The sequence below is a fragment of the Perissodus microlepis genome, chromosome 15 (genome assembly GCF_051167445.1).
Source record: "Perissodus microlepis isolate ML-2025 ecotype Zambia chromosome 15, ASM5116744v1, whole genome shotgun sequence".
NCBI lineage: Eukaryota > Metazoa > Chordata > Actinopteri > Cichliformes > Cichlidae > Perissodus > Perissodus microlepis.
Window position 1 is genome coordinate 35858077 of NC_140475.1, and position 72089 is coordinate 35930165.

The 72089-nt window shown below is 43.1% G+C and overlaps 3 protein-coding genes across 3 annotated transcripts; all 3 read left to right on the forward strand.

The window, feature by feature from the left end:
- Positions 1-17099: 17099 nt before the first annotated feature.
- Positions 17100-18723, forward strand: LOC146372586 (uncharacterized). Its single transcript, XM_084953358.1, has 2 exons — positions 17100-17341; positions 18053-18723. The coding sequence occupies exons 1-2, from the start codon at positions 17269-17271 to the stop codon at positions 18658-18660; spliced, it is 681 nt and encodes a 226-aa protein (XP_084809484.1). The 5' UTR covers positions 17100-17268; the 3' UTR covers positions 18661-18723.
- A 16168-nt stretch (positions 18724-34891) lies between these two features.
- Positions 34892-36517, forward strand: LOC146372587 (uncharacterized). Its single transcript, XM_084953979.1, has 2 exons — positions 34892-35140; positions 35853-36517. Exons 1-2 carry the CDS (start codon positions 35068-35070, stop codon positions 36458-36460), a joined length of 681 nt encoding a protein of 226 aa, XP_084810105.1. The 5' UTR covers positions 34892-35067; the 3' UTR covers positions 36461-36517.
- Positions 36518-56998: 20481 nt separating this feature from the next.
- On the forward strand, positions 56999-58636 carry LOC146372588 (uncharacterized). The gene is made up of 2 exons (XM_084954365.1): positions 56999-57252; positions 57965-58636. The coding sequence occupies exons 1-2, from the start codon at positions 57180-57182 to the stop codon at positions 58570-58572; spliced, it is 681 nt and encodes a 226-aa protein (XP_084810491.1). The 5' UTR covers positions 56999-57179; the 3' UTR covers positions 58573-58636.
- The last annotated feature ends 13453 nt before the right edge of the window (positions 58637-72089 follow it).

A 72089-nucleotide genomic window follows, 5' to 3' on the forward strand; every position in this document is an offset into this window, starting at 1 on the left:
GACTGGTCTTCTGTTTGTCTCATCTCAGATCCAACCTTCAGTCACATTCATTCTCTCTGTTGTGTAGCGAACCAAGCAATTTATTATTATATATTTTATATTTTATTTTGTATCCATCAAGGGCTTCGGGTGATCTGCAGTTTCACCCTTTCCCAAGCTGGAGACATTTACCTTTTCACACACTTTCCTTGGCTGAACAATGACACAGCCCTAATGTACCTTATGCACCTCTCTATTTTATTTAAAAGGTTTTCGTGTGAATTATTTCCTTTTATTGATTTTATACATTCTGGGCATGATTGTCATGCCAACTATGTTTCATTGTTAATATCAGCTTACAGGTTGTTATCCTTCCTATTATTAGTTTCAATACGGTAAAAATAAGTTCTAATATAATTTTGTCTTTATTTATTTTATTTTTGTACTTCTTATATTTATATCTATTCGGTGGGGTCTGTTTCCAACCTTTTTAAACTACTTTAAACTATTTTGATCTCTAGTTTTCACTTAATAAGGGTTTTATTAGTCACTGCACTGTAGTGTGACCTGATGCTGATTTTACTATTAGAGTATCTTCTGAGAATTGTACTTCCTGTGGTCTTCTGTTCAAAACGGTTTTACATACTCCTGTATCACATAACATCTGCACTGGTTTGCTATTAACATATACTGTCAGTGTAGGTTTGCCTTTTACTTCAGACACTAATTGATAGACAGTAAATACTTCTGCGTCACTTTTATCATTTTCATTTGGCTTTTTCTCATTTAGTCATTCATTTGAATATTGCCGTTTGTCTGTTTTATGTCTGCAATCTCTGGCGAAATGCCCTTCCTTGCCACAATTCCAGCACGTATTATCTCTTTCTTCACTTCTTTCGCGTAAGTCTGTCTGTCCTACATATCTCTGGCCCTTTCCTCTAAATCCTCCTCTGTCCCTGTCTGTTACCTCTCCACCTTCTCCACCTTCCCCTGCGGTTTGGCCGTATCTGGGGTTTAGTACTGCTATCATGGGAAAAATGCCGGGAGGACCAGGTGGATCAACATCACCTCCCATATCTCGTCCGTAGCGATCTTTTCCTATTTTTTCTTTTTTCTTTTTTTTTTGTGGATTTTCACCTAGTGCTATTTTATCTAACATGTTTTGTGCCTCTGCATAAGGACCAGGTTGAGGTCTGAACGGATCACAGGATTGTTTAAGGGGGGTCGCAGCAGCGGAAGTGGGGGCTGGTTTCACAGCAGCAAAAGTGGGGGTCGGCCTCGCAGCAGCGAGTGGAGCATATGGTGGGGGGTCTAATACCTCTGCCTTTTCTTTCTTCTTTTCGTGTTTCTTTTGTTTATTCTCACATCGTCTATCTGCCTCTCTCTTCCATGCTTGGAAATATTCTAATTCTTACATGCGTTTTCCTTCTTTCTTTCTTTATTTTGTCTCTCCTATTTCTTTCAGTAATGCTTCTTTAAGTTGTATTAATGCAGATGGGCTACATTCTCATTTAGTCTTTTTAGAATTTCTCCATCTTTGCACACTGATTTGTCCGGCGCCTGGACACTTTTTTCCTAACCACTGTTCGTCAACAGTAAACTTAGTGGGCTGATTACCCATTAAAACAGAACTACAGAGCCTTCTCTGGTATTAGACTTAAAGAGTGGTTACTGACTACGCCCTTCTACTCCACTCTAATTAGTGGAGCGGTGTCAGTTTTGTGAGGCGGAACTCAACCGTTCTCTTTTGTCACCAGTACTTTAGCTACTGACAGGAAATAAAATGACAATAACAATGAGAGTGATTCAGCAGCGTATTTGTGCTGTTTAAATCAATTCACTCTCAACACACAGAAAACACAAACATTTAAACAGACATTTCACACAATCGCGCAGACCTTTTCGGAAGGCCAGTCCTAAAGCTTTTATTTTGAAAATCCTTTCGGCGGATCAGTCCAGCGCTTTTATTTTGAAAATCCGTTCGGTGGATTACCCCAACGCTTTTACAAATCCGTTCGGTGGATCACCCCAGCGCTTTTACAAATCCGTGCAGTGGATTAGACTAATTACACCCTTTCGGCGGGTGAGACCAAAGTTCGTTTTACGCGAGTGTAAATAAGTGACTTCCTTTACCTTCCCAAGATTCTCTGGCTATGTTGAAAGTCAGCCACTGGATCCCAGCGTCGTGGACCACTTGATAAAACACTGGCCAGGAATCGAATTTTAGCGTCCCTGGACTTTTTCACTCCTACCTAGAGGACAGATTTCAGTGCAGCTTTCCACGACGGCAGGACACAGCGGCTGATGCTTCCTCTCCGGCTGTAGTATGTATGTCACCGCATTCCTCTACACATCTGGTTCCACTTTCCTTTCCTGTGGTGGTTCCAACTCACAAGCTCTCCTATCTTAAATGAAGCTACAACTAAACAATAATCACAAAACTAAAAAATCTCTTATCACTGTGGCACTTGGCCAGAGGTGGAGCTGGTTGACTCAAGTCCATGTTAGTGCACAAAGTAAACTGCTCGCTTTAGTTGTGCAGCAAAAACGCTGAAACCGGAGAAATAAAACGTGCGAGGGGAACGATAACGACGACAAGAGTCTCCCGATCGTTTACTCTTGCTGTCCTGTGAACAACATCGGCGTGGTGTTAATTGTTTGCTGTTTTCGCGATCGCATCGCGCATGAGGATATCACCAGGTAAACTCGCCACATTTTTAAACATTTTGTTGTTCAACAGCATCAAGACTGACGGAGTGTGTTTGAGATAACCTCACAAGTGTCACAGATGACACATTTGGCGTTTTTTTTTGCTGGCTTGTCGGTAGCAGCTCCTGAAACGCAAGACTGCCACACATCTGTTCGACCAACGCCAGTTGATCTAAACGCCAGTAGATCTGCGTCTGAGGAGACGCGGACTGCGAACTGCTCTTCCTGGGATCTTCCTTTCCAATGTACGCTCACTCAGGAATAAGATAGACGCGCTGGCCCTGATGAGAAGCATGAACAGAGACTTTGCCTCCTCCTGTGTCTTATGTTTTACGGAGTCGTGGCTCTGTGAGGACATCCCGGACAGCGCGCTCAAGCTGGAGGGCTTTCATCTGCTGTGCGCGGACCGGCAGGCCTCTCTCTCTGGTAAGACCAAAGGTGGAGGTGTCTGCTTCTACATTAATAGTGGCTGGTGCACAGATGTAACAGTGATTGCTCAGCACTGCTCTTCCTCTCTGGAATACCTTTTTATTCACTGCAAACCGTTTTATTCTCCGCGGGAGTTTGCTTCATTCATCCTGGCCGCTGTTTACATCCCGCCAGATGCGGATGCGCAGGCAGCTCAGTGCGCACTCGCGGAGCAGATACTGCACATGGAGCGGACATTCCCGGACTCTCTCATCATTGCTCTTGGGGACTTTAACAAAGCCAATCTGAGCCATGAGCTTCCCAAATACAAGCAGTATATTAAATGCCCGAGCAGAGAGGAGAGGACATTAGACCACTGTTACAGCACGATCAGCGGGGCCTATCGTGCGGTGCCCCGCGCTTCACTCAGACTTTCTGACCACGTCATGATCCACCTAATCCCCGCGTACAGACAGAGGCTGAAGCTCTCCAAACCTGTCGTGAGGACCAAAAAACTGTGGAGCAACGAGGCTGTGGAGGAGCTTCGCACGTGTTTGGAGTCTACAGACTGGGACACAATGAAGGCTGCTTCTAACAGCTTGGACGAGTTTACGGACACTGTCACCTCCTATATCCACTTCTGTGAGGACAGCATTGTGCCATCACGCACCAGGGTGAGTTATAACAATGACAAACCCTGGTTTACTCCTAAACTCAAAAAGCTGTGGCTGGAAAAGAGAAAGGCGTTCAGAAGCGGAGACAGGGACTGCTACAGAGAGGCCAAGTACAGGTTCACTAAAGAAGTGGACATTGCTAAACACCAGCACTCTGAGAAGATGCAGCAGCAGATCTCAGAGAATGACTCGGCCTCTGTGTGGAAAGGTTTTAGGAATATCACCAACTACAAGCCTAAAACCCCCCACTCCACTGATGACTTGCTCTTGGCCAACACCCTTAACGACTTTTACTGCCGTTTTGACGAGCCATCAGGCAGCCTTCACACCTCCAACGGCCCCAACAATAGAGACACTTTGGACACTCATTCCCCCACCTCTCCCCCCTCCATAGAGCCATCACCACCTTCAAACACTTCACCTACAACACCCCCCTCCTCACCCCACACAAAAGAGGATTTCACACCACCTCCTCCCACCACAACTCTTCATATTCATGAAGCAGGTGTGAGGAAGCAGTTTAAGAGTCTGAATGCTCGAAAAGCTCCCGGCCCAGACGGTGTGTCTCCTGCCACCCTCAGACACTGTGCAAACGAGCTGGCCCCAGTGTTTTCTGGCATTTTCAACTCCTCACTGCAGGCATGTCATGTGCCTGCCTGCTTCAAGTCCTCTACCATAATCCCTGTCCCCAAGAAACCTAAGATCACTGGGCTAAATGACTACAGACCTGTGGCTCTGACACCTGTGGTCATGAAGTCATTTGAGCGCCTGGTTCTCTCCTATCTCAAGACCCTCACGGCCCCCCTCCTGGACCCCCTGCAGTTTGCATACAGAGCCAACAGGTCTGTAGATGACGCCATCAACATGGCTCTACACTTCATCCTGCAGCATCTGGACTCCCCAGGAACCTACGCCAGGATCCTGTTTGTGGACTTCAGCTCTGCGTTCAACACCATCCTTCCAGACCATCTCCAAGGCAAGCTTTCCCAGATGAATGTGCCTGATCCCATCTGCCGGTGGATCACTGACTTCCTGACGGACAGGAAGCAGCATGTGAGGCTGGGAAAGAATGTCTCGGACTCCCGGACCATCAGCACCGGCTCCCCTCAGGGCTGTGTTCTTTCTCCTCTGCTCTTCTCCCTGTATACCAACTGCTGCACCTCCACCCACCAGTCTGTCAAGCTAATCAAGTTTGCAGATGACACCACCGTTATTGGACTCATCTCGGACGGGGATGAGTCTGCCTACAGGAGGGAGGTTGAACGTCTGGTGTCCTGGTGCAGCCACAACAACCTGGTGCTGAATGCCCAGAAGACAGTGGAGATTATTGTGGACTTCAGGAAGCACACAGCTCCACTCCCCCCCATCATCCTGACTGACACCCCCATCACCTCTGTGGACTCATTCCGCTTCCCGGGTACCACCATCACCCAGGACCTGAAGTGGGAGCCCACCATCACCTCCGTCATTAAGAAAGCCCAGCAGAGGATGTACTTCCTGAGGCAGCTGAAGAAATTCAACCTGCCAACACGGACGATGATGCAATTCTACACTGCAATCATCGAGTCCATCCTCACCTCCTCCATCACCGTGTGGTACGCTGGAGCCACTATCAGGGACAAACAGAGACTGCAGCGTGTTGTGCGCTCTGCTGAGAAGGTGATTGGCTGCAGACTCCCATCTCTGCAGGACCTGTACACCTCCAGGACACTGGGGCGTGCAGCTCGGATCTCAGCTGACCCTTCTCACCCTGGACACAGTCTGTTTGACCTGCTCCCCTCAGGCAGGAGGCTCCGGTCCATTCGCACCAGAACCTCTCGCCATAAGAACAGTTTTTTCCCCTCTGCTGTTGGACACATGAACAATAACCATATGACTGTTCCCACCACTAACACATGACCCTACGCTGTGTTCACTGCATCATTCCATGTTTGGCACTGATCACCACCTGCACTCATGTATATATCATGTATATATCTATCTACTTAGCACTTTTAATTCTTATTCTTATTTTTATTTTCATGTCTATTTAAGCGTAATTTATGACAGTATGTTTGCACTGAAGCACCGCAGCAATTTCCTAATGTTGTAAACCTGCTCAACATTTGGCAATAAAACCCTTTCTGATTCTGATTCTGATTCTGAAAAGAAAAGAGACAGAGATGTGTGTTTTCTGTTAATACCATAATTGCAGTCATCTTAAACAAACATGACATTTCTTTGGCACGATTGCTTTTTCACTGATTTGAAACTTTAATGTGTGGTACAACAATTCTTCTAGTTAAATAATTCTACAAGAATTATGTGTTTTCCCCTTGTGACTCTTACCCCCTGTGTGCCCCTCTGTGTATTTGAGCCCTTGTCTCTCCTTGTGTTTTATTCCATGTTTTCCCCAGCCCGTTATTCTACAAGAATTATTTAACAGAGGATAGAAAAAAAATACATTGTGTCAAGTTCCCTGATTAAATGGGCTGTCTGTGTAAAAAGCATAAATGGCTGTTTGTCTTGGTGTATTGGTCTTTTGCCAGCATGGCAAACTAGATCAATCTGCTGGGACATCTGATTTTAGGACAATCACTTGCTTTTCCAAAGGACACTGACAACCAGACATTAGATGCCACAGCCCTGGCCCACGGTATCCCCCCCCCCTCCCCCCCATGCATGCGGTGGGCCTTCTGTAGAAAGAGAGCAGCTTAATGAAGGTGACAAGGTGAAAATAGGATGATTGATGTGCCGGTGCTGTGAGGGCATGTATAACACCACCTACCCAAGTGTTGAATATAAGGAGGCTTTGAAGAATCTACAATAATTGTGTGTTGTTTGTACATGAATCACAATGTGTTACTCGGTTACTTGGTGTTCGCTCGCTCTGCGGTAGAGTATCACTTCCTGTTCCTGCTCAAACACAGTGGTGTTTCTGAGTAGCTTATTTGCTTAGCAATTTAATTAACAACTTTTAAATACATTCTTCTTTCATAGTATAATCTTCACGTGCTTCATCCGAAGCACACTTTCTGTGTACTCACTACCTAATTTATAGCCAAAGTATTCACTCACTGTCTCTGTACTGTTTCGCTAGCTTAGCTTAGCTCGTAGCCGACTCGTTAGCACCATGGCTACTTCACCTGTCCCTCCTGCACTTTCTTGCTCATTGTGTCAGATGTTTAGTTACTCCTCGGCCTCCTTTAGCAGTAATGATATCTGTAACAAATGTAGCATATTTGCAGCTCTGGAGGCCAGGATTACTGAATTGGAGACTCGGCTTCGCACCCTTCATTCACCCGTAGCTAGCCAGGCCCCTGTAGCTGGTGCAGCCGAAGATAGCGTAGGCCCCGCTAGCTGTTCCCCGGCAGACCCCAAGCAGCTGGGGAAAGAGGGCGGCTGGGTCACGGTGAGGAGGAAGCATAGTCCTAAACAGAAGCCCCAGGTACACCACCAACCCGTTCATGTGTCTAACCGTTTTTCCCCACTCGGTGACACACCCGCCGGGGGTCAAACTCTGGTAATTGGTGATTCTGTTCTCAGACATGTGAAGCTGGAGACACCGGCAACCATAGTCAATTGTCTTCCAGGGGCCAGAGCAGGCGACATTGAAGGAAATTTAAAACTGCTGGCTAAGGGTAAACGTAAATTCAGTAAAATCATAATTCACGTCGGCAGTAATGACACCCGGTTACGCCAATCGGAGGTCACTAAAATCAATATTGAATCGATGTGCAACTTTGCTAAAACAATGTCGGACTCTGTAGTTTTCTCTGGTCCCCTCCCCAATCAGACCAGGAGTGACATGTTTAGCCGCATGTTCTCCTTAAATTGCTGGCTGTCTGAGTGGTGTCCCAGAAACGATGTGGGCTTCATAGATAATTGGCAAACCTTCTGGAGGAAACCTGGTCTTGTTAGGAGAGACGGCATCCATCCCACTTTGGATGGAGCAGCTCTCATTTCTAGAAATATGGACAAATTTATTAAACCCCCCAAAATATGACTATCCAGAGTTGGGACCAGGAAGCAGAGTTGCAGTCTTACACGCCTCTCTGCAGCTTCTCTCCTCCTGCTACCCCCCCAAAAACCCATCTCCATAGAGACTGTGTCAGCTTCCAAAAAGACAAAAAACAAACTAAAAACCAGCAACAAACAACTTAAACATAAACAATTACAAAGAAAGAACAGTACAGTATCCACATCTGAACCAAAGAGTAAAACAGTGAAATGTGGATTATTAAATATTAGGTCTCTCTCCTCCAAGTCTCTGTTAGTACATGACTTAATAATTGATCAACAAATTGATTTACTCTGCCTTACAGAAACCTGGTTGCAGCAGGATGATTATGTTAGTTTAAATGAATCAACACCCCCGAGTCATTCTAACTACCAGAAACCTCGAAGCACAGGCCGAGGGGGCAGTGTGGCAGCAATTTTTCACACCAGCCTATTAATTAATGAAAGACCAAGACAGACTTTTAATTCATTTGAAAGCCTGATGCTTAACATTGTCCACCCCAGCTGTGAAACTCAGAAACCAGTCTTACTTGTTATCATCTATCGTCCACCTGGGCCTTACACAGAGTTTCTGTCTGATTTCTCAGACTTTATATCTAATTTAGTTCTGAGCTCAAATAAAATAATTATTGTGGGTGATTTTAACATCCATGTAGATGCTAAAAATGACAGCCTCAACATGGCATTTAGTCTGTTATTAGACTCAATTGGCTTCTCTCAAAATGTAAAAGAACCCACCCACCACTTTAATCACACTCTAGATCTTGTTTTAACATATGGCATAGAAACGGAACATTTAACAGTGTTTCCTGAAAACCCTCTCCTGTCTGATCATTTCCTGATAACATTTACATTTACAATAATTGATTACACAGCGGTGGAGAGTAGATTTTATCAAAGTAGATGTCTTTCTGAAAGCGCTGTAACTAAGTTTAAGAATATAATCCACCCACTGTTATCATCTTCAATGCCCTGTACCAACACAGAGCAGAGCAGCTATCTGAACGCTACCCCAACAGAGGTCGATTATCTTGTTAATAATTTCACCTCCTCACTACGTACGACTCTGGATACTGTAGCTCCAGTGAAAACTAAGGTCTCTAATCAGAAGTACCTGACTCCGTGGTATAATTCTCAAACACGTACCCTAAAGCAGATGACTCGTAATCTGGAGAGGAAATGGCGTGTCACAAATTTAGAGGATCATCATTTAGCCTGGAGAAATAGTTTGCTGCTTTATAAGAAAGCCCTCCGCAAAGCCAGAACATCTTACTATTCATCACTGATTGAAGAAAATAAGAACAACCCCAGGTTTCTCTTCAGCACTGTAGCCAGGCTGACAAACAGTCAGAGCTCTGTTGAGCCAACCATCCCTTTAACGTTAACTAGTAATGACTTCATGAACTTCTTCACAAATAAAATTTTTATCATTAGAGAAAAAATTACCAGTAATCATCCCACAGATGTAATATTATCTACAGCTACTCTTAGTACCATTGATGTTAAGTTAGACTCTTTTTCTCCAATTGATCTTTCTGAGTTAACTTCAATAATTACTTCCTCCAAACCATCAACGTGTCTTTTAGACCCCATTCCTACAAAACTGCTCAAAGAAGTCCTGCCATTAATTAATTCTTCGATCTTAAATATGATCAACCTATCTCTAATGGTCGGCTATGTACCACAGGCCTTCAAGCTGGCTGTAGTTAAACCTTTACTCAAAAAGCCATCTCTAGACCCAGCAGTCTTAGCTAATTATAGGCCAATCTCCAACCTTCCTTTCATATCAAAAATCCTTGAAAGAGTAGTTGTCAAACAGCTAACAGATCATCTGCAGAGGAATGGTTTATTTGAAGAGTTTCAGTCAGGTTTCAGAGCTCATCACAGCACAGAAACAGCTTTAGTGAAGGTTACAAATGATCTTCTTATGGCCTCTGACAGTGGACTCATCTCTGTGCTTGTCCTGCTAGACCTCAGTGCAGCGTTCGATACTGTTGACCATAATATCCTATTAGAGCGATTAGAACATGCTGTAGGTATTACAGGTACTGCACTGCAGTGGTTTGTATCATATCTATCTAATAGACTCCAATTTGTGCATGTAAATGGAGAGTCCTCTTCACACACTGAGGTTAATTATGGATTTCCACAGGGTTCAGTGCTAGGACCAATTCTGTTTACATTATACATGCTTCCCTTAGGCAGCATCATTAGAAGACATAGCATACATTTTCACTGCTATGCAGATGACACCCAGCTCTATCTGTCCATGAAGCCAGATAACACACACCAATTAGTTAAGGAATGTCTTAAAGACATAAAGACCTGGATGGCCGCTAACTTTCTGCTTCTTAATTCAGATAAAACTGTTATTGTACTCGGCCCTGAAAATCTTAGAAATATGGTATCTAACCAGATTCATACTCTGGATGGCATTACCTTGGCCTCCAGTAACGCTGTGAGGAACCTTGGAGTCATTTTTGACCAGGACATGTCCTTCAACGCACATATTAAACAAATATGTAAGACTGCTTTCTTCCATTTGCGCAACATCTCTAAAATTAGAAATATCCTGTCTCAGAGTGACGCTGAAAAACTAGTTCATGCATTTATTACTTCCAGGCTGGACTACTGTAATTCATTATTATTAGGATGTCCAAAAAACTCACTGAAAAGCCTTCAGCTAATCCAAAATGCTGCAGCAAGAGTACTGACAGGGACTAGAAGGAGAGAGCATATTTCTCCTGTTTTGGCTTCCCTTCATTGGCTTCCTGTTAAGTCCAGAATTGAATTCAAAATCCTGCTCCTCACATACAAGGTCTTAAATAATCAGGCCCCATCTTATCTTAATGACCTTGTAGTACCATATCACCCTATTAGAGCACTTCGCTCTCGCTCTGCAGGCCTACTTGTTGTTCCTAGAGTATTTAAAAGTAGAATGGGAGGCAGAGCCTTCAGTTTTCAGGCCCCTCTTCTGTGGAACCAGCTTCCAGTTTGGATTCGGGAGACAGAAACTATCTCTACTTTTAAGATTAGGCTTAAAACTTTCCTTTTTGCTAAAGCATATAGTTAGGGCTGGACCAGGTGACCCTGAATCCTCCCTTAGTTATGCTGCAATAGACGTAGGCTGCCGGGGGATTCCCATGATGCATTGAGTTTTTCCTTTCCAGTCACCTTTCTCACTCACTATGTATTAATAGACCTCTCTGCATTGAATCATATCTGTTATTAACCTCTGTCTCTCTTCCACAGCATGTCTTTTATCCTGTCTTCCTTCTCTCACCCCAACCGGTCGCAGCAGATGGCCGCCCCTCCCTGAGCCTGGTTCTGCCGGAGGTTTCTTCCTGTTAAAAGGGAGTTTTTCCTTCCCACTGTCGCCAAAGTGCTTGCTCATAGGGGGTCATATGATTGTTGGGTTTCTCTCTGTATCTATGAAGCGCCTTGAGGCGACTTTTGTTGTGATTTGGCGCTATATAAATAAAATTGAATTGAATTGAATTGAATTGAATTACTTCAGAGGTGTGATGTTTTCAGGGGTTTTTTTTCTGCGCTGCAGAAAATTGTAAAACTATTGTGAACTTGGTGGATCTGTCCAGATCTTTGACTGGAAACTATTTCTATGACTGAGTGGTTCAAAAATGTGTAAGTGAAAAGCTGCCATATTTCAGGTCCCAAAGTCAAACGAACACTGAGGGATCACTGAGAGCTAAAAACGGTCTAACTTCTTTCATCTTTAATAAAATGATCAGCGTTGCTGCTTTACCAGGTTTAACAATTAAGTTTAACATCCAGGCATCCATGAAAACAGAGTTTATTCAATTTAACTGAGTTAGAGGTTAGCAGGAAGTTAGCTCGCTAGTTTCCACCTAAACATGATCATCATAATCAGTGTTACTAATTCATACACTGCTTTATCATCTAGACTTTTTGTCTCATCCAGCACCATGATCAGGTCCAGTTTTTATTTCATCTTTGATTTTTCAGCTGCTGTGCCTGAGCAGCCTCCCAGAGCCCTTTTGAGCCCTCGTCTCTCCTTGTGTTTTATTCCATGTTTTCCCCAGCCCGTTATGTCTGTGTTCTCCCCGTGCTCTCTCTCCTCCTGTCTGAACCTCTGTGTACTTCCTGTTTTACTTTGACAGTCTCTCGTCAGTATGCGTCATGTTGTGTTCACTCCTGCCGCGTCTCGTTACGATTATCTGTGTCAGCTGTGTTCCCCGTGTGCTCCCACTTCCCTCGTTAACCCTCTGTGTATTTATGTGCATGTCTCCCTCAGTTCAGTGTCGCGTTGTCCATGTCTCCTCCCCAAACCTGTGTGTCTTTCTGTGTTCCCTCGGTCTTCTGTTAGCATTCCCAGTTTAGTTCTGTTTCTTTGTGAAGCCTGCAATAAAGCAGTGATTTTGAGTTCAGCTTTTCGTCTCCGTGAGTTTTGCGTTTGGGTCCTCTTCTGCCTCCACGCAGCCAGTTCATGACACCAGAAGCCATCTGGCTGCTTGATCCAGCTCTGGCTGCTGCACCGGGAAAGAGCAGTGAGGAGGTGGATTGATAAATGAAATTCATAACAAAAATTCATAATGGACTTTTTCCATTTAGGAATAATAAGAATCAGCTTTGTCATGTGCGGTAATCCGATTACTTTTTTCAAGTAACGAGTAAAGTAAGGGATTACTATTGCAAAAATGGTAATTAGATTACCATTACTTTCCCGTAGGAACACTGCGTTACTAAAACCGTGATTTTTTTTTTGCGAGAATGTCTCATGACAGTGACATAAGCGAGTGCGACGTTTGTGACAACAGCTGTGTGCAGATCAACAATGGATAATATATCGAGTGCGGGAGAGATTATGAGCGTGCAGCGTTTAAAGCGTGGAAGTACTGACCTTACTTTGAGTTTGATTCCATAAAAAGTGACAAAAACATTAGTGTCCGTTGTGCGTGGGAAGAAAACTTCTTTTTACAGCGAAAAAAAACCCCTAAACTTCCAAGCAAGCACCGAGTGCGCTACCACGTAATGGGAAATTCACAGAGAAACTCGCGGATTCTTCAACTGACCGCTGCGGCAAACCTGCAGCAGGGTAAACCTCCGCCTATCCTACTCCTGCTTTACAGGTGAAAATAGAGCAAAAGGACCGCTAGTCTTTGACTTTATTTATTTTCTGCTTGATGCATATAGTTAAAAGGTTAAAACTAATAAAACAAGTTTTAAAAAGAGACTTTTCCATTTGATTACATTTTGTATGATGGATTATGTAGAAAAAGTAGGATTGGGCTGAAAGATCTATCGTCTTATCACCTATTCAGGTTGTAAATCGTGTTTTTAAAAAGTAACTAAGTAACTAAGTAATTAAATACTTTTGAAAATAAGTAATCAGTAAAGTAACGGGATTACTTTTTTGGGAAGTAATTAGTAATTAGTTACTGATTACTTTTTTCAAGTCACTTGACCAACACTGGTTGTTTGTACATGAATCACAATGTGTTACTTCAGAGGTGTGATGTTTTCAGGGTTTTTTTTTCTGCGCTGCAGAAAATTGTAAAACTACTGTGAACTTGGTGGATCTGTCCAGATCTTTGACTGGAAACTATTTCTATGAATGAGTGGTTCAAAAATGTGTAAGTGAAAAGCTGCCATATTTCAGGTCCCAAAGTCAAATGAACACTGAGGGATCACTGAGAGCTAAAAACGGTCTAACTTCTTTCATCTTTAATAAAATGATCAGTGTTGCTGCTTTACCAGGTTTAACAACTAAGTTTAACATCCAGGCATCCATGAAAACAGAGTTTATTCAATTTAACTGAGTTAGAGGTTAGCAGGAAGTTAGCTCGCTAGTTTCCACCTAAACATGATCATCATAATCAGTGTTACTAATTCATACACTGGTTTATCATCTAGACTTTTTGTCTCATCCAGCACCATGATCAGGTCCAGTTTTTATTTCATCTTTGATTTTTCAGCTGCTGTGCCTGAGCAGCCTCCCAGAGACCCTTTGTTGCAGTTAGTCTTCCTCCAGATGTCATGGTCCTGGGCCATGTTGGCCCAGTATTCTTAGTTTTCATGTATTTTTGTATTTTGTTCCTTATTTAGGCCATGCTTCCTGGGTTGCCCTGTTACGTTGTTCCTTATGTGTTTTCCCCTTGTGACTCTTACCCCCTGTGTGCCCCTCTGTGTATTTGAGCCCTCGTCTCTCCTTGTGTTTTATTCCATGTTTTCCCCAGCCCGTTATGTCTGTGTTCTCCCCGTGCTCTCTCTCCTCCTGTCTGAACCTCTGTGTACTTCCTGTTTTACTTTGACAGTCTCTCGTCAGTATGCGTCATGTTGTGTTCACTCCTGCCCTGTCTCGTTACGATTATCTGTGTCAGCTGTGTTCCCCGTGTGCTCCCACTTCCCTCGTTAACCCTCTGTGTATTTATGTGCATGTCTCCCTCAGTTCAGTGTCGCGTCGTCCATGTCTCCTCCCCGAACCTGTGTGTCTTTCTGTGTTCCCTCGGTCTTCTGTTGGCATTCCCAGTTTAGTTCTGTTTCTTTGTGAAGCCTGCAATAAAGCAGTGATTTTGAGTTCAGCTTTTCGTCTCCGTGAGTTTTGCGTTTGGGTCCTCTTCTGCCTCCACACAGCCAGTTCATGACACCAGAAGCCATCTGGCTGCTTGATCCAGCTCTGGCTGCTGCACCGGGAAAGAGCAGTGAGGAGGTGGATTGATAAATGAAATTCATAACAAAAATTCATAATGGACTTTTTCCATTTAGGAATAATAAAAATCAGCTTTGTCATGGGCAGTAATCCGATTACTTTTTTCAAGTAACGAGTAAAGTAAGGGATTACTATTGCAAAAACGGTAATTAGATTACCATTACTCTCCCGTAGGAACGCTGTGTTACTAAAACCGTGATTTTTTTTTGCGAGAATGTCTCATGACAGTGACATAAGCGAGTGCGACGTTTGTGACAACAGCTGTGTGCAGATCAACAATGGATAATATATCGAGTGCGGGAGAGAGTATGAGCGTGCAGCGTTTAAAGCGTGGAAGTACTGACCTTACTTTGAGTTTGATTCCATAAAAAGTTACAAAAACATTAGTGTCCGTTGTGCGTGGGAAGAAAACTTCTTTTTACAGCGAAAAAAAACCCCTAAACTTCCAAGCAAGCACCGAGTGCGCTACCACGTAATGGGAAATTCACAGAGAAACTCGCGGCTTCTTCAACTGACCGCTGCGGCAAACCTGCACCAGGGTAAACCTCCGCCTATCCTACTCCTGCTTTACAGGTGAAAATAGAGCAAAAGGACCGCTAGTCTTTGACTTTATTTATTTTCTGCTGTGTTTTACTTGCATCTATTTGAAAGCGTGAGTGTAAACACAAAAAATATTTTATTTTATGTGCTGGAATGTGCAGAAAATAGGTTTAAATGTTAAACAATTTTCTTCCAGTCAGAGAATGTTGCATATAATTAAATTTTTTGCTTGATGCATATAGTTAAAAGGTTAAAACTAATAAAACAAGTTTTAAAAAGAGACTTTTCCATTTGATTACATTTTGTATGATGGATTATGTAGAAAAAGTAGGATTGGGCTGAAAGATCTATCGTCTTATCACCTATTCAGGTTGTAAATCGTGTTTTTAAAAAGTAACTAAGTAACTAAGTAATTAAATACTTTTGAAAATAAGTAATCAGTACGGGATTACTTTTTTTGGGAAGTAATCAGTAATTAGTTACTGATTACTTTTTTCAAGTCACTTGACCAACACTGGTTGTTTGTACATGAATCACAATGTGTTACTTCAGAGGTGTGATGTTTTCAGGGGTTTTTTTTCTGCGCTGCAGAAAATTGTAAAACTACTGTGAACTTGGTGGATCTGTCCAGATCTTTGACTGGAAACTATTTCTATGAATGAGTGGTTCAAAAATGTGTAAGTGAAAAGCTGCCATATTTCAGGTCCCAAAGTCAAATGAACACTGAGGGATCACTGAGAGCTAAAAACGGTCTAACTTCTTTCATCTTTAATAAAATGATCAGTGTTGCTGCTTTACCAGGTTTAACAACTAAGTTTAACATCCAGGCATCCATGAAAACAGAGTTTATTCAATTTAACTGAGTTAGAGGTTAGCAGGAAGTTAGCTCGCTACTTTCCACCTAAACATGATCATCATAATCAGTGTTACTAATTCATACACTGGTTTATCATCTAGACTTTTTGTCTCATCCAGCACCATGATCAGGTCCAGTTTTTATTTCATCTTTGATTTTTCAGCTGCTGTGCCTGAGCAGCCTCCCAGAGACCCTTTGTTGCAGTTAGTCTTCCTCCAGAAGCCATCTGGCTGCTTGATCCAGCTCTGGCTGCTGCACCGGGAAAGAGCAGTGAGGAGGTGGATTGATAAATGAAATTCATAACAAAAATTCATAATGGACTTTTTCCATTTAGGAATAATAAAAGTCAGCTTTCTTTTTAATTGCTATTAACTGACAGTCAGATATCCAGCTTTTAAAAACATATTCATAAACACTTTGCAGTCAACAAAATTTGCACAGAGGTTATAGATGAAATAAAAGTATCACGTGTTTTCTAGGTGTGTTTATAACTCTGTTATTGTACATATTCTGTGTTATACATCATAATCATTCCAGTCTTTTTTTTTTTTTTTACTGATTTAATCTTTATAAAACTGTTATTTATTTATTTATTTTTGTGATTTCTGCTGCCCTATTGGTCTGGTCTCTCTTGAAAGTCTGAGAATGTGATATTCATAATAAAAGGATTTAAAAGTTTACTGCCAAAAAATGATTGCACTTCATAACAGAAATGTGCTAACTGGCTTGAAATAGATTGAAACTGTTATGAGATTGCTTCAGGGAGCAGACATGACACCGTCTTTTAGGTTTCGCCATCACTTTGTATTATGCGCACAACACCACCCTCCTCTGGCTTCCACATGAACTGCACCTTAAACATCAACTGTTTACAAATGTCATGACACAAACAAACGTTTCAATACCGTAAATCACTTTTTGGACTGCGATCACTTTTTGGCACAACATCGGCTCTGATAACATTTAAAGCGCATTGAAAAACTATTCTTTAACGCTAAAAATCCATTATCAATTGTAATTATTTATTTATTAATTTAAATTTCAGATATCGATCTTCATTTTTGTAAACTGGTGAATTAATGATTTTTTAAAGAATTAAAACGACAAAGTTTGGCAATATATTTTTTGAAAAGGATGAATAAAACAGTAAAATAAAATGAGAAATATATATATATTTTTAAAAACTATGATAATTAGACAAACTTTATTTTAAATATATACAATTGATTTTCGGTGACACTGGGTGTCATGGTGATGATGACGTGTTTGAGTGCAGGTATAAAAGCAGGAGGCAAAATGGGAATTCGGGTTTCACGTTTGAGCGCAAACAGGAGCTTTTTCCCACTAGTGCTGTGAAAACTCGGATTTTTCAAACTACAGCTAACGTTTGAAAATCTTCAAGAAGGATTTGCAAAATGACTTCAAACTTCAGTCGCGAGATGCACCTGCTCTCCCTTTTCATTGAGGAGGTGCTAGATCAACGCTATGGTGAGTACAGCAGGCTAATATGTCAGAGTGCTAGCAAACAAATACAACTTAGATTTTTGTCTTTTATTGTTTGGAAGTAGGACTTCATGAGTGTTAACATTTAGGATGAGATGTTTCATACTTGAGTAACATCAATTTTAACGTGTGCCAGTACACTATAAAGATGGCGCCATGTTTTTTTTAATTGCTAAGGCATTGGAGGACGCTGACGTCAGCGCGCGGGCCGTTTTTGCATGTAGAGGGTTTGAGTTGACATGTTTGGGCTGCTGGCGCTGAGTTATACGTGAAAGTTTCATAGATTGTGAATGTGTAAAGCTGGAGAATGGAGTTTTAAAAGTTCACAGAGTCGCTGGATGAGTTTGAGATTGAAACAGTGTGTGCCTGCAATAAGGAGGTGGGAGGTTTCTCACCTAAATGTAGCTGCTTTATTCTCTAAATATCGATGCTCAACTAATATGAAGATATGACTCCTTAATGTGAATGCGTATTAAAACCTCAGTGAAAGTCCATGCAGCCTTACACAACATGAAAACTTTTACCAGGTGAAAAATGTGAAGGCTTTCATAAACAATGAGTTCTGCTGGGAGCTTCTTACTGTTTGTGTGTGGAAGAGCTTATGATGATGTAAAGCCATGTCTGCACAATTTAAATTCAGGCTTTAATTTGTGTGATCACATGATTAACGTAGACCCACGCTTTGCTTTCTCGTAGCTGATCTGGTGAGTCCAGTCACTGCACCTCAGATGGTCCTCATTAACTTGAGGAACCGTGAACTGAGCAGGAGCCATCTGAACTCCATGTCCCACCTGGTCCTCACTCTTTACCATAACCTGGTGACTGGGTCCAAGGACTTTCCTTACATACCTTTTAAAGGATGGTTCCACCGGGACCTGGTGACGACACCATTTGTCGATGTGAGGCAGAGCCAGAGAGAGAACACCACTCCTTCTCCTCCTACGGACTCACCAGCTGGCATGATGCTGCCGCCTGCGGGCTCCAGCTCTCATCCACGCTTCCTGACTCCAGTTCTTCCAGAGAAAGCAGATCTTGCTGTGCTGAAGGCAGATCGGAGGAACTGTGTCCGCACCCTGACTGTCGACGGCCTCCCCATCACAAGAGTCATCTCCACTGTTTACCGAACAGAGGACACTGAGATGAAGAACCGCTGGAGAATAACAGACTACAGCGCGGACGGCAGAGTTCTCATTTCGGTGCTCTGCCGTTTTCTAAATATGTCGGCAAAGCGTGCTAAGAGGAAGGCGGAGGAAGAGAGCAGCATCCGGAGCCCGACTCAAGCAAGGAAGCGCTTGAGATTATAATATACAGTGAAGCATGTCGAACGTCAGCAAGCCTGAACAAAGTGGTAAGTAGTAAATAGTGCTTAAGGTTGTTTCTAAAATAATGTCCTAAAATATTTGAAAATTGTCGAGGTTTTAACTTTTATTCTTTCTTTTCTGCCTCTTGTTTCTAAAAGTCAGGAAAAAGAGTCACGCTGCGAAGAAACACCACACAGAAGATTTTCCCTCAGTAAAATGGTAAATATATTCATCTTGTTATGACGTTTGCTCACAATAACCAGGAGTGTTTCTGAAGTGATTCACTCTCATTTGGTGTTATTTGATCCAAAGACAACTGAGGGTCTTCAGAGCAGCGTGAACGGCCGTCACCTGAGAGCAAGACAGTCCTCGGGCCTTTGTGGTTCCCTCCAGGTACTCCAGCTTCATCCCACAGTCCAGAGAGATGCAGTTAGGTTGAATGTGAGTGTGAATGGTTGTCTGTTTCTCTGTGTTAGACTGACCTGTCCAGGTTGTACCCCCGCCTCTGGCCCCATAACAGCTGGGATGGCTCCAATCTTGAATTGGTGAAGCAGAAGAAATGGATGGAAGGATGATCCAAAGAGAAACATTGAAGGCCCTCTCACAAAAAAAGATAAGAACTCATTTTACACATTGTTGAAACATCCTGAAAGTTATTTGTTGTGTTTAGAAACTTGTTGAACTGTCATTAGAGTTTGTTTCGACTTGTTGTTCATTTCTTATCGGTTCAGCTGTGTTTCTATGTGTCCTTAGTTCCCATAATCAGCCTCCTGTGTGTAAATATTGTGTCAGTCTCCCTTTGTCCCTTGTCAGAGTGTTAGTCTCCGTCCCCTCGTGTTTCCTTGCCTCAGTAGTTCTGTTTCCTACAGTTTTCCCCCAGTATAGGTTTTGGTTAGACTTTTTCAGTTCCCTTTGTCAGTCTTTGTATTTGGTATTTCCTCATCAGTCTCATCACTTTCCTCTCCAGAAAGAAAACAATAAAAAGACCTGAAGAGACGTCTATGCAAACGCTCTCATTGTGAAAGATAAGTATACATCCAACTAATCTGTGACTCTGTCACAGCTCTGATCAGCAATTCTTTCAGGTTTGTCTGTTTTGATGATGTTATTAATTATTATCCTTTATCCAGGATTTTCTCCTCCTTGAATCGCTACCTTATCGTGGTGGAGGGGTTTGTGTGTCCCAGGGATCCCAGGGGCTATGTTGTCTGGGGGCTTTTGCCCCCTGGTAGGGTCTCCCATGGCAAATTGGTCCTGGGTGAGGGACCAGACAAAGAGCGATTCAGAAGACCCTTATGAAAAGAATATCGAGGGAACAGTTTACCCTGCCCGGGATAGGGTTACCGGGGCCCCGCCCTGGAGCCAGGCCCGGGGAGGGTGCCCGAGGGCGAGCGTCTGGTGGCCGGGCCTTAGTCCATGGGGCCCGGCCGGGCACAGCCCGAAGAGGAGACATGGGCCCATCCTCCCGCAGGCCCACCACCCGCAGGAGGCGCCATAGGGGTCGGGTGCATTGTGTGCCGGGTGGCGGCCAGGAGCGGAGGCCCTGGCGGACCGACCCCCGGCTGCCAAGACTGGCAATAGGGACATGGAATGTCACCTCTCTGGTGGGGAAGGAGCCTGAGTTAGTGCGTGAGGTTGAGAGGTACGGGCTAGATATAGTCGGGCTAGGGCTGGGCGATATATCAAAAATTTATCGTTACCGAAATTTATGACTCTCATCGACGTCATTTTGCCCATGTCGGTAAATTCGGTATTTAAAAAAAAAAGAAAAGGCATGTGCAGGTTGGCGATGTTCATGTCCCTTTAAGACGCTGTGCTACGTTACAGACTTGACGGGGTGTCAGGAAAACGAGCCAAGATGAGAAGAAACACCACACAGAAGATTTTCCCTCAGTAAAATGGTAAATATATTCATCTTGTTATGACGTTTGCTCACAATAACCAGGAGTGTTCACGTTGTTCTGAAGTGATTCACTCTCATTTGGTGTTATTTGGTGTTTGTCTTTGAAAGGAGAGGAGCAGTAACGACACTGGGAGACAAACAACAGGATGATCCAAAGACAACTGAGAGTGTTCAGAGCAGCGTGAACGGCCGTCACCTGAGAGCAAGACAGTCCTCGGGCCTTTGTGGTTCCCTCCAGGTACTCCAGCTTCATCCCACAGTCCAGAGAGATGCAGTTAGGTTGAATGTGAGTGTGAATGGTTGTCTGTTTCTCTGTGTTAGACTGACCTGTCCAGGTTGTACCCCCGCCTCTGGCCCCATAACAGCTGGGATGGCTCCAATCTTGAATTGGATAAGCTGAAGAAATGGATGGAAGGATGATCCAAAGAGAAACATCAAAGGCCCTCTCACCAGCTTTCATTTATTAAATTTGTCTTTACTGAACGATTTCTGGTGTGTACTTGCGTTGATACTCAGACAACAGCTCGTCTTTCTGTTTGTGCTGGAAGATTCAGGCAAACACATATTACATATATAGATTGTTATATGACACAGTTTCACATTTAGTGCTATATGATAATGATAAGGTCCAGTTTAATAGTATTGCTAGTGTCTAATGAAATGAACACGTGATTTTCAGATCCAGCAAAGTGAATATTTTTCACTGTGGATAAATTACATGGAAACGTTTAATGAGTCATCAGCTATTTCACTACAAAGATGATGTGATTAAAGGTTCTCATACATGCAGGTCAGAAGTTTTGCTCCATCCTGGATGTTAAATGCTGATCAATGTTTACACATATCTGCACATTTCTAACAGCTCATTTCACAGGTCATCAGTCTCCTGACTGCATATGCAGAGTTTTATCATCACGTGTTCATGGCAGACAAACATAATTATGAATTCTTGTTTTAGTTCCATTCAGTCACTCAACATCAGGTGTCTGCTTGTCCTGAGCTGTGAGAACTACAGTGAGTTGCTTTCCTCTTTAGCTTAGTATTAATAAACCAGGTCGTAGGTGGGCACCTGCATCAAGGAGTCAAGAAGCATATTTTATTGTTTAATGGTGAAAACAATGGATTCTTGTTCATTTGTTTAATGGAAAGACTGAAAGTGCGGCCTGGTGTTGACTTACACTTATTCAAAGTGATGAAGTACCAACAGAGACTAAAAGTCACAGCCTGAAACACGTCAACTGCTTTATTATTTCTAGTTATAAATAAACTGTCAGTTTATGGCCCCTGTGGCTCGATCAGGACCCTTCCGGGATGTGGAGATATTTATTATTTACTATAACTTGTGCTTATGTTGGTTTTTGCTGTGGTTTCGCTACTGTGTTTTTCTCTTTTTGCTTGTTTTTATTTTTCCAGCAGGTGATCAAACAGATTTTTAGTGTCTTCTCTCTCTTCTCCTATTTTTTTTGCTTTCCATCTCCTTCTGTTGAGCATCTTCCCAACTTCTCTTTTCTTCATCTTTCTCTTTCCCATCCCCCAGTCCTGTCCGTTCTGATTGTAATCATTTCAAAGAAAAGAAAGAAATAATAAAGAGCTAATACACTTTGACAATCAAGTGGACCAGTGTGGCAAAAGCTGTAATGATCCATTTGGGAAAATAAATCTGTTGGACTGGTAAACTAATATACGATAATAATACGGTATGAAAAATGGCAAACATGAGAATTCTGTGTGTTTTCCTTCTTATCTGCAGACTAACAGTCCACAGGTTTGGTGCTCAGACTCTGATTTGTTCCCTGGAGATGGAGGAGAGAGAGCACAGAGGACAGCAAGGTGGAGGAGTGAAGGAGAAGGTGGTGCAGCTCAGTGTCCAATCAGGAGTGAGCATCTCTATATATGTATATAGAATATATATATTTCAAGTTTTTGTTTTGAGTTTTTGTTGTTTTTTATTTTTTAAAGCAAACACTAAAACTGTCACCCACACCTCTGAAGATAAAGATAACTAATCATAAATAAAGGGAATATTATGATGATGAGGACACTATCAGAGGTAGTTCAGGGAACTGTTATACTTCAGATACCAGAAAAATCGTTTTTCTTTTCTTGTTTTTTTGGCTTGACTTCATGGTAGGCAAAATGAAGAAGAGTGCTTGATTGCGCCTAAGTAAGTAAAAGCTGCATGGCAAAACAACACACACCTTCACTGCAGATGCATGCACAGAAACCAGTATTTTTTGTATCTTAAATATTAAGTAGTGTGTGTACAGTAGTCAATATAATGGGATGTGTCCTAAAGCAGCGAAAGAAGAACTGACTTCTTACAGCAATTTGCAATATTTAGGATTTTATTGAACACTTTTACCTTTCAACATTTGTAACATTAGTGAGTAATGAAGCATTGCAGAATAAATAAAATAAAATACTAAAAGTCCGTTATTACACTCTTAAATCCTACTACTTATTCCTGCGTCTTTTGTGATCTTACAAAGCTTCAAATGACGCGTCGACTATTAAATTAGTCATCGACGATTTTGATAGTCACCGTAATCGTGACTCCTCGTGAACAAATATAGACACACTAATATTTCACCAGTGTTGTAACATCACATGTCGTTAGCATGGGTAAGAGAACGAAATCAATACCTCAGATGGAAGCACCTTGACTGGGTTACTTCAACATCACTGGGTGACATGTCACTTTGATGCACCGACAGTGGAATTATAGTTCAGGTGACCTGCATGCCTTTGCACTCTAAAGACACTAGAGCACCTAAAGGACGCATGGAAACATCAAGTGATACACAGATAAGACTGTTGCACAGAAATATGCAGTATCTGCACACTGTAACATGTTTAGTTGCTTTACTCAAGAGCCTGACTTCAGATGAATGACTCTGACAATCTAATTTTTCTTGCAGATTGAATGCACCTTCTGTGGGAAGTGGTACCACGCAGTGTGTGTGGACTTCCCCTCTGCAGAAGGCGACTACAAATGTTGTGGTTGCTAAATAAACAGAAAAAATTGATCCCTGTTGTCTTTGCTTACTGATTGTTTTTAGTGTTGACAATCCACATTGCTGGGATTGCATCTTTCAACATGTTTGTGGGTAGATCTGGATGTACCAGGGGTAAGTGTAGCCACTCAGCCTCTACTCAATGTGATCATAGCAGCAGGTGCAGATGTGTCACAAGTTAATCTAGTAGTAGGCTATGGTATTTGGCCACAGGTGGCAGCAGTGGACTGACCTCCATTGGAGACTGCTCCAGCTGCTATGTGATAGTGTATCTGCTACAAATTGAAGATCATATGGAAGTTTTGGAAATTAACCCTTGTATTATGTTGACAAACAAAAAGGTGACATTGATTTTGTTGCGGGTCATTTTGACCCGTACTGTGTAAATCCACTCAGAATTGTCAAGAAACTGCAATAAAACAATAGCAACTTTATTTTCCATCAGATAAACATGTAGAACACAGACATACAACAGTTAGACTTTCCATAACTATTTTAGGAACCATTTGGTAAAGGTTTTTCGTTCTTATACACACACACACACACACACATTTCTTTTGAACTTGCCCAACGTTCTCAGTTTTTCAATGCTCAACATTTTCGATTTTGTCCACGTGATGGACAGAATGTAACTGTGTGCTTTCTGCAGGTGTACTTCTTGCATTTCTCACACAAAATGCTTGTTTTAAAACAGGAATCTTCCTAACTAAGATTTAAAACAAAAGATTTCTACGTCCCCTCCAGTCTCAAAAACAGATGACAAACCAATCGACACACCTGAGTCACTGACTTGCTTAAATCCACTCACTCTCACTGGCTCTGTTCATTACTAATCACTGTGTAACTGCTGTGAATTCACAGTAACTGCCATCTCCTTACAAATGTTCATTAGATTAACCACACTTATACAGACTTGTATATAACTACCAACTCTCCAGCCATGTTGATGGATTGCCTATATTGGCTGGAAATATTCATTTCCAGAGAAAAGACACAGATAGACTCTGCTTACAGGATGTGATGTGACAACACTAATGAAATATTGATGTGTTATATTTGTCCAAGGCGTATTTCATTGTTATGGGAAAAGAGAATATTAAAATCATGATGACCAATTGGAGTGGTGATTTCTATGACTTTGTATATATAATTTGGAATGTTGTACAAATGTAGGCCAATAAGAAATATATGATATCATTTCATTCTTTTCAAAGGTTTATTTGCATGACGCACAGACAGACACAATTGAAAGGTACAAATGTGTTGTGCATGAAACGAATTCAAACGTGCTGCAGATGTGTGTCACAAGTTGATCTGGCTGTAGGCTGTGGCACTTGGCCAGAGGTGGATGTAGCCCAGATGAAAAAATCATATTTACTCTTTATTTTAACTGTCCACATCAACAAGCGTCATATTTCCTATGACCATTGAATGCACCTCTCAGTTCACCCCACGTGAGGGCACCTAGCTCAGCGACCAATCAGAGCCTACCCAGGCCGCATTGACCCTGTCAGCCAGGAAGTGAGGTGAAGGTGCATGGTGCTCCCGGGTTTTTTCTCATCTCAGCAAGAGGAGTGGAGGCATCTGCTACTCAAACCGAGAAATCCACGGACAAAAGAGAGGAAAAACTCAGAATTGAGAGGAAGGAAAGCCAGCCTACTTACCTGCTGGAAGTCCGGAGTCGAGTGGCTGGATGAAGGAGAGAAGCAACGTCGGTAAGACGAGTGTTATTCCGACAGAAAAAACTTGTAGAGACTTACCGTCGTGATCACGCTAATGCTAGCTCGGTGTCTCACAGGCTAACCACTCACCTTTCATCCGGAGAGCTGCTGCAATTCTGACACCATTGTGTGTTGGGCTTTTGTGAAACAGAGCAACGGTGAGCAACATGTTCTTAGCCGCTCTAAAGCTAATTTTTGTCAGTTCATTGTGAGTTTAAAGTAATCTAGAGGGTAATTTTTAGTGCATTTCTCTCTCACGAATAGGCCTATAGTGTGGAGAAATTAAGCACACTGCTTTAATGCCTCTGAACTGAACTCACATGTATATTTTGTTGCTTATTTGCACATAGTTCTGAATTTGTTATGGTGTATTGTATTTTGAATGTCAATGGTTACTTACCATAAGTATTGTTTAATTAATGTTTACATGAATAGAGAAATATTTGAGCAACTTAGATGTTTAGTTCTCATATTTGATATACTTGAAAATTGAATGTTGTACAACATAACTGTGAGATTTGATAAGATTTAAGATGTTGATGCAATGAATATGAGGTTGATGCAATATTTTGATTTTGTATTTTAACCTTAAACAATGCATCTGAAACAGACTGATTAGAATGTACATTTTATGACCTGGATTATAGGTCAGGTTTTTGGAGAGGACAGAAAAGTCCAAGGACCAGGACGATATTCTGGTTGTGATAGATGGCGAGCCAACCACTTTGAGGACGATCTACCCCAAAGAAGATACACACCCACACACTCATACATTCCAGTTACACTCACAAGGACCTTTGAAGTTGGCTATCGCCAGCTTAACTCTAAATTCTTAAAGGGCCCCAACGAATACTTTTATTTTGTTTGAGTGTGCACACTATTTATTTTAATTTATACTTTATCTGTACAAATTGGACAAATACCTGTTATACCTTGTAACAATACAAGAGTGGCTACTCAAAAGTTAACATTGTGTCCAGGTCATTATTGCTGCTCAATACTTTGGCTCCATACGAATTTGGTGTCTTCTGATTCTGGCCAGGGTCTTATTACGAGCCCAAGTAATTATTGCGCTGTAATTCACCTTTATACCTTAAAGTTGGTTACATGGAGCTGGTTGACTCAAGTCCATGTTAGTGCACAAAGTAAACTGCTCGCTTTAGTTGTGAAGCAAAAACGCTGAAACCGGAGAAATAAAACGTGCGAGGGGAACGATAACGACGACAAGAGTCTCCCGATCGTTTACTCTTGCTGTCCTGTGAACAACATCGGCGTGGTGTTAATTGTTTGCTGTTTTCGCGATCGCATCGCGCATGAGGATATCACCAGGTAAACTCGCCACATTTTTAAACATTTTGTTGTTCAACAGCATCAAGACTGACGGAGTGTGTTTGAGATAACCTCACAAGTGTCACAGATGACACATTTGGCGTTTTTTTTTTTGCTGGCTTGTCGGTAGCAGCTCCTGAAACGCAAGACTGCCACACATCTGTTCGACCAACGCCAGTTGATCTAAACGCCAGTAGATCTGGAACACCGGCGCACTCGTGCGTCTGAGGAGACGCGGACTGCGAACTGCTCTTCCTGGGATCTTCCTTTCCAATGTACGCTCACTCAGGAATAAGATAGACGCGCTGGCCCTGATGAGAAGCATGAACAGAGACTTTGCCTCCTCCTGTGTCTTATGTTTTACGGAGTCGTGGCTCTGTGAGGACATCCCGGACAGCGCGCTCAAGCTGGAGGGCTTTCATCTGCTGTGCGCGGACCGGCAGGCCTCTCTCTCTGGTAAGACCAAAGGTGGAGGTGTCTGCTTCTACATTAATAGTGGCTGGTGCACAGATGTAACAGTGATTGCTCAGCACTGCTCTTCCTCTCTGGAATACCTTTTTATTCACTGCAAACCGTTTTATTCTCCGCGGGAGTTTGCTTCATTCATCCGGATGCGCAGGCAGCTCAGTGCGCACTCGCGGAGCAGATACTGCACATGGAGCGGACATTCCCGGACTCTCTCATCATTGCTCTAGGGGACTTTAACAAAGCCAATCTGAGCCATGAGCTTCCCAAATACAAGCAGTATATTAAATGCCCGAGCAGAGAGGAGAGGACATTAGACCACTGTTACAGCACGATCAGCGGGGCCTATCGTGCGGTGCCCCGCGCTTCACTCAGACTTTCTGACCACGTCATGATCCACCTAATCCCCGCGTACAGACAGAGGCTGAAGCTCTCCAAACCTGTCGTGAGGACCAAAAAACTGTGGAGCAACGAGGCTGTGGAGGAGCTTCGCACGTGTTTGGAGTCTACAGACTGGGACACAATGAAGGCTGCTTCTAACAGCTTGGACGAGTTTACGGACACTGTCACCTCCTATATCCACTTCTGTGAGGACAGCATTGTGCCATCACGCACCAGGGTGAGTTATAACAATGACAAACCCTGGTTTACTCCTAAACTCAAAAAGCTGTGGCTGGAAAAGAGAAAGGCGTTCAGAAGCGGAGACAGGGACTGCTACAGAGAGGCCAAGTACAGGTTCACTAAAGAAGTGGACATTGCTAAACACCAGCACTCTGAGAAGATGCAGCAGCAGATCTCAGAGAATGACTCGGCCTCTGTGTGGAAAGGTTTTAGGAATATCACCAACTACAAGCCTAAAACCCCCCACTCCACTGATGACTTGCTCTTGGCCAACACCCTTAACGACTTTTACTGCCGTTTTGACGAGCCATCAGGCAGCCTTCACACCTCCAACGGCCCCAACAATAGAGACACTTTGGACACTCATTCCCCCACCTCTCCCCCCTCCATAGAGCCATCACCACCTTCAAACACTTCACCTACAACACCCCCCTCCTCACCCCACACCAAAGAGGATTTCACACCACCTCCTCCCACCACAACTCTTCATATTCATGAAGCAGGTGTGAGGAAGCAGTTTAAGAGTCTGAATGCTCGAAAAGCTCCCGGCCCAGACGGTGTGTCTCCTGCCACCCTCAGACACTGTGCAAACGAGCTGGCCCCAGTGTTTTCTGGCATTTTCAACTCCTCACTGCAGGCATGTCATGTGCCTGCCTGCTTCAAGTCCTCTACCATAATCCCTGTCCCCAAGAAACCTAGGATCACTGGGCTAAATGACTACAGACCTGTGGCTCTGACATCTGTGGTCATGAAGTCATTTGAGCGCCTGGTTCTCTCCTATCTCAAGACCCTCACGGCCCCCCTCCTGGACCCCCTGCAGTTTGCATACAGAGCCAACAGGTCTGTAGATGACGCCATCAACATGGCTCTACACTTCATCCTGCAGCATCTGGACTCCCCAGGAACCTACGCCAGGATCCTGTTTGTGGACTTCAGCTCTGCGTTCAACACCATCCTTCCAGACCATCTCCAAGGCAAGCTTTCCCAGATGAATGTGCCTGATCCCATCTGCCGGTGGATCACTGACTTCCTGACGGACAGGAAGCAGCATGTGAGGCTGGGAAAGAATGTCTCGGACTCCCGGACCATCAGCACCGGCTCCCCTCAGGGCTGTGTTCTTTCTCCTCTGCTCTTCTCCCTGTATACCAACTGCTGCACCTCCACCCACCAGTCTGTCAAGCTAATCAAGTTTGCAGATGACACCACCGTTATTGGACTCATCTCGGACGGGGATGAGTCTGCCTACAGGAGGGAGGTTGAACGTCTGGTGTCCTGGTGCAGCCACAACAACCTGGTGCTGAATGCCCAGAAGACAGTGGAGATTATTGTGGACTTCAGGAAGCACACAGCTCCACTCCCCCCCATCATCCTGACTGACACCCCCATCACCTCTGTGGACTCATTCCGCTTCCTGGGTACCACCATCACCCAGGACCTGAAGTGGGAGCCCACCATCACCTCCGTCATTAAGAAAGCCCAGCAGAGGATGTACTTCCTGAGGCAGCTGAAGAAATTCAACCTGCCAACACGGACGATGATGCAATTCTACACTGCAATCATCGAGTCCATCCTCACCTCCTCCATCACCGTGTGGTACGCTGGAGCCACTATCAGGGACAAACAGAGACTGCAGCGTGTTGTGCGCTCTGCTGAGAAGGTGATTGGCTGCAGACTCCCATCTCTGCAGGACCTGTACACCTCCAGGACACTGGGGCGTGCAGCTCGGATCTCAGCTGACCCTTCTCACCCTGGACACAGTCTGTTTGACCTGCTCCCCTCAGGCAGGAGGCTCCGGTCCATTCGCACCAGAACCTCTCGCCATAAGAACAGTTTCTTCCCCTCTGCTGTTGGACACATGAACAATAACCATATGACTGTTCCCACCACTAACACATGACCCTACGCTGTGTTCACTGCATCATTCCATGTTTGGCACTGATCACCACCTGCACTCATGTATATATCATGTATATATCTATCTACTTAGCACTTTTGATTCTTATTCTTATTTTTATTTTCATGTATATTTAAGCGTAATTTATGACAGTATGTTTGCACTGAAGCACCGCAGCAATTTCCTAATGTTGTAAACCTGCTCAACATTTGGCAATAAAACCCTTTCTGATTCTGATTCTGATTCTGAAAAGAAAAGAGACAGAGATGTGTGTTTTCTGTTAATACCATAATTGCAGTCATCTTAAACAAACATGACATTTCTTTGGCACGATTGCTTTTTCGCTGATTTGAAACTTTAATGTGTGGTACAACAATTCTTCTAGTTAAATAATTCTACAAGAATTATTTAACAGAGGATAGAAAAAAAATACATTGTGTCAAGTTCCCTGGTTAAATGGGCTGTCTGTGTAAAAAGCATAAATGGCTGTTTGTCTTGGTGTATTGGTCTTTTGCCAGCATGGCAAACTAGATCAGTCTGCTGGGACATCTGATTTTAGGACAATCACTTGCTTTTCCAAAGGACACTGACAACCAGACATTAGATGCCACAGCCCTGGCCCACGGTATCCCCCCCCCTCCCCCCCATGCATGCGGTTGGCCTTCTGTAGAAAGAGAGCAGCTTAATGAAGGTGACAAGGTGAAAATAGGATGATTGATGTGCCGGTGCTGTGAGGGCATGTATAACACCACCTACCCAAGTGTTGAATATAAGGAGGCTTTGAAGAATCTACAATAATTGTGTGTTGTTTGTACATGAATCACAATGTGTTACTTCAGAGGTGTGATGTTTTCAGGGGGTTTTTTCTGCGCTGCAGAAAATTGTAAAACTACTGTGAACTTGGTGGATCTGTCCAGATCTTTGACTGGAAACTATTTCTATGAATGAGTGGTTCAAAAATGTGTAAGTGAAAAGCTGCCATATTTCAGGTCCCAAAGTCAAATGAACACTGAGGGATCACTGAGAGCTAAAAACGGTCTAACTTCTTTCATCTTTAATAAAATGATCAGTGTTGCTGCTTTACCAGGTTTAACAACTAAGTTTAACATCCAGGCATCCACGAAAACAGAGTTTATTCAATTTAACTGAGTTAGAGGTTAGCAGGAAGTTAGCTCGCTAGTTTCCACCTAAACATGATCATCATAATCAGTGTTACTAATTCATACACTGCTTTATCATCTAGATTTTTTGTCTCATCCAGCACCATGATCAGGTCCAGTTTTTATTTCATCTTTGATTTTTCAGTTGCTGTGCCTGAGCAGCCTCCCAGAGACCCTTTGTTGCAGTTAGTCTTCCTCCAGATGTCATGGTCCTGGGCCATGTTGGCCCAGTATTCTTAGTTTTCATGTATTTTTGTATTTTGTTCCTTATTTAGGCCATGCTTCCTGGGTTGCCCTGTTACGTTGTTCCTTATGTGTTTTCCCCTTGTGACTCTTACCCCCTGTGTGCCCCTCTGTGTATTTGAGCCCTCGTCTCTCCTTGTGTTTTATTCCATGTTTTCCCCAGCCCGTTATGTCTGTGTTCTCCCCGTGCTCTCTCTCCTCCTGTCTGAACCTCTGTGTACTTCCTGTTTTACTTTGACAGTCTCTCGTCAGTATGCGTCATGTTGTGTTCACTCCTGCCCTGTCTCGTTACGATTATCTGTGTCAGCTGTGTTCCCCGTGTGCTCCCACTTCCCTCGTTAACCCTCTGTGTATTTATGTGCATGTCTCCCTCAGTTCAGTGTCGCGTCGTCAATGTCTCCTCCCCGAACCTGTGTGTCTTTCTGTGTTCCCTCGGTCTTCTGTTGGCATTCCCAGTTTAGTTCTGTTTCTTTGTGAAGCCTGCAATAAAGCAGTGATTTTGAGTTCAGCTTTTCGTCTCCGTGAGTTTTGCGTTTGGGTCCTCTTCTGCCTCCACACAGCCAGTTCATGACACCAGAAGCCATCTGGCTGCTTGATCCAGCTCTGGCTGCTGCACCGGGAAAGAGCAGTGAGGAGGTGGATTGATAAATGAAATTCATAACAAAAATTCATAATGGACTTTTTCCATTTAGGAATAATAAAAATCAGCTTTGTCATGGGCAGTAATCCGATTACTTTTTTCAAGTAACGAGTAAAGTAAGGGATTACTATTGCAAAAACGGTAATTAGATCACCATTACTCTCCCGTAGGAACGCTGCGTTACTAAAACCGTGATTTTTTTTTGCGAGAATGTCTCATGACAGTGACATAAGCGAGTGCTACGTTTGTGACAACAGCTGTGTGCAGATCAACAATGGATAATATATCGAGTGCGGGAGAGAGTATGAGCGTGCAGCGTTTAAAGCGTGGAAGTACTGACCTTACTTTGAGTTTGATTCCATAAAAAGTTACAAAAACATTAGTGTCCGTTGTGCGTGGGAAGAAAACTTCTTTTTACAGCGAAAAAAACCCCTAAACTTCCAAGCAAGCACCGAGTGCGCTACCACGTAATGGGAAATTCACAGAGAAACTCGCGGCTTCTTCAACTGACCACTGCGGCAAACCTGCACCAGGGTAAACCTCCGCCTATCCTACTCCTGCTTTACAGGTGAAAATAGAGCAAAAGGACCGCTAGTCTTTGACTTTATTTATTTTCTGCTGTGTTTTACTTGCATCTATTTGAAAGCGTGAGTGTAAACACAAAAAATATTTTATTTTATGTGCTGGAATGTGCAGAAAATAGGTTTAAATGTTAAACAATTTTCTTCCAGTCAGAGAATGTTGCATATAATTAAATTTTTGCTTGATGCATATAGTTAAAAGGTTAAAACTAATAAAACAAGTTTTAAAAAGAGACTTTTCCATTTGATTACATTTTGTATGATGGATTATGTAGAAATAGTAGGATTGGGCTGAAAGATCTATCGTCTTATCACCTATTCAGGTTGTAAATCGTGTTTTTAAAAAGTAACTAAGTAATTAAATACTTTTGAAAATAAGTAATCAGTAAAGTAACGGGATTACTTTTTTGGGAAGTAATCAGTAATTAGTTACTGATTACTTTTTTCAAGTCACTTGACCAACACTGGTTGTTTGTACATGAATCACAATGTGTTACTTCAGAGGTGTGATGTTTTCAGGGGGTTTTTTCTGCGCTGCAGAAAATTGTAAAACTACTGTGAACTTGGTGGATCTGTCCAGATCTTTGACTGGAAACTATTTCTATGAATGAGTGGTTCAAAAATGTGTAAGTGAAAAGCTGCCATATTTCAGGTCCCAAAGTCAAATGAACACTGAGGGATCACTGAGAGCTAAAAACGGTCTAACTTCTTTCATCTTTAATAAAATGATCAGTGTTGCTGCTTTACCAGGTTTAACAATTAAGTTTAACATCCAGGCATCCATGAAAACAGAGTTTATTCAATTTAACTGAGTTAGAGGTTAGCAGGAAGTTAGCTCGCTAGTTTCCACCTAAACATGATCATCATAATCAGTGTTACTAATTCATACACTGGTTTATCATCTAGACTTTTTGTCTCATCCAGCACCATGATCAGGTCCAGTTTTTATTTCATCTTTGATTTTTCAGCTGCTGTGCCTGAGCAGCCTCCCAGAGACCCTTTGTTGCAGTTAGTCTTCCTCCAGATGTCATGGTCCTGGGCCATGTTGGCCCAGTATTCTTAGTTTTCATGTATTTTTGTATTTTGTTCCTTATTTAGGCCATGCTTCCTGGGTTGCCCTGTTACGTTGTTCCTTATGTGTTTTCCCCTTGTGACTCTTACCCCCTGTGTGCCCCTCTGTGTATTTGAGCCCTCGTCTCTCCTTGTGTTTTATTCCATGTTTTCCCCAGCCCGTTATGTCTGTGTTCTCCCCGTGCTCTCTCTCCTCCTGTCTGAACCTCTGTGTACTTCCTGTTTTACTTTGACAGTCTCTCGTCAGTATGCGTCATGTTGTGTTCACTCCTGCCCTGTCTCGTTACGATTATCTGTGTCAGCTGTGTTCCCCGTGTGCTCCCACTTCCCTCGTTAACCCTCTGTGTATTTATGTGCATGTCTCCCTCAGTTCAGTGTCGCGTCGTCCATGTCTCCTCCCCGAACCTGTGTGTCTTTCTGTGTTCCCTCGGTCTTCTGTTAGCATTCCCAGTTTAGTTCTGTTTCTTTGTGAAGCCTGCAATAAAGCAGTGATTTTGAGTTCAGCTTTTCGTCTCCGTGAATTTTGCGTTTGGGTCCTCTTCTGCCTCCACACAGCCAGTTCATGACACCAGAAGCCATCTGGCTGCTTGATCCAGCTCTGGCTGCTGCACCGGGAAAGAGCAGTGAGGAGGTGGATTGATAAATGAAATTCATAACAAAAATTCATAATGGACTTTTTCCATTTAGGAATAATAAAAATCAGCTTTCTTTTTAATTGCTATTAACTGACAGTCAGATAACCAGCTTTTAAAAACATATTCATAAACACTTTGCAGTCAACAAAATTTGCACAGAGGTTATAGATGAAATAAAAGTATCACGTGTTTTCTAGGTGTGTTTATAACTCTGTTATTGTACATATTCTGTGTTATACATCATAATCATTCCAGTCTTTTTTTTTTTTTTTTACTGATTTAATCTTTATAAAACTGTTATTTATTTATTTATTTTTGTGATTTCTGCTGCCCTATTGGTCTGGTCTCTCTTGAAAGTCTGAGAATGTGATATTCATAATAAAAGGATTTAAAAGTTTACTGCCAAAAAATGATTGCACTTCATAACAGAAATGTGCTAACTGGCTTGAAATAGATTGAAACTGTTATGAGATTGCTTCAGGGAGCAGACATGACACCGTCTTTTAGGTTTCGCCATCACTTTGTATTATGCGCACAACACCACCCTCCTCTGGCTTCCACATGAACTGCACCTTAAACATCAACTGTTTACAAATGTCATGACACAAACAAACGTTTCAATACCGTAAATCACTTTTTGGACTGCGATCACTTTTTGGCACAACATCGGCTCTGATAACATTTAAAGCGCATTGAAAAACTATTCTTTAACGCTAAAAATCCATTATCAATTGTAATTATTTATGTATTAATTTAAATTTCAGATATCATCTTCATTTTTGTAAACTGGTGAATTAATGATTTTTTAAAGAATTAAAACGACAAAGTTTGGCAATATATTTTTTGAAAAGGATGAATAAAACAGTAAAATAAAATGAGAAATATATATATATTTTTAAAAACTATGATAATTAGACGAACTTTATTTTAAATATATACAATTGATTTTCGGTGACACTGGGTGTCATGGTGATGATGACGTGTTTGAGTGCAGGTATAAAAGCAGGAGGCAAAATGGGAATTCGGGTTTCACGTTTGAGCGCAAACAGGAGCTTTTTCCCACTAGTGCTGTGAAAACTCGGATTTTTCAAACTACAGCTAACGTTTGAAAATCTTCAAGAAGGATTTGCAAAATGACTTCAAACTTCAGTCGCGAGATGCACCTGCTCTCCCTTTTCATTGAGGAGGTGCTAGATCAACGCTATGGTGAGTACAGCAGGCTAATATGTCAGAGTGCTAGCAAACAAATACAACTTAGATTTTTGTCTTTTATTGTTTGGAAGTAGGACTTCATGAGTGTTAACATTTAGGATGAGATGTTTCATACTTGAGTAACATCAATTTTAACGTGTGCCAGTACACTATAAAGATGGCGCCATGTTTTTTTTTAATTGCTAAGGCGTTGGAGGACGCTGACGTCAGCGCGCGGGCCGTTTTTGCATGTAGAGGGTTTGAGTTGACATGTTTGGGCTGCTGGCGCTGAGTTATACGTGAAAGTTTCATAGATTGTGAATGTGTAAAGCTGGAGAATGGAGTTTTAAAAGTTCACAGAGTCGCTGGATGAGTTTGAGATTGAAACAGTGTGTGCCTGCAATAAGGAGGTGGGAGGTTTCTCACCTAAATGTAGCTGCTTTATTCTCAAAATATCGATGCTCAACTAATATGAAGATATTACTCCTTAATGTGAATGCGTATTAAAACCTCAGTGAAAGTCCATGCAGCCTTACACAACATGAAAACTTTTACCAGGTGAAAAATGTGAAGGCTTTCATAAACAATGAGTTCTGCTGGGAGCTTCTTACTGTTTGTGTGTGGAAGAGCTTATGATGATGTAAAGCCATGTCTGCACAATTTAAATTCAGGCTTTAATTTGTGTGATCACATGATTAACGTAGACCCACGCTTTGCTTTCTCGTAGCTGATCTGGTGAGTCCAGTCACTGCACCTCAGATGGTCCTCATTAACTTGAGGAACCGTGAACTGAGCAGGAGCCATCTGAACTCCATGTCCCACCTGGTCCTCACTCTTTACCATAACCTGGTGACTGGGTCCAAGGACTTTCCTTACATACCTTTTAAAGGATGGTTCCACCGGGACCTGGTGACGACACCATTTGTCGATGTGAGGCAGAGCCAGAGAGAGAACACCACTCCTTCTCCTCCTACGGACTCACCAGCTGGCATGATGCTGCCGCCTGCGGGCTCCAGCTCTCATCCACGCTTCCTGACTCCAGTTCTTCCAGAGAAAGCAGATCTTGCTGTGCTGAAGGCAGATCGGAGGAACTGTGTCCGCACCCTGACTGTCGACGGCCTCCCCATCACAAGAGTCATCTCCACTGTTTACCGAACAGAGGACACTGAGATGAAGAACCGCTGGAGAGTAACAGACTACAGCGCGGACGGCAGAGTTCTCATTTCGGTGCTCTGCCGTTTTCTAAATATGTCGGCAAAGCGTGCTAAGAGGAAGGCGGAGGAAGAGAGCAGCATCCGGAGCCCGACTCAAGCAAGGAAGCGCTTGAGATTATAATATACAGTGAAGCATGTCGAACGTCAGCAAGCCTGAACAAAGTGGTAAGTAGTAAATAGTGCTTAAGGTTGTTTCTAAAATAATGTCCTAAAATATTTGAAAATTGTCGAGGTTTTAACTTTTATTCTTTCTTTTCTGCCTCTTGTTTCTAAAAGTCAGGAAAAAGAGTCACGCTGCGAAGAAACACCACACAGAAGATTTTCCCTCAGTAAAATGGTAAATATATTCATCTTGTTATGACGTTTGCTCACAATAACCAGGAGTGTTTCTGAAGCGATTCACTCTCATTTGGTGTTATTTGATCCAAAGACAACTGAGGGTCTTCAGAGCAGCGTGAACGGCCGTCACCTGAGAGCAAGACAGTCCTCGGGCCTTTGTGGTTCCCTCCAGGTACTCCAGCTTCATCCCACAGTCCAGAGAGATGCAGTTAGGTTGAATGTGAGTGTGAATGGTTGTCTGTTTCTCTGTGTTAGACTGACCTGTCCAGGTTGTACCCCCGCCTCTGGCCCCATAACAGCTGGGATGGCTCCAATCTTGAATTGGTGAAGCAGAAGAAATGGATGGAAGGATGATCCAAAGAGAAACATTGAAGGCCCTCTCACAAAAAAAGATAAGAACTCATTTTACACATTGTTGAAACATCCTGAAAGTTATTTGTTGTGTTTAGAAACTTGTTGAACTGTCATTAGAGTTTGTTTCGACTTGTTGTTCATTTCTTATTCGGTTCAGCTGTGTTTCTATGTGTCCTTAGTTCCCATAATCAGCCTCCTGTGTGTAAATATTGTGTCAGTCTCCCTTTGTCCCTTGTCAGAGTGTTAGTCTCCGTCCCCTCGTGTTTCCTTGCCTCAGTAGTTCTGTTTCCTACAGTTTTCCCCCAGTATAGGTTTTGGTTAGACTTTTTCAGTTCCCTTTGTCAGTCTTTGTATTTGGTATTTCCTCATCAGTCTCATCACTTTCCTCTCCAGAAAGAAAACAATAAAAAGACCTGAAGAGACGTCTATGCAAACGCTCTCATTGTGAAAGATAAGTATACATCCAACTAATCTGTGACTCTGTCACAGCTCTGATCAGCAATTCTTTCAGGTTTGTCTGTTTTGATGATGTTATTAATCATTATCCTTTATCCAGGATTTTCTCCTCCGTGAATCGCTACCTTATCGTGGTGGAGGGGTTTGTGTGTCCCAGGGATCCCAGGGGCTATGTTGTCTGGGGGCTTTTGCCCCCTGGTAGGGTCTCCCATGGCAAATTGGTCCTGGGTGAGGGACCAGACAAAGAGCGATTCAGAAGACCCTTATGAAAAGAATATCGAGGGAACAGTTTACCCTGCCCGGGATAGGGTTACCGGGGCCCCACCCTGGAGCCAGGCCCGGGGAGGGTGCCCGAGAGCGAGCGTCTGGTGGCCGGGCCTTAGTCCATGGGGCCCGGCCGGGCACAGCCCGAAGAGGAGACATGGGCCCATCCTCCCGCAGGCCCACCACCCGCAGGAGGCGCCATAGGGGTCGGGTGCATTGTGTGCCGGGTGGCGGCCAGGAGCGGAGGCCCTGGCGGACCGACCCCCGGCTGCCAAGACTGGCAATAGGGACATGGAATGTCACCTCTCTGGTGGGGAAGGAGCCTGAGTTAGTGCGTGAGGTTGAGAGGTACCGGCTAGATATAGTCGGGCTAGGGCTGGGCGATATATCAAAAATTTATCGTTACCGAAATTTATGACTCTCATCGACGTCATTTTGCCCATGTCGGTAAATTCGGTATTTAAAAAAAAAAGAAAAGGCATGTGCAGGTTGGCGATGTTCATGTCCCTTTAAGACGCTGTGCTACGTTACAGACTTGACGGGGTGTCAGGAAAAAGAGCCAAGATGAGAAGAAACACCACACAGAAGATTTTCCCTCAGTAAAATGGTAAATATATTCATCTTGTTATGACGTTTGCTCACAATAACCAGGAGTGTTCACGTTGTTCTGAAGTGATTCACTCTCATTTGGTGTTATTTGGTGTTTGTCTTTGAAAGGAGAGGAGCAGTAACGACACTGGGAGACAAACAACAGGATGATCCAAAGACAACTGAGAGTGTTCAGAGCAGCGTGAACGGCCGTCACCTGAGAGCAAGACAGTCCTCGGGCCTTTGTGGTTCCCTCCAGGTACTCCAGCTTCATCCCACAGTCCAGAGAGATGCAGTTAGGTTGAATGTGAGTGTGAATGGTTGTCTGTTTCTCTGTGTTAGACTGACCTGTCCAGGTTGTACCCCCGCCTCTGGCCCCATAACAGCTGGGATGGCTCCAATCTTGAATTGGATAAGCTGAAGAAATGGATGGAAGGATGATCCAAAGAGAAACATCAAAGGCCCTCTCACCAGCTTTCATTTATTAAATTTGTCTTTACTGAACGATTTCTGGTGTGTACTTGCGTTGATACTCAGACAACAGCTCGTCTTTCTGTTTGTGCTGGAAGATTCAGGCAAACACATATTACATATATAGATTGTTATATGACACAGTTTCACATTTAGTGCTATATGATAATGAAAAGGTCCAGTTTAATAGTATTGCTAGTGTCTAATGAAATGAACACGTGATTTTCAGATCCAGCAAAGTGAATATTTTTCACTGTGGATAAATTACATGGAAACGTTTAATGAGTCATCAGCTATTTCACTACAAAGATGATGTGATTAAAGGTTCTCATACATGCAGGTCAGAAGTTTTGCTCCATCCTGGATGTTAAATGCTGATCAATGTTTACACATATCTGCACATTTCTAACAGCTCATTTCACAGGTCATCAGTCTCCTGACTGCATATGCAGAGTTTTATCATCACGTGTTCATGGCAGACAAACATAATTATGAATTCTTGTTTTAGTTCCATTCAGTCACTCAACATCAGGTGTCTGCTTGTCCTGAGCTGTGAGAACTACAGTGAGTTGCTTTCCTCTTTAGCTTAGTATTAATAAACCAGGTCGTAGGTGGGCACCTGCATCAAGGAGTCAAGAAGCATATTTTATTGTTTAATGGTGAAAACAATGGATTCTTGTTCATTTGTTTAATGGAAAGACTGAAAGTGCGGCCTGGTGTTGACTTACACTTATTCAAAGTGATGAAGTACCAACAGATACTAACAGTCACAGCCTGAAACACGTCAACTGCTTTATTATTTCTAGTTATAAATAAACTGTCAGTTTATGGCCCCTGTGGCTCGATCAGGACCCTTCCGGGATGTGGAGATATTTATTATTTACTATAACTTGTGCTTATGTTGGTTTTTGCTGTGGTTTCGCTACTGTGTTTTTCTCTTTTTGCTTGTTTTTATTTTTCCAGCAGGTGATCAAACAGATTTTTAGTGTCTTCTCTCTCTTCTCCTATTTTTTTTGCTTTCCATCTCCTTCTGTTGAGCATCTTCCCAACTTCTCTTTTCTTCATCTTTCTCTTTCCCATCCCCCAGTCCTGTCCGTTCTGATTGTAATCATTTCAAAGAAAAGAAAGAAATAATAAAGAGCTAATACACTTTGACAATCAAGTGGACCAGTGTGGCAAAAGCTGTAATGATCCATTTGGGAAAATAAATCTGTTGGACTGGTAAACTAATATACGATAATAATACGGTATGAAAAATGGCAAACATGAGAATTCTGTGTGTTTTCCTTCTTATCTGCAGACTAACAGTCCACAGGTTTGGTGCTCAGACTCTGATTTGTTCCCTGGAGATGGAGGAGAGAGAGCACAGAGGACAGCAAGGTGGAGGAGTGAAGGAGAAGGTGGTGCAGCTCAGTGTCCAATCAGGAGTGAGCATCTCTATATATGTATATAGAATATATATATTTCAAGTTTTTGTTTTGAGTTTTTGTTGTTTTTTATTTTATAGTTATTTGTTGTGTTTAGAAACTTGTTGAACTGTCATTAGAGTTTGTTTCGACTTGTTGTTCATTTCTTATTCGGTTCAGCTGTGTTTCTATGTGTCCTTAGTTCCCATAATCAGCCTCCTGTGTGTAAATATTGTGTCAGTCTCCCTTTGTCCCTTGTCAGAGTGTTAGTCTCCGTCCCCTCGTGTTTCCTTGCCTCAGTAGTTCTGTTTCCTACAGTTTTCCCCCAGTATAGGTTTTGGTTAGACTTTTTCAGTTCCCTTTGTCAGTCTTTGTATTTGGTATTTCCTCATCAGTCTCATCACTTTCCTCTCCAGAAAGAAAACAATAAAAAGACCTGAAGAGACGTCTATGCAAACGCTCTCATTGTGAAAGATAAGTATACATCCAACTAATCTGTGACTCTGTCACAGCTCTGATCAGCAATTCTTTCAGGTTTGTCTGTTTTGATGATGTTATTAATTATTATCCTTTATCCAGGATTTTCTCCTCCTTGAATCGCTGCCTTATCGTGGTGGAGGGGTTTGTGTGTCCCAGGGATCCCAGGGGCTATGTTGTCTGGGGGCTTTTGCCCCCTGGTAGGGTCTCCCATGGCAAATTAGTCCTGGGTGAGGGACCAGACAAAGAGCGATTCAGAAGACCCTTATGAAAAGAATATCGAGGGAACAGTTTACCCTGCCCGGGATAGGGTTACCGGGGCCCCGCCCTGGAGCCAGGCCCGGGGAGGGTGCCCGAGGGCGAGCTTCTGGTGGCCGGGCCTTAGTCCATGGGGCCCGGCCGGGCACGGCCCGAAGAGGAGACATGGGCCCATCCTCCCGCAGGCCCACCACCCGCAGGAGGCGCCATAGGGGTCGGGTGCATTGTGTGCCGGGTGGCGGCCAGGAGCGGAGGCCCTGGCGGACCGACCCCCGGCTGCCAAGACTGGCAATAGGGACATGGAATGTCACCTCTCTGGTGGGGAAGGAGCCTGAGTTAGTGCGTGAGGTTGAGAGGTACCGGCTAGATATAGTCGGGCTAGGGCTGGGCGATATATCAAAAATTTATCGTTACCGAAATTTATGACTCTCATCGACGTCATTTTGCCCATGTCGGTAAATTCGGTATTTAAAAAAAAAGAAAAGGCATGTGCAGGTTGGCGATGTTCATGTCCCTTTAAGACGCTGTGCTACGTTACAGACTTGACGGGGTGTCAGGAAAAAGAGCCAAGATGAGAAGAAACACCACACAGAAGATTTTCCCTCAGTAAAATGGTAAATATATTCATCTTGTTATGACGTTTGCTCACAATAACCAGGAGTGTTCACGTTGTTCTGAAGTGATTCACTCTCATTTGGTGTTATTTGGTGTTTGTCTTTGAAAGGAGAGGAGCAGTAACGACACTGGGAGACAAACAACAGGCTGATCCAAAGACAACTGAGAGTGTTCAGAGCAGCGTGAACGGCCGTCACCTGAGAGCAAGACAGTCCTCGGGCCTTTGTGGTTCCCTCCAGGTACTCCAGCTTCATCCCACAGTCCAGAGAGATGCAGTTAGGTTGAATGTGAGTGTGAATGGTTGTCTGTTTCTCTGTGTTAGACTGACCTGTCCAGGTTGTACCCCCGCCTCTGGCCCCATAACAGCTGGGATGGCTCCAATCTTGAATTGGATAAGCTGAAGAAATGGATGGAAGGATGATCCAAAGAGAAACATCAAAGGCCCTCTCACCAGCTTTCATTTATTAAATTTGTCTTTACTGAACGATTTCTGGTGTGTACTTGCGTTGATACTCAGACAACAGCTCCTCTTTCTGTTTGTGCTGGAAGATTCAGGCAAACACATATTACATATATAGATTGTTATATGACACAGTTTCACATTTAGTGCTATATGATAATGATAAGGTCCAGTTTAATAGTATTGCTAGTGTCTAATGAAATGAACACGTGATTTTCAGATCCAGCAAAGTGAATATTTTTCACTGTGGATAAATTACATGGAAACGTTTAATGAGTCATCAGCTATTTCACTACAAAGATGATGTGATTAAAGGTTCTCATACATGCAGGTCAGAAGTTTTGCTCCATCCTGGATGTTAAATGCTGATCAATGTTTACACATATCTGCACATTTCTAACAGCTCATTTCACAGGTCATCAGTCTCCTGACTGCATATGCAGAGTTTTATCATCACGTGTTCATGGCAGACAAACATAATTATGAATTCTTGTTTTAGTTCCATTCAGTCACTCAACATCAGGTGTCTGCTTGTCCTGAGCTGTGAGAACTACAGTGAGTTGCTTTCCTCTTTAGCTTAGTATTAATAAACCAGGTCGTAGGTGGGCACCTGCATCAAGGAGTCAAGAAGCATATTTTATTGTTTAATGGTGAAAACAATGGATTCTTGTTCATTTGTTTAATGGAAAGACTGAAAGTGCGGCCTGGTGTTGACTTACACTTATTCAAAGTGATGAAGTACCAACAGCTACTAAAAGTCACAGCCTGAAACACGTCAACTGCTTTATTATTTCTAGTTATAAATAAACTGTCAGTTTATGGCCCCTGTGGCTCGATCAGGACCCTTCTGGGATGTGGAGATATTTATTATTTACTATAACTTGTGCTTATGTTGGTTTTTGCTGTGGTTTCGCTACTGTGTTTTTCTCTTTTTGCTTGTTTTTATTTTTCCAGCAGGTGATCAAACAGATTTTTAGTGTCTTCTCTCTCTTCTCCTATTTTTTTTGCTTTCCATCTCCTTCTGTTGAGCATCTTCCCAACTTCTCTTTTCTTCATCTTTCTCTTTCCCATCCCCCAGTCCTGTCCGTTCTGATTGTAATCATTTCAAAGAAAAGAAAGAAATAATAAAGAGCTAATACACTTTGACAATCAAGTGGACCAGTGTGGCAAAAGCTGTAATGATCCATTTGGGAAAATAAATCTGTTGGACTGGTAAACTAATATACGATAATAATACGGTATGAAAAATGGCAAACATGAGAATTCTGTGTGTTTTCCTTCTTATCTGCAGACTAACAGTCCACAGGTTTGGTGCTCAGACTCCCTGGAGTTGGAGGAGAGAGAGCACAGAGGACAGCAAGGTGGAGGAGTGAAGGAGAAGGTGGTGCAGCTCAGTGTCCAATCAGGAGTGAGCATCTCTATATATGTATATAGAATATATATATTTCAAGTTTTTGTTTTGAGTTTTTGTTGTTTTTTATTTTATAGTTATTTGTTGTGTTTAGAAACTTGTTGAACTGTCATTAGAGTTTGTTTCGACTTGTTGTTCATTTCTTATTCGGTTCAGCTGTGTTTCTATGTGTCCTTAGTTCCCATAATCAGCCTCCTGTGTGTAAATATTGTGTCAGTCTCCCTTTGTCCCTTGTCAGAGTGTTAGTCTCCGTCCCCTCGTGTTTCCTTGCCTCAGTAGTTCTGTTTCCTACAGTTTTCCCCCAGTATAGGTTTTGGTTAGACTTTTTCAGTTCCCTTTGTCAGTCTTTGTATTTGGTATTTCCTCATCAGTCTCATCACTTTCCTCTCCAGAAAGAAAACAATAAAAAGACCTGAAGAGACGTCTATGCAAACGCTCTCATTGTGAAAGATAAGTATACATCCAACTAATCTGTGACTCTGTCACAGCTCTGATCAGCAATTCTTTCAGGTTTGTCTGTTTTGATGATGTTATTAATTATTATCCTTTATCCAGGATTTTCTCCTCCTTGAATCGCTGCCTTATCGTGGTGGAGGGGTTTGTGTGTCCCAGGGATCCCAGGGGCTATGTTGTCTGGGGGCTTTTGCCCCCTGGTAGGGTCTCCCATGGCAAATTAGTCCTGGGTGAGGGACCAGACAAAGAGCGATTCAGAAGACCCTTATGAAAAGAATATCGAGGGAACAGTTTACCCTGCCCGGGATAGGGTTACCGGGGCCCCGCCCTGGAGCCAGGCCCGGGGAGGGTGCCCGAGGGCGAGCTTCTGGTGGCCGGGCCTTAGTCCATGGGGCCCGGCCGGGCACGGCCCGAAGAGGAGACATGGGCCCATCCTCCCGCAGGCCCACCACCCGCAGGAGGCGCCATAGGGGTCGGGTGCATTGTGTGCCGGGTGGCGGCCAGGAGCGGAGGCCCTGGCGGACCGACCCCCGGCTGCCAAGACTGGCAATAGGGACATGGAATGTCACCTCTCTGGTGGGGAAGGAGCCTGAGTTAGTGCGTGAGGTTGAGAGGTACCGGCTAGATATAGTCGGGCTAGGGCTGGGCGATATATCAAAAATTTATCGTTACCGAAATTTATGACTCTCATCGACGTCATTTTGCCCATGTCGGTAAATTCGGTATTTAAAAAAAAAGAAAAGGCATGTGCAGGTTGGCGATGTTCATGTCCCTTTAAGACGCTGTGCTACGTTACAGACTTGACGGGGTGTCAGGAAAAAGAGCCAAGATGAGAAGAAACACCACACAGAAGATTTTCCCTCAGTAAAATGGTAAATATATTCATCTTGTTATGACGTTTGCTCACAATAACCAGGAGTGTTCACGTTGTTCTGAAGTGATTCACTCTCATTTGGTGTTATTTGGTGTTTGTCTTTGAAAGGAGAGGAGCAGTAACGACACTGGGAGACAAACAACAGGCTGATCCAAAGACAACTGAGAGTGTTCAGAGCAGCGTGAACGGCCGTCACCTGAGAGCAAGACAGTCCTCGGGCCTTTGTGGTTCCCTCCAGGTACTCCAGCTTCATCCCACAGTCCAGAGAGATGCAGTTAGGTTGAATGTGAGTGTGAATGGTTGTCTGTTTCTCTGTGTTAGACTGACCTGTCCAGGTTGTACCCCCGCCTCTGGCCCCATAACAGCTGGGATGGCTCCAATCTTGAATTGGATAAGCTGAAGAAATGGATGGAAGGATGATCCAAAGAGAAACATCAAAGGCCCTCTCACCAGCTTTCATTTATTAAATTTGTCTTTACTGAACGATTTCTGGTGTGTACTTGCGTTGATACTCAGACAACAGCTCCTCTTTCTGTTTGTGCTGGAAGATTCAGGCAAACACATATTACATATATAGATTGTTATATGACACAGTTTCACATTTAGTGCTATATGATAATGATAAGGTCCAGTTTAATAGTATTGCTAGTGTCTAATGAAATGAACACGTGATTTTCAGATCCAGCAAAGTGAATATTTTTCACTGTGGATAAATTACATGGAAACGTTTAATGAGTCATCAGCTATTTCACTACAAAGATGATGTGATTAAAGGTTCTCATACATGCAGGTCAGAAGTTTTGCTCCATCCTGGATGTTAAATGCTGATCAATGTTTACACATATCTGCACATTTCTAACAGCTCATTTCACAGGTCATCAGTCTCCTGACTGCATATGCAGAGTTTTATCATCACGTGTTCATGGCAGACAAACATAATTATGAATTCTTGTTTTAGTTCCATTCAGTCACTCAACATCAGGTGTCTGCTTGTCCTGAGCTGTGAGAACTACAGTGAGTTGCTTTCCTCTTTAGCTTAGTATTAATAAACCAGGTCGTAGGTGGGCACCTGCATCAAGGCGTCAAGAAGCATATTTTATTGTTTAATGGTGAAAACAATGGATTCTTGTTCATTTGTTTAATGGAAAGACTGAAAGTGCGGCCTGGTGTTGACTTACACTTATTCAAAGTGATGAAGTACCAACAGATACTAAAAGTCACAGCCTGAAACACGTCAACTGCTTTATTATTTCTAGTTATAAATAAACTGTCAGTTTATGGCCCCTGTGGCTCGATCAGGACCCTTCCGGGATGTGGAGATATTTATTATTTACTATAACTTGTGCTTATGTTGGTTTTTGCTGTGGTTTCGCTACTGTGTTTTTCTCTTTTTGCTTGTTTTTATTTTTCCAGCAGGTGATCAAACAGATTTTTAGTGTCTTCTCTCTCTTCTCCTATTTTTTTTTGCTTTCCATCTCCTTCTGTTGAGCATCTTCCCAACTTCTCGTTTCTTCATCTTTCTCTTTCCCATCCCCCAGTCCTGTCCGTTCTGATTGTAATCATTTCAAAGAAAAGAAAGAAATAATAAAGAGCTAATACACTTTGACAATCAAGTGGACCAGTGTGGCAAAAGCTGTAATGATCCATTTGGGAAAATAAATCTGTTGGACTGGTAAACTAATATACGATAATAATACGGTATGAAAAATGGCAAACATGAGAATTCTGTGTGTTTTCCTTCTTATCTGCAGACTAACAGTCCACAGGTTTGGTGCTCAGACTCCCTGGAGTTGGAGGAGAGAGAGCACAGAGGACAGCAAGGTGGAGGAGTGAAGGAGAAGGTGGTGCAGCTCAGTGTCCAATCAGGAGTGAGCATCTCTATATATGTATATAGAATATATATATTTCAAGTTTTTGTTTTGAGTTTTTGTTGTTTTTTATTTTTTAAAGCAAACACTAAAACTGTCACCCACACCTCTGAAGATAAAGATAACTAATCATAAATAAAGGGAATATTATGATGATGAGGACACTATCAGAGGTAGTTCAGGGAACTGTTATACTTCAGATACCAGAAAAATCGTTTTCTTTTCTTGTTTTTTTGGCTTGACTTCATGGTAGGCAAAATGAAGAAGAGTGCTTGATTGCGCCTAAGTAAGTAAAAGCTGCATGGCAAAACAACACACACCTTCACTGCAGATGCATGCACAGAAACCAGTATTTTTTGTATCTTAAATATTAAGTAGTGTGTGTACAGTAGTCAATATAATGGGATGTGTCCTAAAGCAGCGAAAGAAGAACTGACTTCTTACAGCAATTTGCAATATTTAGGATTTTATTGAACACTTTTACCTTTCAACATTTGTAACATTAGTGAGTAATGAAGCATTGCAGAATAAATAAAATAAAATACTAAAAGTCCGTTATTACACTCTTAAATCCTACTACTTATTCCTGCGTCTTTTGTGATCTTACAAAGCTTCAAATGACGCGTCGACTATTAAATTAGTCATCGACGATTTTGATAGTCACCGTAATCGTGACTCCTCGTGAACAAATATAGACACACTAATATTTCACCAGTGTTGTAACATCACATGTCGTTAGCATGGGTAAGAGAACGAAATCAATACCTCAGATGGAAGCACCTTGACTGGGTTACTTCAACATCACTGGGTGACATGTCACTTTGATGCACCGACAGTGGAATTATAGTTCAGGTGACCTGCATGCCTTTGCACTCTAAAGACACTAGAGCACCTAAAGGACGCATGGAAACATCAAGTGATACACAGATAAGACTGTTGCACAGAAATATGCAGTATCTGCACACTGTAACATGTTTAGTTGCTTTACTCAAGAGCCTGACTTCAGATGAATGACTCTGACAATCTAATTTTTCTTGCAGATTGAATGCACCTTCTGTGGGAAGTGGTACCACACAGTGTGTGTGGACTTCCCCTCTGCAGAAGGCGACTACAAATGTTGTGGTTGCTAAATAAACAGAAAAAATTGATCCCTGTTGTCTTTGCTTACTGATTGTTTTTAGTGTTGACAATCCACATTGCTGGGATTGCATCTTTCAACATGTTTGTGGGTAGATCTGGATGTACCAGGGGTAAGTGTAGCCACTCAGCCTCTACTCAATGTGATCATAGCAGCAGGTGCAGATGTGTCACAAGTTAATCTAGTAGTAGGCTATGGTATTTGGCCACAGGTGGCAGCAGTGGACTGACCTCCATTGGAGACTGCTCCAGCTGCTATGTGATAGTGTATCTGCTACAAATTGAAGATCATATGGAAGTTTTGGAAATTAACCCTTGTATTATGTTGACAAACAAAAAGGTGACATTGATTTTGTTGCGGGTCATTTTGACCCGTACTGTGTAAATCCACTCAGAATTGTCAAGAAACTGCAATAAAACAATAGCAACTTTATTTTCCATCAGATAAACATGTAGAACACAGACATACAACAGTTAGACTTTCCATAACTATTTTAGGACCCATTTGGTAAAGGTTTTTCGTTCTTATACACACACACACACACACACTTTTCTTTTGAACTTGCCCAACGTTCTCAGTTTTTCAATGCTCAACATTTTCGATTTTGTCCACGTGATGGACAGAATGTAACTGTGTGCTTTCTGCAGGTGTACTTCTTGCATTTCTCACACAAAATGCTTGTTTTAAAACAGGAATCTTCCTAACTAAGATTTAAAACAAAAGATTTCTACGTCCCCTCCAGTCTCAAAAACAGATGACAAACCAATCGACACACCTGAGTCACTGACTTTCTTAAATCCACTCACTCTCACTGGCTCTGTTCATTACTAATCACTGTGTAACTGCTGTGAATTCACAGTAACTGCCATCTCCTTACAAATGTTCATTAGATTAACCACACTTATACAGACTTGTATATAACTACCAACTCTCCAGCCATGTTGATGGATTGCCTATATTGGCTGGAAATATTCATTTCCAGAGAAAAGACACAGATAGACTCTGCTTACAGGATGTGATGTGACAACACTAATGAAATATTGATGTGTTATATTTGTCCAAGGCGTATTTCATTGTTATGGGAAAAGAGAATATTAAAATCATGATGACCAATTGGAGTGGTGATTTCTATGACTTTGTATATATAATTTGGAATGTTGTACAAATGTAGGCCAATAAGAAATATATGATATCATTTCATTCTTTTCAAAGGTTTATTTGCATGACGCACAGACAGACACAATTGAAAGGTACAAATGTGTTGTGCATGAAACGAATTCAAACGTGCTGCAGATGTGTGTCACAAGTTGATCTGGCTGTAGGCTGTGGCACTTGGCCAGAGGTGGCGCTGGTTGACTCAAGTCCATGTTAGTGCACAAAGTAAACTGCTCGCTTTAGTTGTGAAGCAAAAACGCTGAAACCGGAGAAATAAAACGTGCGAGGGGAACGATAACGACGACAAGAGTCTCCCGATCGTTTACTCTTGCTGTCCTGTGAACAACATCGGCGTGGTGTTAATTGTTTGCTGTTTTCGCGATCGCATCGCGCATGAGGATATCACCAGGTAAACTCGCCACATTTTTAAACATTTTGTTGTTCAACAGCATCAAGACTGACGGAGTGTGTTTGAGATAACCTCACAAGTGTCACAGATGACACATTTGGCGGTTTTTTTGCTGGCTTGTCGGTAGCAGCTCCTGAAACGCAAGACTGCCACACATCTGTTCGACCAACGCCAGTTGATCTAAACGCCAGTAGATCTGGAACACCGGCGCACTCGTGCGTCTGAGGAGACGCGGACTGCGAACTGCTCTTCCTGGGATCTTCCTTTCCAATGTACGCTCACTCAGGAATAAGATAGACGCGCTGGCCCTGATGAGAAGCATGAACAGAGACTTTGCCTCCTCCTGTGTCTTATGTTTTACGGAGTCGTGGCTCTGTGAGGACATCCCGGACAGCGCGCTCAAGCTGGAGGGCTTTCATCTGCTGTGCGCGGACCGGCAGGCCTCTCTCTCTGGTAAGACCAAAGGTGGAGGTGTCTGCTTCTACATTAATAGTGGCTGGTGCACAGATGTAACAGTGATTGCTCAGCACTGCTCTTCCTCTCTGGAATACCTTTTTATTCACTGCAAACCGTTTTATTCTCCGCGGGAGTTTGCTTCATTCATCCTGGCCGCTGTTTACATCCCGCCAGATGCGGATGCGCAGGCAGCTCAGTGCGCACTCGCGGAGCAGATACTGCACATGGAGCGGACATTCCCGGACTCTCTCATCATTGCTCTTGGGGACTTTAACAAAGCCAATCTGAGCCATGAGCTTCCCAAATACAAGCAGTATATTAAATGCCCGAGCAGAGAGGAGAGGACATTAGACCACTGTTACAGCACGATCAGCGGGGCCTATCGTGCGGTGCCCCGCGCTTCACTCAGACTTTCTGACCACGTCATGATCCACCTAATCCCCGCGTACAGACAGAGGCTGAAGCTCTCCAAACCTGTCGTGAGGACCAAAAAACTGTGGAGCAACGAGGCTGTGGAGGAGCTTCGCACGTGTTTGGAGTCTACAGACTGGGACACAATGAAGGCTGCTTCTAACAGCTTGGACGAGTTTACGGACACTGTCACCTCCTATATCCACTTCTGTGAGGACAGCATTGTGCCATCACGCACCAGGGTGAGTTATAACAATGACAAACCCTGGTTTACTCCTAAACTCAAAAAGCTGTGGCTGGAAAAGAGAAAGGCGTTCAGAAGCGGAGACAGGGACTGCTACAGAGAGGCCAAGTACAGGTTCACTAAAGAAGTGGACATTGCTAAACACCAGCACTCTGAGAAGATGCAGCAGCAGATCTCAGAGAATGACTCGGCCTCTGTGTGGAAAGGTTTTAGGAATATCACCAACTACAAGCCTAAAACCCCCCACTCCACTGATGACTTGCTCTTGGCCAACACCCTTAACGACTTTTACTGCCGTTTTGACGAGCCATCAGGCAGCCTTCACACCTCCAACGGCCCCAACAATAGAGACACTTTGGACACTCATTCCCCCACCTCTCCCCCCTCCATAGAGCCATCACCACCTTCAAACACTTCACCTACAACACCCCCCTCCTCACCCCACACAAAAGAGGATTTCACACCACCTCCTCCCACCACAACTCTTCATATTCATGAAGCAGGTGTGAGGAAGCAGTTTAAGAGTCTGAATGCTCGAAAAGCTCAGACGGTGCGTCTCCTGCCACCCTCAGACACTGTGCAAACGAGCTGGCCCCAGTGTTTTCTGGCATTTTCAACTCCTCACTGCAGGCATGTCATGTGCCTGCCTGCTTCAAGTCCTCTACCATAATCCCTGTCCCCAAGAAACCTAGGATCACTGGGCTAAATGACTACAGACCTGTGGCTCTGACACCTGTGGTCATGAAGTCATTTGAGCGCCTGGTTCTCTCCTATCTCAAGACCCTCACGGCCCCCCTCCTGGACCCCCTGCAGTTTGCATACAGAGCCAACAGGTCTGTAGATGACGCCATCAACATGGCTCTACACTTCATCCTGCAGCATCTGGACTCCCCAGGAACCTACGCCAGGATCCTGTTTGTGGACTTCAGCTCTGCGTTCAACACCATCCTTCCAGACCATCTCCAAGGCAAGCTTTCCCAGATGAATGTGCCTGATCCCATCTGCCGGTGGATCACTGACTTCCTGACGGACAGGAAGCAGCATGTGAGGCTGGGAAAGAATGTCTCGGACTCCCGGACCATCAGCACCGGCTCCCCTCAGGGCTGTGTTCTTTCTCCTCTGCTCTTCTCCCTGTATACCAACTGCTGCACCTCCACCCACCAGTCTGTCAAGCTAATCAAGTTTGCAGATGACACCACCGTTATTGGACTCATCTCGGACGGGGATGAGTCTGCCTACAGGAGGGAGGTTGAACGTCTGGTGTCCTGGTGCAGCCACAACAACCTGGTGCTGAATGCCCAGAAGACAGTGGAGATTATTGTGGACTTCAGGAAGCACACAGCTCCACTCCCCCCCATCATCCTGACTGACACCCCCATCACCTCTGTGGACTCATTCCGCTTCCTGGGTACCACCATCACCCAGGACCTGAAGTGGGAGCCCACCATCACCTCCGTCATTAAGAAAGCCCAGCAGAGGATGTACTTCCTGAGGCAGCTGAAGAAATTCAACCTGCCAACACGGACGATGATGCAATTCTACACTGCAATCATCGAGTCCATCCTCACCTCCTCCATCACCGTGTGGTACGCTGGAGCCTCTATCAGGGACAAACAGAGACTGCAGCGTGGTGTGCGCTCTGCTGAGAAGGTGATTGGCTGCAGACTCCCATCTCTGCAGGACCTGTACACCTCCAGGACACTGGGGCGTGCAGCTCGGATCTCAGCTGACCCTTCTCACCCTGGACACAGTCTGTTTGACCTGCTCCCCTCAGGCAGGAGGCTCCGGTCCATTCGCACCAGAACCTCTCGCCATAAGAACAGTTTCTTCCCCTCTGCTGTTGGACACATGAACAATAACCATATGACTGTTCCCACCACTAACACATGACCCTACGCTGTGTTCACTGCATCATTCCATGTTTGGCACTGATCACCACCTGCACTCATGTATATATCATGTATATATCTATCTACTTAGCACTTTTAATTCTTATTCTTATTTTTATTTTCATGTCTATTTAAGCGTAATTTATGACAGTATGTTTGCACTGAAGCACCGCAGCAATTTCCTAATGTTGTAAACCTGCTCAACATTTGGCAATAAAACCCTTTCTGATTCTGATTCTGATTCTGAAAAGAAAAGAGACAGAGATGTGTGTTTTCTGTTAATACCATAATTGCAGTCATCTTAAACAAACATGACATTTCTTTGGCACGATTGCTTTTTCGCTGATTTGAAACTTTAATGTGTGGTACAACAATTCTTCTAGTTAAATAATTCTACAAGAATTATTTAACAGAGGATAGAAAAAAAATACATTGTGTCAAGTTCCCTGGTTAAATGGGCTGTCTGTGTAAAAAGCATAAATGGCTGTTTGTCTTGGTGTATTGGTCTTTTGCCAGCATGGCAAACTAGATCAGTCTGCTGGGACATCTGATTTTAGGACAATCACTTGCTTTTCCAAAGGACACTGACAACCAGACATTAGATGCCACAGCCCTGGCCCACGGTATCCCCCCCCCCTCCCCCCCATGCATGCGGTGGGCCTTCTGTAGAAAGAGAGCAGCTTAATGAAGGTGACAAGGTGAAAATAGGATGATTGATGTGCCGGTGCTGTGAGGGCATGTATAACACCACCTACCCAAGTGTTGAATATAAGGAGGCTTTGAAGAATCTACAATAATTGTGTGTTGTTTGTACATGAATCACAATGTGTTACTTCAGAGGTGTGATGTTTTCAGGGGTTTTTTTCTGCGCTGCAGAAAATTGTAAAACTACTGTGAACTTGGTGGATCTGTCCAGATCTTTGACTGGAAACTATTTCTATGAATGAGTGGTTCAAAAATGTGTAAGTGAAAAGCTGCCATATTTCAGGTCCCAAAGTCAAATGAACACTGAGGGATCACTGAGAGCTAAAAACGGTCTAACTTCTTTCATCTTTAATAAAATGATCAGTGTTGCTGCTTTACCAGGTTTAACAACTAAGTTTAACATCCAGGCATCCATGAAAACAGAGTTTATTCAATTTAACTGAGTTAGAGGTTAGCAGGAAGTTAGCTCGCTAGTTTCCACCTAAACATGATCATCATAATCAGTGTTACTAATTCATACACTGGTTTATCATCTAGACTTTTTGTCTCATCCAGCACCATGATCAGGTCCAGTTTTTATTTCATCTTTGATTTTTCAGCTGCTGTGCCTGAGCAGCCTCCCAGAGACCCTTTGTTGCAGTTAGTCTTCCTCCAGATGTCATGGTCCTGGGCCATGTTGGCCCAGTATTCTTAGTTTTCATGTATTTTTGTATTTTGTTCCTTATTTAGGCCATGCTTCCTGGGTTGCCCTGTTATGTTGTTCCTTATGTGTTTTCCCCTTGTGACTCTTACCCCCTGTGTGCCCCTCTGTGTATTTGAGCCCTCGTCTCTCCTTGTGTTTTATTCCATGTTTTCCCCAGCCCGTTATGTCTGTGTTCTCCCCGTGCTCTCTCTCCTCCTGTCTGAACCTCTGTGTACTTCCTGTTTTACTTTGACAGTCTCTCGTCAGTATGCGTCATGTTGTGTTCACTCCTGCCCTGTCTCGTTACAATTATCTGTGTCAGCTGTGTTCCCCGTGTGCTCCCACTTCCCTCGTTAACCCTCTGTGTATTTATGTGCATGTCTCCCTCAGTTCAGTGTCGCGTCGTCCATGTCTCCTCCCCGAACCTGTGTGTCTTTCTGTGTTCCCTCGGTCTTCTGTTAGCATTCCCAGTTTAGTTCTGTTTCTTTGTGAAGCCTGCAATAAAGCAGTGATTTTGAGTTCAGCTTTTCGTCTCCCTGAGTTTTGCGTTTGGGTCCTCTTCTGCCTCCACACAGCCAGTTCATGACACCAGAAGCCATCTGGCTGCTTGATCCAGCTCTGGCTGCTGCACCGGGAAAGAGCAGTGAGGAGGTGGATTGATAAATGAAATTCATAATGGACTTTTTCCATTTAGGAATAATAAAAATCAGCTTTGTCATGGGCAGTAATCCGATTACTTTTTTCAAGTAACGAGTAAAGTAAGGGATTACTATTGCAAAAACGGTAATTAGATTACCATTACTCTCCCGTAGGAACGCTGCGTTACTAAAACCGTGATTTTTTTTTGCGAGAATGTCTCATGACAGTGACATAAGCGAGTGCGACGTTTGTGACAACAGCTGTGTGCAGATCAACAATGGATAATATATCGAGTGCGGGAGAGAGTATGAGCGTGCAGCGTTTAAAGCGTGGAAGTACTGACCTTACTTTGAGTTTGATTCCATAAAAAGTTACAAAAACATTAGTGTCCGTTGTGCGTGGGAAGAAAACTTCTTTTTACAGCGAAAAAAACCCCCTAAACTTCCATCCAAGCAAGCACCGAGTGCGCTACCACGTAATGGGAAATTCACAGAGAAACTCGCGGATTCTTCAACTGACCGCTGCGGCAAACCTGCAGCAGGGTAAACCTCCGCCTATCCTACTCCTGCTTTACAGGTGAAAATAGAGCAAAAGGACCGCTAGTCTTTGACTTTATTTATTTTCTGCTGTGTTTTACTTGCATCTATTTGAAAGCGTGAGTGTAAACACAAAAAATATTTTATTTTATGTGCTGGAATGTGCAGAAAATAGGTTTAAATGTTAAACAATTTTCTTCCAGTCAGAGAATGTTGCATATAATTAAATTTTTGCTTGATGCATATAGTTAAAAGGTTAAAACTAATAAAACAAGTTTTAAAAAGAGACTTTTCCATTTGATTACATTTTGTATGATGGATTATGTAGAAAAAGTAGGACTGGGCTGAAAGATCTATCGTCTTATCACCTATTCAGGTTGTAAATCGTGTTTTTAAAAAGTAACTAAGTAACTAAGTAATTAAATACTTTTGAAAATAAGTAATCAGTAAAGTAACGGGATTACTTTTTTTGGGAAGTAATCAGTAATTAGTTACTGATTACTTTTTTCAAGTCACTTGACCAACACTGGTTGTTTGTACATGAATCACAATGTGTTACTTCAGAGGTGTGATGTTTTCAGGGGTTTTTTTTCTGCGCTGCAGAAAATTGTAAAACTACTGTGAACTTGGTGGATCTGTCCAGATCTTTGACTGGAAACTATTTCTATGAATGAGTGGTTCAAAAATGTGTAAGTGAAAAGCTGCCATATTTCAGGTCCCAAAGTCAAATGAACACTGAGGGATCACTGAGAGCTAAAAACGGTCTAACTTCTTTCATCTTTAATAAAATGATCAGTGTTGCTGCTTTACCAGGTTTAACAACTAAGTTTAACATCCAGGCATCCATGAAAACAGAGTTTATTCAATTTAACTGAGTTAGAGGTTAGCAGGAAGTTAGCTTGCTAGTTTCCACCTAAACATGATCATCATAATCAGTGTTACTAATTCATACACTGGTTTATCATCTAGACTTTTTGTCTCATCCAGCACCATGATCAGGTCCAGTTTTTATTTCATCTTTGATTTTTCAGCTGCTGTGCCCGAGCAGCCTCCCAGAGACCCTTTGTTGCAGTTAGTCTTCCTCCAGAAGCCATCTGGCTGCTTGATCCAGCTCTGGCTGCTGCACCGGGAAAGAGCAGTGAGGAGGTGGATTGATAAATGAAATTCATAACAAAAATTCATAATGGACTTTTTCCATTTAGGAATAATAAGAATCAGCTTTCTTTTTAATTGCTATTAACTGACAGTCAGATAACCAGCTTTTAAAAACATATTCATAAACACTTTGCAGTCAACAAAATTTGCACAGAGGTTATAGATGAAATAAAAGTATCACGTGTTTTCTAGGTGTGTTTATAACTCTGTTATTGTACATATTCTGTGTTATACATCATAATCATTCCAGTCTTTTTTTTTTTTTTACTGTTTTAATCTTTATAAAACTGTTATTTATTTATTTATTTTTGTGATTTCTGCTGCCCTATTGGTCTGGTCTCTCTTGAAAGTCTGAGAATGTGATATTCATAATAAAAGGATTTAAAAGTTTACTGCCAAAAAATGATTGCACTTCATAACAGAAATGTGCTAACTGGCTTGAAATAGATTGAAACTGTTATGAGATTGCTTCAGGGAGCAGACATGACACCGTCTTTTAGGTTTCGCCATCACTTTGTATTATGCGCACAACACCACCCTCCTCTGGCTTCCACATGAACTGCACCTTAAACATCAACTGTTTACAAATGTCATGACACAAACAAACGTTTCAATACCGTAAATCACTTTTTGGACTGCGATCACTTTTTGGCACAACATCGGCTCTGATAACATTTAAAGCGCATTGAAAAACTATTCTTTAACGCTAAAAATCCATTATCAATTGTAATTATTTATGTATTCATTTAAATTTCAGATATCGATCTTCATTTTTGTAAACTGGTGAATTAATGATTTTTTAAAGAATTAAAACGACAAAGTTTGGCAATATATTTTTTGAAAAGGATGAATAAAACAGTAAAATAAAATGAGAAATATATATATATTTTTAAAAACTATGATAATTAGACGAACTTTATTTTAAATATATACAATTGATTTTCGGTGACACTGGGTGTCATGGTGATGATGACGTGTTTGAGTGCAGGTATAAAAGCAGGAGGCAAAATGGGAATTCGGGTTTCACGTTTGAGCGCAAACAGGAGCTTTTTCCCACTAGTGCTGTGAAAACTCGGATTTTTCAAACTACAGCTAACGTTTGAAAATCTTCAAGAAGGATTTGCAAAATGACTTCAAACTTCAGTCGCGAGATGCACCTGCTCTCCCTTTTCATTGAGGAGGTGATAGATCAACGCTATGGTGAGTACAGCAGGCTAATATGTCAGAGTGCTAGCAAACAAATACAACTTAGATTTTTGACTTTTATTGTTTGGAAGTAGGACTTCATGAGTGTTAACATTTAGGATGAGATGTTTCATACTTGAGTAACATCAATTTTAACGTGTGCCAGTACACTATAAAGATGGCGCCATGTTTTTTTTTAATTGCTAAGGCATTGGAGGACGCTGACGTCAGCGCGCGGGCCGTTTTTGCATGTAGAGGGTTTGAGTTGACATGTTTGGGCTGCTGGCGCTGAGTTATACGTGAAAGTTTCATAGATTGTGAATGTGTAAAGCTGGAGAATGGAGTTTTAAAAGTTCACAGAGTCGCTGGATGAGTTTGAGATTGAAACAGTGTGTGCCTGCAATAAGGAGGTGGGAGGTTTCTCACCTAAATGTAGCTGCTTTATTCTCAAAATATCGATGCTCAACTAATATGAAGATATTACTCCTTAATGTGAATGCGTATTAAAACCTCAGTGAAAGTCCATGCAGCCTTACACAACATGAAAACTTTTACCAGGTGAAAAATGTGAAGGCTTTCATAAACAATGAGTTCTGCTGGGAGCTTCTTACTGTTTGTGTGTGGAAGAGCTTATGATGATGTAAAGCCATGTCTGCACAATTTAAATTCAGGCTTTAATTTGTGTGATCACATGATTAACGTAGACCCACGCTTTGCTTTCTCGTAGCTGATCTGGTGAGTCCAGTCACTGCACCTCAGATGGTCCTCATTAACTTGAGGAACCGTGAACTGAGCAGGAGCCATCTGAACTCCATGTCCCACCTGGTCCTCACTCTTTACCATAACCTGGTGACTGGGTCCAAGGACTTTCCTTACATACCTTTTAAAGGATGGTTCCACCGGGACCTGGTGACGACACCATTTGTCGATGTGAGGCAGAGCCAGAGAGAGAACACCACTCCTTCTCCTCCTACGGACTCACCAGCTGGCATGATGCTGCCGCCTGCGGGCTCCAGCTCTCATCCACGCTTCCTGACTCCAGTTCTTCCAGAGAAAGCAGATCTTGCTGTGCTGAAGGCAGATCGGAGGAACTGTGTCCGCACCCTGACTGTCGACGGCCTCCCCATCACAAGAGTCATCTCCACTGTTTACCGAACAGAGGACACTGAGATGAAGAACCGCTGGAGAATAACAGACTACAGCGCGGACGGCAGAGTTCTCATTTCGGTGCTCTGCCGTTTTCTAAATATGTCGGCAAAGCGTGCTAAGAGGAAGGCGGAGGAAGAGAGCAGCATCCGGAGCCCGACTCAAGCAAGGAAGCGCTTGAGATTATAATATACAGTGAAGCATGTCGAACGTCAGCAAGCCTGAACAAAGTGGTAAGTAGTAAATAGTGCTTAAGGTTGTTTCTAAAATAATGTCCTAAAATATTTGAAAATTGTCGAGGTTTTAACTTTTATTCTTTCTTTTCTGCCTCTTGTTTCTAAAAGTCAGGAAAAAGAGTCACGCTGCGAAGAAACACCACACAGAAGATTTTCCCTCAGTAAAATGGTAAATATATTCATCTTGTTATGACGTTTGCTCACAATAACCAGGAGTGTTTCTGAAGTGATTCACTCTCATTTGGTGTTATTTGATCCAAAGACAACTGAGGGTCTTCAGAGCAGCGTGAACGGCCGTCACCTGAGAGCAAGACAGTCCTCGGGCCTTTGTGGTTCCCTCCAGGTACTCCAGCTTCATCCCACAGTCCAGAGAGATGCAGTTAGGTTGAATGTGAGTGTGAATGGTTGTCTGTTTCTCTGTGTTAGACTGACCTGTCCAGGTTGTACCCCCGCCTCTGGCCCCATAACAGCTGGGATGGCTCCAATCTTGAATTGGTGAAGCAGAAGAAATGGATGGAAGGATGATCCAAAGAGAAACATTGAAGGCCCTCTCACAAAAAAAGATAAGAACTCATTTTACACATTGTTGAAACATCCTGAAAGTTATTTGTTGTGTTTAGAAACTTGTTGAACTGTCATTAGAGTTTGTTTCGACTTGTTGTTCATTTCTTATTCGGTTCAGCTGTGTTTCTATGTGTCCTTAGTTCCCATAATCAGCCTCCTGTGTGTAAATATTGTGTCAGTCTCCCTTTGTCCCTTGTCAGAGTGTTAGTCTCCGTCCCCTCGTGTTTCCTTGCCTCAGTAGTTCTGTTTCCTACAGTTTTCCCCCAGTATAGGTTTTGGTTAGACTTTTTCAGTTCCCTTTGTCAGTCTTTGTATTTGGTATTTCCTCATCAGTCTCATCACTTTCCTCTCCAGAAAGAAAACAATAAAAAGACCTGAAGAGACGTCTATGCAAACGCTCTCATTGTGAAAGATAAGTATACATCCAACTAATCTGTGACTCTGTCACAGCTCTGATCAGCAATTCTTTCAGGTTTGTCTGTTTTGATGATGTTATTAATTATTATCCTTTATCCAGGATTTTCTCCTCCTTGAATCGCTACCTTATCGTGGTGGAGGGGTTTGTGTGTCCCAGGGATCCCAGGGGCTATGTTGTCTGGGGGCTTTTGCCCCCTGGTAGGGTCTCCCATGGCAAATTGGTCCTGGGTGAGGGACCAGACAAAAAGCGATTCAGAAGACCCTTATGAAAAGAATATCGAGGGAACAGTTTACCCTGCCCGGGATAGGGTTACCGGGGCCCCGCCCTGGAGCCAGGCCCGGGGAGGGTGCCCGAGGGCGAGCGTCTGGTGGCCGGGCCTTAGTCCATGGGGCCCGGCCGGGCACAGCCCGAAGAGGAGACATGGGCCCATCCTCCCGCAGGCCCACCACCCGCAGGAGGCGCCATAGGGGTCGGGTGCATTGTGTGCCGGGTGGCGGCCAGGAGCGGAGGCCCTGGCGGACCGACCCCCGGCTGCCAAGACTGGCAATAGGGACATGGAATGTCACCTCTCTGGTGGGGAAGGAGCCTGAGTTAGTGCGTGAGGTTGAGAGGTACGGGCTAGATATAGTCGGGCTAGGGCTGGGCGATATATCAAAAATTTATCGTTACCGAAATTTATGACTCTCATCGACGTCATTTTGCCCATGTCGGTAAATTCGGTATTTAAAAAAAAAAGAAAAGGCATGTGCAGGTTGGCGATGTTCATGTCCCTTTAAGACGCTGTGCTACGTTACAGATTTGACGGGGTGTCAGGAAAAAGAGCCAAGATGAGAAGAAACACCACACAGAAGATTTTCCCTCAGTAAAATGGTAAATATATTCATCTTGTTATGACGTTTGCTCACAATAACCAGGAGTGTTCACGTTGTTCTGAAGTGATTCACTCTCATTTGGTGTTATTTGGTGTTTGTCTTTGAAAGGAGAGGAGCAGTAACGACACTGGGAGACAAACAACAGGATGATCCAAAGACAACTGAGAGTGTTCAGAGCAGCGTGAACGGCCGTCACCTGAGAGCAAGACAGTCCTCGGGCCTTTGTGGTTCCCTCCAGGTACTCCAGCTTCATCCCACAGTCCAGAGAGATGCAGTTAGGTTGAATGTGAGTGTGAATGGTTGTCTGTTTCTCTGTGTTAGACTGACCTGTCCAGGTTGTACCCCCGCCTCTGGCCCCATAACAGCTGGGATGGCTCCAATCTTGAATTGGATAAGCTGAAGAAATGGATGGAAGGATGATCCAAAGAGAAACATCAAAGGCCCTCTCACCAGCTTTCATTTATTAAATTTGTCTTTACTGAACGATTTCTGGTGTGTACTTGCGTTGATACTCAGACAACAGCTCGTCTTTCTGTTTGTGCTGGAAGATTCAGGCAAACACATATTACATATATAGATTGTTATATGACACAGTTTCACATTTAGTGCTATATGATAATGATAAGGTCCAGTTTAATAGTATTGCTAGTGTCTAATGAAATGAACACGTGATTTTCAGATCCAGCAAAGTGAATATTTTTCACTGTGGATAAATTACATGGAAACGTTTAATGAGTCATCAGCTATTTCACTACAAAGATGATGTGATTAAAGGTTCTCATACATGCAGGTCAGAAGTTTTGCTCCATCCTGGATGTTAAATGCTGATCAATGTTTACACATATCTGCACATTTCTAACAGCTCATTTCACAGGTCATCAGTCTCCTGACTGCATATGCAGAGTTTTATCATCACGTGTTCATGGCAGACAAACATAATTATGAATTCTTGTTTTAGTTCCATTCAGTCACTCAACATCAGGTGTCTGCTTGTCCTGAGCTGTGAGAACTACAGTGAGTTGCTTTCCTCTTTAGCTTAGTATTAATAAACCAGGTCGTAGGTGGGCACCTGCATCAAGGAGTCAAGAAGCATATTTTATTGTTTAATGGTGAAAACAATGGATTCTTGTTCATTTGTTTAATGGAAAGACTGAAAGTGCGGCCTGGTGTTGACTTACACTTATTCAAAGTGATGAAGTACTAACAGATACTAAAAGTCACAGCCTGAAACACGTCAACTGCTTTATTATTTCTAGTTATAAATAAACTGTCAGTTTATGGCCCCTGTGGCTCGATCAGGACCCTTCCGGGATGTGGAGATATTTATTATTTACTATAACTTGTGCTTATGTTGGTTTTTGCTGTGGTTTCGCTACTGTGTTTTTCTCTTTTTGCTTGTTTTTATTTTTCCAGCAGGTGATCAAACAGATTTTTAGTGTCTTCTCTCTCTTCTCCTATTTTTTTTGCTTTCCATCTCCTTCTGTTGAGCATCTTCCCAACTTCTCTTTTCTTCATCTTTCTCTTTCCCATCCCCCAGTCCTGTCCGTTCTGATTGTAATCATTTCAAAGAAAAGAAAGAAATAATAAAGAGCTAATACACTTTGACAATCAAGTGGACCAGTGTGGCAAAAGCTGTAATGATCCATTTGGGAAAATAAATCTGTTGGACTGGTAAACTAATATACGATAATAATACGGTATGAAAAATGGCAAACATGAGAATTCTGTTTGTTTTCCTTCTTATCTGCAGACTAACAGTCCACAGGTTTGGTGCTCAGACTCCCTGGAGTTGGAGGAGAGAGAGCACAGAGGACAGCAAGGTGGAGGAGTGAAGGAGAAGGTGGTGCAGCTCAGTGTCCAATCAGGAGTGAGCATCTCTATATATGTATATAGAATATATATATTTCAAGTTTTTGTTTTGAGTTTTTGTTGTTTTTTGTTTTTTAAAGCAAACACTAAAACTGTCACCCACACCTCTGAAGATAAAGATAACTAATCATAAATAAAGGGAATATTATGATGATGAGGACACTATCAGAGGTAGTTCAGGGAACTGTTATACTTCAGATACCAGAAAAATCGTTTTTCTTTTCTTGTTTTTTTGGCTTGACTTCATGGTAGGCAAAATGAAGAAGAGTGCTTGATTGCGCCTAAGTAAGTAAAAGCTGCATGGCAAAACAACACACACCTTCACTGCAGATGCATGCACAGAAACCAGTATTTTTTGTATCTTAAATATTAAGTAGTGTGTGTACAGTAGTCAATATAATGGGATGTGTCCTAAAGCAGCGAAAGAAGAACTGACTTCTTACAGCAATTTGCAATATTTAGGATTTTATTGAACACTTTTACCTTTCAACATTTGTAACATTAGTGAGTAATGAAGCATTGCAGAATAAATAAAATAAAATACTAAAAGTCCGTTATTACACTTTTTTAATCCTACTACTTATTCCTGCGTCTTTTGTGATCTTACAAAGCTTCAAATGACGCGTCGACTATTAAATTAGTCATCGACGATTTTGATAGTCACCGTAATCGTGACTCCTCGTGAACAAATATAGACACACTAATATTTCACCAGTGTTGTAACATCACATGTCGTTAGCATGGGTAAGAGAACGAAATCAATACCTCAGATGGAAGCACCTTGACTGGGTTACTTCAACATCACTGGGTGACATGTCACTTTGATGCACCGACAGTGGAATTATAGTTCAGGTGACCTGCATGCCTTTGCACTCTAAAGACACTAGAGCACCTAAAGGACGCATGGAAACATCAAGTGATACACAGATAAGACTGTTGCACAGAAATATGCAGTATCTGCACACTGTAACATGTTTAGTTGCTTTACTCAAGAGCCTGACTTCAGATGAATGACTCTGACAATCTAATTTTTCTTGCAGATTGAATGCACCTTCTGTGGGAAGTGGTACCACACAGTGTGTGTGGACTTCCCCTCTGCAGAAGGCGACTACAAATGTTGTGGTTGCTAAATAAACAGAAAAAATTGATCCCTGTTGTCTTTGCTTACTGATTGTTTTTAGTGTTGACAATCCACATTGCTGGGATTGCATCTTTCAACATGTTTGTGGGTAGATCTGGATGTACCAGGGGTAAGTGTAGCCACTCAGCCTCTACTCAATGTGATCATAGCAGCAGGTGCAGATGTGTCACAAGTTAATCTAGTAGTAGGCTATGGTATTTGGCCACAGGTGGCAGCAGTGGACTGACCTCCATTGGAGACTGCTCCAGCTGCTATGTGATAGTGTATCTGCTACAAATTGAAGATCATATGGAAGTTTTGGAAATTAACCCTTGTATTATGTTGACAAACAAAAAGGTGACATTGATTTTGTTGCGGGTCATTTTGACCCGTACTGTGTAAATCCACTCAGAATTGTCAAGAAACTGCAATAAAACAATAGCAACTTTATTTTCCATCAGATAAACATGTAGAACACAGACATACAACAGTTAGACTTTCCATAACTATTTTAGGAACCATTTGGTAAAGGTTTTTCGTTCTTATACACACACACACACACATTTCTTTTGAACTTGCCCAACGTTCTCAGTTTTTCAATGCTCAACATTTTCGATTTTGTCCACGTGATGGACAGAATGTAACTGTGTGCTTTCTGCAGGTGTACTTCTTGCATTTCTCACACAAAATGCTTGTTTTAAAACAGGAATCTTCCTAACTAAGATTTAAAACAAAAGATTTCTACGTCCCCTCCAGTCTCAAAAACAGATGACAAACCAATCGACACACCTGAGTCACTGACTTTCTTAAATCCACTCACTCTCACTGGCTCTGTTCATTACTAATCACTGTGTAACTGCTGTGAATTCACAGTAACTGCCATCTCCTTACAAATGTTCATTAGATTAACCACACTTATACAGACTTGTATATAACTACCAACTCTCCAGCCATGTTGATGGATTGCCTATATTGGCTGGAAATATTCATTTCCAGAGAAAAGACACAGATAGACTCTGCTTACAGGATGTGATGTGACAACACTAATGAAATATTGATGTGTTATATTTGTCCAAGGCGTATTTCATTGTTATGGGAAAAGAGAATATTAAAATCATGATGACCAATTGGAGTGGTGATTTCTATGACTTTGTATATATAATTTGGAATGTTGTACAAATGTAGGCCAATAAGAAATATATGATATCATTTCATTCTTTTCAAAGGTTTATTTGCATGACGCACAGACAGACACAATTGAAAGGTACAAATGTGTTGTGCATGAAACGAATTCAAACGTGCTGCAGATGTGTGTCACAAGTTGATCTGGCTGTAGGCTGTGGCACTTGGCCAGAGGTGGCGCTGGTTGACTCAAGTCCATGTTAGTGCACAAAGTAAACTGCTCGCTTTAGTTGTGCAGCAAAAACGCTGAAACCGGAGAAATAAAACGTGCGAGGGGAACGATAACGACGACAAGAGTCTCCCGATCGTTTACTCTTGCTGTCCTGTGAACAACATCGGCGTGGTGTTAATTGTTTGCTGTTTTCGCGATCGCATCGCGCATGAGGATATCACCAGGTAAACTCGCCACATTTTTAAACATTTTGTTGTTCAACAGCATCAAGACTGACGGAGTGTGTTTGAGATAACCTCACAAGTGTCACAGATGACACATTTGGCGTTTTTTTTGCTGGCTTGTCGGTAGCAGCTCCTGAAACGCAAGACTGCCACACATCTGTTCGACCAACGCCAGTTGATCTAAACGCCAGTAGATCTGGAACACCGGCGCACTCGTGCGTCTGAGGAGACGCGGACTGCGAACTGCTCTTCCTGGGATCTTCCTTTCCAATGTACGCTCACTCAGGAATAAGATAGACGAGCTGGCCCTGATGAGAAGCATGAACAGAGACTTTGCCTCCTCCTGTGTCTTATGTTTTACGGAGTCGTGGCTCTGTGAGGACATCCCGGACAGCGCGCTCAAGCTGGAGGGCTTTCATCTGCTGTGCGCGGACCGGCAGGCCTCTCTCTCTGGTAAGACCAAAGGTGGAGGTGTCTGCTTCTACATTAATAGTGGCTGGTGCACAGATGTAACAGTGATTGCTCAGCACTGCTCTTCCTCTCTGGAATACCTTTTTATTCACTGCAAACCGTTTTATTCTCCGCGGGAGTTTGCTTCATTCATCCTGGCCGCTGTTTACATCCCGCCAGATGCGGATGCGCAGGCAGCTCAGTGCGCACTCGCGGAGCAGATACTGCACATGGAGCGGACATTCCCGGACTCTCTCATCATTGCTCTTGGGGACTTTAACAAAGCCAATCTGAGCCATGAGCTTCCCAAATACAAGCAGTATATTAAATGCCCGAGCAGAGAGGAGAGGACATTAGACCACTGTTACAGCACGATCAGCGGGGCCTATCGTGCGGTGCCCCGCGCTTCACTCGGACTTTCTGACCACGTCATGATCCACCTAATCCCCGCGTACAGACAGAGGCTGAAGCTCTCCAAACCTGTCGTGAGGACCAAAAAACTGTGGAGCAACGAGGCTGTGGAGGAGCTTTGCACGTGTTTGGAGTCTACAGACTGGGACACAATGAAGGCTGCTTCTAACAGCTTGGACGAGTTTACGGACACTGTCACCTCCTATATCCACTTCTGTGAGGACAGCATTGTGCCATCACGCACCAGGGTGAGTTATAACAATGACAAACCCTGGTTTACTCCTAAACTCAAAAAGCTGTGGCTGGAAAAGAGAAAGGCGTTCAGAAGCGGAGACAGGGACTGCTACAGAGAGGCCAAGTACAGGTTCACTAAAGAAGTGGACATTGCTAAACACCAGCACTCTGAGAAGATGCAGCAGCAGATCTCAGAGAATGACTCGGCCTCTGTGTGGAAAGGTTTTAGGAATATCACCAACTACAAGCCTAAAACCCCCCACTCCACTGATGACTTGCTCTTGGCCAACACCCTTAACGACTTTTACTGCCGTTTTGACGAGCCATCAGGCAGCCTTCACACCTCCAACGGCCCCAACAATAGAGACACTTTGGACACTCATTCCCCCACCTCTCCCCCCTCCATAGAGCCATCACCACCTTCAAACACTTCACCTACAACACCCCCCTCCTCACCCCACACCAAAGAGGATTTCACACCACCTCCTCCCACCACAACTCTTCATATTCATGAAGCAGGTGTGAGGAAGCAGTTTAAGAGTCTGAATGCTCGAAAAGCTCCCGGCCCAGACGGTGTGTCTCCTGCCACCCTCAGACACTGTGCAAACGAGCTGGCCCCAGTGTTTTCTGGCATTTTCAACTCCTCACTGCAGGCATGTCATGTGCCTGCCTGCTTCAAGTCCTCTACCATAATCCCTGTCCCCAAGAAACCTAGGATCACTGGGCTAAATGACTACAGACCTGTGGCTCTGACACCTGTGGTCATGAAGTCATTTGAGCGCCTGGTTCTCTCCTATCTCAAGACCCTCACGGCCCCCCTCCTGGACCCCCTGCAGTTTGCATACAGAGCCAACAGGTCTGTAGATGACGCCATCAACATGGCTCTACACTTCATCCTGCAGCATCTGGACTCCCCAGGAACCTACGCCAGGATCCTGTTTGTGGACTTCAGCTCTGCGTTCAACACCATCCTTCCAGACCATCTCCAAGGCAAGCTTTCCCAGATGAATGTGCCTGATCCCATCTGCCGGTGGATCACTGACTTCCTGACGGACAGGAAGCAGCATGTGAGGCTGGGAAAGAATGTCTCGGACTCCCGGACCATCAGCACCGGCTCCCCTCAGGGCTGTGTTCTTTCTCCTCTGCTCTTCTCCCTGTATACCAACTGCTGCACCTCCACCCACCAGTCTGTCAAGCTAATCAAGTTTGCAGATGACACCACCGTTATTGGACTCATCTCGGACGGGGATGAGTCTGCCTACAGGAGGGAGGTTGAACGTCTGGTGTCCTGGTGCAGCCACAACAACCTGGTGCTGAATGCCCAGAAGACAGTGGAGATTATTGTGGACTTCAGGAAGCACACAGCTCCACTCCCCCCCATCATCCTGACTGACACCCCCATCACCTCTGTGGACTCATTCCGCTTCCTGGGTACCACCATCACCCAGGACCTGAAGTGGGAGCCCACCATCACCTCCGTCATTAAGAAAGCCCAGCAGAGGATGTACTTCCTGAGGCAGCTGAAGAAATTCAACCTGCCAACACGGACGATGATGCAATTCTACACTGCAATCATCGAGTCCATCCTCACCTCCTCCATCACCGTGTGGTACGCTGGAGCCACTATCAGGGACAAACAGAGACTGCAGCGTGTTGTGCGCTCTGCTGAGAAGGTGATTGGCTGCAGACTCCCATCTCTGCAGGACCTGTACACCTCCAGGACACTGGGGCGTGCAGCTCGGATCTCAGCTGACCCTTCTCACCCTGGACACAGTCTGTTTGACCTGCTCCCCTCAGGCAGGAGGCTCCGGTCCATTCGCACCAGAACCTCTCGCCATAAGAACAGTTTCTTCCCCTCTGCTGTTGGACACATGAACAATAACCATATGACTGTTCCCACCACTAACACATGACCCTACGCTGTGTTCACTGCATCATTCCATGTTTGGCACTGATCACCACCTGCACTCATGTATATATCATGTATATATCTATCTACTTAGCACTTTTAATTCTTATTCTTATTTTTATTTTCATGTCTATTTAAGCGTAATTTATGACAGTATGTTTGCACTGAAGCACCGCAGCAATTTCCTAATGTTGTAAACCTGCTCAACATTTGGCAATAAAACCCTTTCTGATTCTGTCTGTGAAGGTTCTCAGTCATCCAGGTCATCATAGTCAAAGGAGCTTGCAAAGAAAAGCGTCTGGACTTCTTTAAGTTACTTGAAGACGTTTCACCTCTCATACATTCAATGTGGTGTATGCTGTACAGTGCAGCGAGGAATGCCCAGACCTCTACATTGGAGAGACCAAACAGCCACTTCACAAGCGCATGGCAGAACACAGAAGAGCCACCTCCACAGGACAAGACTCAGCAGTCCATCTGCATCTTAAGGATAAAGGACACTCTTTCGAGGATGCCAATGTTCACATTTTGGACAGAGAGGACAGATGGTTTGAAAGAGGAGTGAAAGAAGCCATCTATGTCCACTGTGAGCGACCATCTTTGAACAGAGGCGGGGGTTTACGACACCAACTCTCTGCCATCTATAATCCAGTTTTGAGATCCCTTCCCAGACGCCTTAACGCCCACTCACATCCTGGGCCATCTGACCTCAGGAATTCGCATGATAAGGTGGGGCCAGGTTTCACAATGAACACACCCGAAACTCTGGCTGATTGGGACCCACACCCAGTTTCACACCTTGGCTCAGGCGATTAGAGGATCATCAGGGGGTCCTTTTGTCCCTCTGTGGGGGGATACTCCCACTAGGTTTATGTCTGGGACTCTCCACCATTTGACCTTAGAACTGAAGAAGCTTCTCGGATGAGAGGTGAAACGTCTTCAAGTAACTTAAAGAAGTCCAGACGCTTTTCTTTGCAAGCTCCTTTGACCCTTTCTGATTCTGATTCTGATTCTGAAAAGAAAAGAGACAGAGATGTGTGTTTTCTGTTAATACCATAATTGCAGTCATCTTAAACAAACATGACATTTCTTTGGCACGATTGCTTTTTCGCTGATTTGAAACTTTAATGTGTGGTACAACAATTCTTCTAGTTAAATAATTCTACAAGAATTATTTAACAGAGGATAGAAAAAAAATACATTGTGTCAAGTTCCCTGGTTAAATGGGCTGTCTGTGTAAAAAGCATAAATGGCTGTTTGTCTTGGTGTATTGGTCTTTTGCCAGCATGGCAAACTAGATCAGTCTGCTGGGACATCTGATTTTAGGACAATCACTTGCTTTTCCAAAGGACACTGACAACCAGACATTAGATGCCACAGCCCTGGCCCACGGTATCCCCCCCCTCCTCCCCCCCATGCATGCGGTGGGCCTTCTGTAGAAAGAGAGCAGCTTAATGAAGGTGACAAGGTGAAAATAGGATGATTGATGTGCCGGTGCTGTGAGGGCATGTATAACACCACCTACCCAAGTGCTGAATATAAGGAGGCTTTGAAGAATCTACAATAATTGTGTGTTGTTTGTACATGAATCACAATGTGTTACTTCAGAGGTGTGATGTTTTCAGGGGTTTTTTTCTGCGCTGCAGAAAATTGTAAAACTACTGTGAACTTGGTGGATCTGTCCAGATCTTTGACTGGAAACTATTTCTATGAATGAGTGGTTCAAAAATGTGTAAGTGAAAAGCTGCCATATTTCAGGTCCCAAAGTCAAATGAACACTGAGGGATCACTGAGAGCTAAAAACGGTCTAACTTCTTTCATCTTTAATAAAATGATCAGTGTTGCTGCTTTACCAGGTTTAACAATTAAGTTTAACATCCAGGCATCCATGAAAACAGAGTTTATTCAATTTAACTGAGTTAGAGGTTAGCAGGAAGTTAGCTCGCTAGTTTCCACCTAAACATGATCATCATAATCAGTGTTACTAATTCATACACTGGTTTATCATCTAGACTTTTTGTCTCATCCAGCACCATGATCAGGTCCAGTTTTTATTTCATCTTTGATTTTTCAGCTGCTGTGCCTGAGCAGCCTCCCAGAGACCCTTTGTTGCAGTTAGTCTTCCTCCAGATGTCATGGTCCTGGGCCATGTTGGCCCAGTATTCTTAGTTTTCATGTATTTTTGTATTTTGTTCCTTATTTAGGCCATGCTTCCTGGGTTGCCCTGTTACGTTGTTCCTTATGTGTTTTCCCCTTGTGACTCTTACCCCCTGTGTGCCCCTCTGTGTATTTGAGCCCTCGTCTCTCCTTGTGTTTTATTCCATGTTTTCCCCAGCCCGTTATGTCTGTGTTCTCCCCGTGCTCTCTCTCCTCCTGTCTGAACCTCTGTGTACTTCCTGTTTTACTTTGACAGTCTCTCGTCAGTATGCGTCATGTTGTGTTCACTCCTGCCCTGTCTCCTTACGATTATCTGTGTCAGCTGTGTTCCCCGTGTGCTCCCACTTCCCTCGTTAACCCTCTGTGTATTTATGTGCATGTCTCCCTCAGTTCAGTGTCGCGTCGTCAATGTCTCCTCCCCGAACCTGTGTGTCTTTCTGTGTTCCCTCGGTCTTCTGTTGGCATTCCCAGTTTAGTTCCGTTTCTTTGTGAAGCCTGCAATAAAGCAGTGATTTTGAGTTCAGCTTTTCGTCTCCGTGAGTTTTACGTTTGGGTCCTCTTCTGCCTCCACACAGCCAGTTCATGACACCAGAAGCCATCTGGCTGCTTGATCCAGCTCTGGCTGCTGCACCGGGAAAGAGCAGTGAGGAGGTGGATTGATAAATGAAATTCATGACAAAAATTCATAATGGACTTTTTCCATTTAGGAATAATAAAAATCAGCTTTGTCATGGGCAGTAATCCGATTACTTTTTTCAAGTAACGAGTAAAGTAAGGGATTACTATTGCAAAAACGGTAATTAGATTACCATTACTCTCCCGTAGGAACGCTGCGTTACTAAAACCGTGATTTTTTTTTGCGAGAATGTCTCATGACAGTGACATAAGCGAGTGCGACGTTTGTGACAACAGCTGTGTGCAGATCAACAATGGATAATATATCGAGTGCGGGAGAGAGTATGAGCGTGCAGCGTTTAAAGCGTGGAAGTACTGACCTTACTTTGAGTTTGATTCCATAAAAAGTTACAAAAACATTAGTGTCCGTTGTGCGTGGGAAGAAAACTTCTTTTTACAGCGAAAAAAACCCCCTAAACTTCCAAGCAAGCACCGAGTGCGCTACCACGTAATGGGAAATTCACAGAGAAACTCGCGGATTCTTCAACTGACCGCTGCGGCAAACCTGCAGCAGGGTAAACCTCCGCCTATCCTACTCCTGCTTTACAGGTGAAAATAGAGCAAAAGGACCGCTAGTCTTTGACTTTATTTATTTTCTGCTGTGTTTTACTTGCATCTATTTGAAAGCGTGAGTGTAAACACAAAAAATATTTTATTTTATGTGCTGGAATGTGCAGAAAATAGGTTTAAATGTTAAACAATTTTCTTCCAGTCAGAGAATGTTGCATATAATTAAATTTTTGCTTGATGCATATAGTTAAAAGGTTAAAACTAATAAAACAAGTTTTAAAAAGAGACTTTTCCATTTGATTACATTTTGTATGATGGATTATGTAGAAAAAGTAGGATTGGGCTGAAAGATCTATCGTCTTATCACCTATTCAGGTTGTAAATCGTGTTTTTAAAAAGTAACTAAGTAACTAAGTAATTAAATACTTTTGAAAATGAGTAATCAGTAAAGTAACGGGATTACTTTTTTTGGGAAGTAATCAGTAATTAGTTACTGATTACTTTTTTCAAGTCACTTGACCAACACTGGTTGTTTGTACATGAATCACAATGTGTTACTTCAGAGGTGTGATGTTTATTTCATCTTTGATTTTTCAGCTGCTGTGCCTGAGCAGCCTCCCAGAGACCCTTTGTTGCAGTTAGTCTTCCTCCAGATGTCATGGTCCTGGGCCATGTTGGCCCAGTATTCTTAGTTTTCATGTAT

Bases quoted from the DNA above. Each gene is read 5' to 3' on its own strand.
- LOC146372586 (XM_084953358.1), top strand. From the start codon at position 17,269: ATGACTTCAAACTTCAGTCGCGAGATGCACCTGCTCTCCCTTTTCATT. The intron at 17,342-18,052 runs GTGAGTACAGCA...GCTTTCTCGTAG, and splicing joins GGTGCTAGATCAACGCTATG to CTGATCTGGTGAGTCCAGTC.
- LOC146372587 (XM_084953979.1), top strand. From the start codon at position 35,068: ATGACTTCAAACTTCAGTCGCGAGATGCACCTGCTCTCCCTTTTCATT. The intron at 35,141-35,852 runs GTGAGTACAGCA...GCTTTCTCGTAG, and splicing joins GGTGCTAGATCAACGCTATG to CTGATCTGGTGAGTCCAGTC.
- LOC146372588 (XM_084954365.1), top strand. From the start codon at position 57,180: ATGACTTCAAACTTCAGTCGCGAGATGCACCTGCTCTCCCTTTTCATT. The intron at 57,253-57,964 runs GTGAGTACAGCA...GCTTTCTCGTAG, and splicing joins GGTGATAGATCAACGCTATG to CTGATCTGGTGAGTCCAGTC.